The sequence below is a fragment of the Hordeum vulgare genome, chromosome 7H (assembly GCF_904849725.1).
Source record: "Hordeum vulgare subsp. vulgare chromosome 7H, MorexV3_pseudomolecules_assembly, whole genome shotgun sequence".
NCBI lineage: Eukaryota > Viridiplantae > Streptophyta > Magnoliopsida > Poales > Poaceae > Hordeum > Hordeum vulgare.
Genome location: NC_058524.1, coordinates 60,447,386 through 60,519,474, shown reverse-complemented (window position 1 = coordinate 60,519,474; position 72,089 = coordinate 60,447,386). Strand labels below are relative to the sequence as shown.

Genomic DNA, 72,089 nt, shown 5'->3' with positions numbered 1-72,089 from the left:
CCTTGCTGCACACCTAGAGAGAGAGACATGCACTCACCGTGATTTTGTCGAGCTTCACTTATATCCTTTGGTAGACAATTCAGCTCACATGTGCTTCACTTATATCTTTTGAGCTAGTTGATTTTGCTCTATGTGCTTCACTTATATCTTTTAGAGCACGGCGGCGCGTGGCTTGGTAGTTGATCTATGCTTTGAAAGTAGTCTCAAAAGGGGTAGTTATCCAAAGGGATATGAAAACTTCCACCTTCATGTGCATTGAATAGTTAGAGAAGTTTGATTCATCTTAATTAGTTTTGAGTTGTGGTTGTGGTAATATTGAAGTTATGCTAGTAAGGTGTTGTGGATCTAGAAATACTTGTGTTGAAGTTAGTGATTCCCGTAGCATGCACGTATGGTGAACTGCTATGTGATGAAGTCTGAGCATCATTAGTCTATTGATTGTCATCCTTTGTGTGGCGGTCGGGATCGCACGATGGTTTATACCTACCAACCCTTCCCGTAGGAGTATGCATTGAATGCTTTGTTTCGATTACTACTAAAACTTTTGCAACAAGTATATGAGTTCTTCATGACTAATGTTGAGTCCATGGTTTAGATGCACCTTCACCTTCCACCATCACTATCTTCTTAGTGTCGTGCAACTTTCGCCGGTGCACAAAACCCACCATTAACCTCCCTCAAAACAGCCACCATACCTACCTACTATGGCTTTTTCAAAGTCATTCCGAGATATATTGCCATGCATCTACCACCATGACATGTGCCAGCACTTCTACATTGCCATTTCATGATCGTAAGATAGCTAGCATGATGTTTCCATTAATGTCTATGCCATGCTAGATCATTGTCACGGTACGCTACCGAAGGCATTCCATATAGAGTCATAATTGTTCTAAGTGTTAAGTTGTAAGTGTGATGATCATCATTGATGGAGCATTGTCCCATGTGAGGAAATAAAAGAGGCCAGCGAAGCCCATATACAAAAAGAGGCCAAAGATGCCCACCAAAATAAATAAGAAATTATAAAAAAGTGGCCAAAGAGCCCACCAAAAAAATGAGAGAAAAAGAGAGAAGGGACAATGCTACTATCCTTCCACACTTGTGCTTCTTAAGCACCATGATCTTCATGATTGAGAGTCCCTTGTTTTTACACCACCATATAGCTAGTGGGAAATTTTCATTATATAACTTGGCTTGTATGTTCCAATGATAGGCTTCCTCAAATTTGCCTTAGGTCTTCGTGAGCAAGCAAGTTGGATGCACACCCACTAGTTTTCTTTAAGAGCTTTCACATACTCTTAGCTCTAGTGCATCATTTGTATGGCAATCCCTACTCATTCACATTGATATCTATTGATGAGCATCTCCACAGCTCATTGATATGCCTAGTTAATGTGACCATCTTCTCCTTGTTTGTCTTGCAACCTCCACCACACTTCACACCACTTATAGTGCTAAAACCTTGGCTCACGCTCATGTATTGCGTGAGAGTTGAAAAGGTTTGAGAAAGTAAAGGTGTGAAAATAATTACTTGGCCAATACCGGGGTTGTGCATGATTTAAATTTGTTGTGCAAGGATGATAGAGCATAGCCAGACTATATGCTTTTGTAGGGATAACTTTCTTTTGGCCTTGTTATTTTGAAAGTTCATGATTACCTAGCTAGTTTGCTTGAAGTATTATTGTTTCCACGTCAATAGCAAACTATTGTTTTGAATCTAATGGATCTGAACATTCACGTCACATAAGAGGAGTTACAAAGGACATCTATGCTAGGTAGCATGAAAGCATCAAAACTTCATTCTTTATCACTTCCCTACTCGAGGACGAGCAGGAGTTAAGCTTGGGGATGCTTGATACGTCTCAATCGTATCTATAATTTTTGATGGTTTCATGTTGTTATCTTGTCATCTTTGGATGTTTTATGTACCTTTTATATCTTTTTGGGGACTAACTTATTGATTCAGTGCCAAGTGCGAGTTCCTGTTTTTTCTGTGTTTTTGGCTCTTTTCAGATCTGATTTTGGAACGGAGTCCAAACGGAATAAAATCCCCGAAATATTTTTTTCCCGAATGGAAGAAGATCAGGGGGCTTGAGGGCCAAGGCAGAAGAGCTACAGGGGGGCCACAAGCCCTGTAGCCGCCACGAGGGGGGCGGCGGCTACCAGGCTTATGGCCTCCCTGGCGCCCCCCTGACCTATCTCCTTCGCCTATATATTCCCTAAAATACAGAAAAAATAGGGGAATCCACGAAAACACTTCTCCGCCGCCACAAGCTTCCGTTTCCGCGAGATCTCATCTGGAGACCCTTCCCAGTGCCCTGCCAGAGGGGACTTTGGAGTTGGAGGGCTTCTACATCAACATCATCGCCCCTCCAATGACTCGTGAGTAGTTCACTTCAGATCTACGGGTCCGCAGTTAGTAGCTAGATGGCTTCTTCTCTCTCTTGGATCTTCAATACAAAGTTCTCCATGATCTTGATGGATATCTATCCGATGTAATCCTCTTTGGCGGTGTGTTTGTCGAGATCCGATGAATTGTGGATTTGTGATCAGATTATCTATCATATATATTTGAGACTTTGCTGATTTCTTATATGCATGATTTGATATCCTTGTAAGTCTCTCCGAGTCTTGGGTTTTGTTTGGCCAACTAGATCTATGATTCTTGCAATGGGAGAAGTGCTTGGTTTTGGGTTCATACCATGTGGTGACCTTTCCCAATGACAGAAAGGGCAGCAAGGCACGCATCGTGTTGTTGCCATCAAGGGTAACAAGATGGACTTTGTCGTAGATATGAGATTGTCCATCTACATCATGTAATCTTGCTTAAGGTGTTACTCTGTTCTTCTGGACTTAATACACTAGATGCATGCTGGATAGCGGTCGACGTGTGGAGTAATAGTAGTAGATGCAGAAAGTATCGGTCTACTTGTTCTGGACGTGATGCCTATAGATATAATCATTGCCATAGATGACGTCACAACTTTGCGCAGTTCTATCAATTGCTCGACAGTAATTTGTTCACCCACCGTCTACTTGCTTTCATGAGAGAAGCCACTAGTGAACACTACGGCCCCTGGGTCTATTCACACCTATCATTTCCACTTTCGCTTTTACTTTGCTTTGTTACTTTGTTGCTTTCAGTTCTCACTTAGCAAACAATCTATAAGGGATTGACAACCCCTTCATAGTGTTGGGAGCAAGCTCTTTGTGTTTGTGGAGGTACTTGTGATATCCCTTCACTGGATCGATACCTTGGTTCTCAAAACTGAGGGAAATACTTACCGCCGCTATGCTACATCACCCTTTCCGCTTCGAGGGAACACCAACGCAAGGATCCAAGGCCACGGGGGAAATCCTTTGCATATTTGCCTAGGAAGTCCCTAAAGGCGTAGCCGTAGCAGAAGGATTCCTGGTGCCATTGCTAAGGAGTATCAAGACAAGAATAGTCTCCCGTCAGCACGTGTTTCTCGCACTGTTGGAAGGTCTTTTGTTGCAGTAGTAGTGCGATCATCATGAGAAAGCCGAATATAGAAGTTCCGAATGATAATTTCTCTAGAGAGCTCATGGTTGGGGCATGAATATAACATTGATTTAAGCCTCCCCCAAGCTTGAGCGATGCTTTCTCTGTCACGAGGCCAAAAATTATAAATATAATTCCGACCACGATGTACTAAATGCATAGGATAAAACTTTTGATGAAATTCCAATTTCAACCGATTGTAGTCCCATGATCCAGTATCATCACATAGCTCGTCGTAAAGGGTTACGTTGATGCAAGCTTCAACATTGATCCAGATGACTCTAAGTCACAAACCGGACACTTATTTATTCTTAATGGGGGTGCGGTAAGCTGGTGCAGTTCCAAGCAAAGCGTCATGGCTGATTGTACATGCGAAGCAGAGTACATAGCTGCCTTGGAGGTGATAAAAGAGGGTGTCTGGATGAAGCAGTTCCTGACAGATCTTGGAGTTGTGCCAAGTGCACTCGATCCAGTAAATCTGTTCTATGACAACACTGGTGGCATTGCTCTAATCAAGGAACCAAGGTTTCACAAGAGGACCAGACACATAAAGCGATGCTTCAATGCCATCGGCGATTACATCAAGGAGGAGGACATAAATATTTGCAAAGTGCACACGGATCTTAATGTTGCACATCCGCTGACTAAGCCTCTTCCACGAGCAAAACATGATAAACACTAGAACTGTATGGATGTTAGATTCGTTACATTGTAAATCACATAGAGACGTGAAGCTAGATTATTGACTCTAGTGCAAGTGGGAGACTGTTGGAAATATGCCCTAGAGGCAATAATAAAATAGTTATTACATTTCCTGTTTCAAGATAATCGTTTATTATCCATGCTAGAATTGTATTGAATGGAAACGTAAATACATGTGTGGATATATAGACAAAACAATGTCCCTAGTGAGCCTCTAGTTGACTAGCTTGTTGATCAAAGATGGTTAAGCTTTCCTAGCCATAGACAAGTGTTGTCACTTGATAACGGGATCACGTCATTAGGAGAATGATGTGATGGACAACACCCAAACTATAAATGTAGCATGTGATCGTGTTATTTTATTGCTATTGTTTCTGCATGTCAAGTATACATTCCTATGACCATGAGATCATGTAAGTGACTGACACCGGAGGAATGCCTTTTGTGTATCAAACTTCGCAACGTTACTCGGTGACTATAAAGGTGCTCTACAGGTATCTCCGAAGGTGTCCCTTGAGTTAGCATGGATCAAGAATGGGATTTCTCACTCCGCATGACGGAGAGGTATCCCAGGGCCCACTCGGTAATACAACATCACAAACAAGCCTTGCAAGCAATGTGACTAAAGAGTTAGCCACGTGATCTTTTATTATGGAACGAATAAAGAGACTTGCCAATAACGAGATTGAAATAGGTATGGAGATACCAACGATCGAATCTCGAGCAATAACATAGAGAAGGAAAAAGGGAATGTTATACACGGTTAACGGAATCCTTGACACAGAGGTTCAACCGATAAGATCTTCGTAGAATATGTAGGATCCAATATGGGCATCTAGGTCCCGCTATTGGATATTGATCGAAGAGTGTCCCGGTCATTCTACATAGTTCTCAAACCCGCAGGGTCTGCACACTTAAGGTTCAGTGACGTTTTGGTATAGTTGAATTACTGATGTTGGTAACCGAAGGTTGTTCGGAGTCTCGGATGAGACCACAGACATCATGAGGGTTTCCGGAATGATCCGGAGACAGTGATTGATATATATGAAGTATCCATTTGGCTTCCGGAAGGTTTTCGGGCATTACCGGTAAAGTACCGGGAGTGACGAATGGGTTCCGGAGTTCCACCGGGAGGGGCCACCCACCAGGCAGAAAACCAAAAGGCCCAAGGGTGGCGCACCAGCCCCTAGTTGGGGATGGAGGACTCCACCTTCCAAGTTGTGTTGGAGGAGGACTCCTCCTACTCTCTTGCGCAAGCCAAAACCCTAGGGATTTTTCCCTAGGGCGCCACCCCTCCCTCCCACCTATATATAGTGGAGGTGAGATAGGATTTTCGCACTCAAGCCATAGCGCATTCCTCTCTCCCTCCACCACTTTGTGACACCCCGTTCCTGGTTCGATACGGTACGGTGAAGCCCTGCCGGAGTAGCTCCACCACCATCGCCGCCACGCCATCGTGTTGCCGGAGAATTCAGCTACCTCTTCGTCTCTCTTGCTTGATCAAGAAGGTGGAGATCGTCATCGAGTTGCACGTGTGCTGAACGCGGAGGTGTCGTCCGTTTGGCGCTAGATGAGGACCGAGTTCGTGGGACAACTTGCATTTGGATCGCGGAGACGTTCGACTACATCAACCTTGTTTCTTAACGCTTCCCGCTTAGCGATCTACAAGGGTATGTGGATCCGATCTCCCCTCTCGTATATGATCATCACCATGGATAGGTCTTTCGTGTGCGTAGGAAAATGTTTGTTTCCCATGCAACGTTCCCCAACATATAGCCCATTCTTCCTCCCTCATGCTTGCATTAGATTTTGCTACTGTTGTAGATAGCTCCTATTCTAGTGCATAGCCTTTTTTGATAAACTGCTATTGTACCCGACTTAATATTAAATGCTTAGTGTAGGTGGCTTAGTGATCCTCATTGACCCCTTAGTCCCAGTTTCCCTTGCTTTATCATCGAAGACTCGTCACATCACTTCACACCCCCTTAGTTGTACGACTCTGCAGAGCTACTATCGAGTATCAGGGGTGACACCTCGTTGTGTACTCCTGATATTAGCTTTGTAGTTTAGTTATTCGGCGATGGTTTACGGAGGGTGATTCCTCCTTCACCACTTCCGATAACAACTCTGTCATACAACCCCTCAAGCGTGAAACATCGAGGGTGATTCCTCCCTGGTCACCTTGAAGGTTACATCAATTGGAATCCATCGAGGGTGATAGCTCGGATTCACTGAGGTTATAGATACACAGTTACTTGACTTTACTACTGGGAACATGATGATAGGTGTGTTGCGGGTGGATTCCCGCGTGATTGTGACGGGGCATGGCCGGGCATTCTTGGCCCTTGTCACACATCCTCGAGATGGAGCGACAAGACCACATATCGTGGATTGTTGATCATCACCACAGTTAATTAAAACATTAATGGGATTTGGGTATTTGATGTGAGTTGGTTGTTGACCTTTTTGCACTAACCTTCACACGGGAGAAGTTATGGGTACTTAGTGTCATTGTATCAGTCGAAGCTCTTTCGGTGTCAGCATTGGAGCGGCGTGCGCCCGAGTAGTCTGCGTAAGCATTGATCTTATATAAGAGGTGCCAGGACCGATCTCGGACACCCTCGCAACATGCAGGAGTGCAAAGGGCGATTGGCCCAAGACCCCTGTGCGCTTAGGATGTAGACCAGCGGGCTGGCCTCTTTGTTGAGCCTAGGTAGGCTGCGACGTGTTGATCTTTCGAGGTCGGGCATCTCCCAGGAAAGTGTGTCCGGTCAGAGTTGATTGAGCGTGTTGGGAAATGTGGTCCACCCCTGCAGGGATGAAATTAACTATTCGTTGTTGTGTACATCGTAACAGGATGACTTGAAGTTGTATCCCGATATAATACAACTAGAATTGTGACTTAACTTGAATGATTGGCTCTGAGATTGCTTTCTCGCGGGGAGTCGAGGAAGAATCTCTAGGCGTGACTTAATTAAAATTGCTGCAACAATATGACTATATATGTGTTACTCCTGTGTACTCTTTTAATGTTGCAAGACACTGAAGATGCTAGTTTTGGATAGGACTAGGCCTTCCCTCTATTCTTGCATTTCTGCAGTCAATCCAAAGATATAGCCCCATTCCTTTGATACTGATGCATACTGAGCATAGTTCTGGTGTCAATCTTGCGAGTACTTTGGATGAGTACTCACCATTGCTTTGCTCACACTTTTCCTCTTGATACGATTGCAACGATCAGTTGATGGAGCCCGGGAGATGGTTGATCCCGCCGACGACTACTACCCCGACAGTGCTTACTACTACTTGGAGGTCGGTCACGACCAGGAGTAGTTTCGGAGGTTGCCAAGCAGGAGGCCTCACCTCTTTCGATCTATGTTATGGTTTGTGCTAGCCTTCTCTATGGCAAAACTTCTTGACTTATGTCTGTACTCAAATATTATTTGCTTCCGCTGACTCGTTTGTTTCCGAGCTTATGTATTTGAGCCCATGAGTCCCTTGGCTTGTAATATGAATCTTATATGACTTCAATTTGTGTCTAGAGTTGTGTTCTGACATCTTCCTATGAGTCCCTAATCTTGATCGTATGCATTTCCGTATAAGATTAGCGTACGATCAAAATGGGGGCGTTACACTTGCATATTCAGAGAGGAAGGACATAAGATTTGTATGGCAATACGAAATAATGGACAAGAATAACACTATATTAATAGTAATTCATGATGCAAAATGAATGTATCAACATGCAACCATGTCAACTCATCATTTCATTATGCATGGAAGAACTCACATTAACATGCACCATACAAAGAACTCATTTTCAATATATATTCTACAAAGAAACAACAATAAATTGCATGTAGTTTAATTTATATTCTCGTATTAATAATACAAACTAGTTGGCTCACACGCGCATGTGCACGGCTAGATTACTAATTATTTGAAAGTCCAGTTTTTTTAATTCTCACAATAGATATTACAAATTTTTAACGACCTTTGAAGTGAAACTTTGTATCATCCTTTTATAATTTTAGTGATGTGGGCTCGAAACTATATTCCACTTTTGGTACTTTAAATCAAAGTTTAACAAATAATTTTAGTGATGTGGGCTCGAATCTAGGTCCCGTGCAACCGTCAAGCCTTGTAATTTGCTTTGGGTAAGTCAATTATCTCTTCGCCGTCACCTTCCTCTCTTTCTATTCTTCTATGTTCGTCTATTAATTTCTTGTGTTTCTTCCAGCACCGTCGATGAGGGAGGCCAAACTGGCCGACCGCACAGGGCCCCACAATCTTGGGGGGCCCAAATCATCAGGTAACAACATTAGGTACTGATTAATCTAAAAAAGGAGCCAACAATCCAGCCCATTAGCATCATACGGGAGCTTAAATAGGTCTACAATTGATTGGTTGCCACACGACCAATCCTTTAGGTTTTATTTGCGACTCTGGCCACCTTGCTGGCTATTCCGCCGCCCACGCCAATGTCTATGCTATTCGCCTACCCGCCCTGATCGCTTCCTATGAGGGTATGGACGATCTTGCTTCCTATGAGGGTATAGACGATCTCACCGGCCAGCGACCGTTCAGGTCATCAACGATCGGAATGCAACACACTAAGCAGGCCAATTCCATGTTCATCCATCGGCCACCGCTTGCTCCGTCCATCACTTTGGTTGTTCTGTTAATTGGTAATCCTATATATGATCTGGTCAATCACGTGCCAAGATTTCTTTCATGGATGCGCCACTACATTTTTTTTCCCGCTGGTTGTAGCCAGCGTTCCTTTTTCTAGTTGCCTCTTTAGCTTGTCTAGTAGGAGTAGTGGTTATCTACAGTGTGAAATGCAACTAGAGCAGAATTAATACCAGACGGATGGTGCTTTTAGGTAGAAAGGGATGAGATCAGTTTGGTACCTTCACTTTTTAGCATCGATGTTAGGTATATTTCCAAATGTGTACGGCATAACACACATATGAAATTATACGATCAAGCAAGAGTTTGCATCTGTGACCATTACTTGTATGTTCTATTAAAAAATAAGATCGTATTTACATTTCTCCCGGAGCCCTAAATTCCTGGAGGTTTCTCCCTCTCATATCTTAAACTCATTGGCTCGACCTCCCTTGAGCTTCTAAAGCTTCATCTTGGCCCCCTTTATACTGAGTTGACGATTGCATAGAAACAACTCCTTATCAAGCACCACATTAGTGGCACTAAGCTTTGAAGGTGTTATCTCATCTAACTTCTAGTGGGTGCGCATTTAGGCGGCTGAATTTCCTGTGTATTTTCATGTCTAAATTAGCATTACGATGTTTGTATAGGAAGGTAGACTTGCCGTTGAAAAAAAATGTAGATTTGCAAAATCAGTTATAATATTATAGTCAAATTAAAAAAGCATTTTGGATACTAATTTGTCAAAAGAAAATATTTTCCGTCGGTATCAGTATCATGAAGAAATGTTAGTGGGATCAAGTGAATTGGTTTTTTATAACCTTATCTACGTAGTTTTTTTTGCGGGAACCTTATCTACGTAGTTAATACATATTTTTATCATGATATGTGTATAGGTAAATGCTTCCACCCGGCGTGCCGGCCGAATCGTTTGACCGGTCGCGCGTGGGTCGCGCGCGTCGCTGATCAGGTGCATGCAACATTTTTTCATCAAATTTGCTGCAATCATGTGTAAATTTGATATAAACGTTTTTCATTTTGCTACAATCTGTCTATTCAAAAAGCTACATTCACGTTTGGTTGCAACTCGGGTTCGTTGGATTTTTGCTACAACTGTCGTTTTGACTTTTGTTATAACCGTGTTATTTTTTGCTACAATCGGCATCATTTTTTTGCTGCAATCGTTCACTAAAAAGTTGCATACACGTTCACGTAGATATTTGCTATTTGACTTTTGCTATCACGCACCATCAGTTTTGTTTTTTTGTTACGATCACATAGATATATTTTTTGCTACAAATTTTTTTTGTTGCAACCGTTAACGAAAATTGCTGCATCATGAACGAAATTTGTTGCATGAAGATCTAACGGCACGGCCCGCCTACAGCTGACGGATCGGGCGGCCCGCGCGCGGCCGGCGGAATCGTTGGGCCGACGCGCCGGTGCGTAGCATCGCCCATGTGTATAACCCTCTTGCAAGGTTTTTTATTTTCCTCAAATAATTGTTTTAGCTTTTCCCATGAGTCAAAAGAAAATCATCGATTGTTTTGTCAGTGTATAGAATGTATGTCTTCACTCCCCAGCCTGTTATTGCGTATCCAATTTAATTGTGTTAGGCTCCAATGTGATATGGACGGTTTAATCAGAAGGTTAAGCTTGATTATTTTTGGTTAGAGAGGAGGAGGATTTGTCACGTACATGTGAGCTCGATCATCCATACATACATCGGCATTCGTGGAGCAGAACAGTACACACATTAAGCCTGTGTTCGGCAGCCCGCCAAGGAGCAAAGCGTGCAGAACGCTCCTCAGAATATAACTAGGATAGTACTGGGCGCCGGCGCGAGCGCTCGGGTCGGTCACGTAGCAGCCGTCGGATCGGGGGAACTCTTGAACCGTCAGATCTCGTCTTCATCCTCAACCTCAAGCAACGAACGCGAGCGCCTCGCCGGTCAACCTCGTCCAGCGCGCAGCGGCGTTCCCCCACCCCTCCCCTTTTCCCCTGGCCCCTGGCGGTCGAGGGATCCTTCTTCCGTCGTCCCCTCTCGCTGGACGGCCTCGCCGTCGGTTGTCGTCCTTGCTGAGCCAACAAACGCGAGCGTCTTGTCGGTCCTTCGTTGCAGCTTTTTCCATCAACGGTTGTAGCATTTTATGTCAACGGTTGCAGCATTCCGTCATGGCAATGACCGCTTGCAGCTTTTATATGTCTGGTTGCAGCTTTTTTCATGAATGGGTGTAGCATTTTATGTCAACGGTTGCAGCATTCCGCCATGACAATGATTGCTTGTAGCTTTTTATATGTATGGTTGCTGCTTTATTCATCAAACGGTTGTAGCATTTTATGTCAACGATTGCAGCATCGTGGGTCGACATCTGCGGGGGCGCATCTCGCGGTCGAACTGGTCGAACATGGTCGTGGACATGAAGCTTTTTCAAATCAACAGTCGAAGCTTTTTCAACGGTTGAAGCTTTTTCTCATGGATTGAAGCTTTTCCCTCCATGCTCATCGAAGCTTTTTCAATGATCAGTTGAAGCTTTTCTTTATGTCGATGAAGCATTTTTCCAACGGGAGAAGTGCTAGGGGAGGAAAAAGAGCGGTTCGTGAATGGATAAGGTATTGATTGTGTGGCTAGAAAAGAGTCTGTTGCATACGGGCCTGCACGGGTGAACGAAGATCGTTCGATCAAAAATGGATCGCACGTCTCGCGGATTTGACCGGCGCGCTGGGCGTAAACATTTACCATATAAGTAGATGTCACTCCGTTTTAAGTGGAATTGCGGAGTGGAGGGTCCGAACAGTCCCTAAACTTGATAGCAGTGAGGTCAAGTGCCTATGCATCAATAGTATTTTTTTTCTAGTTTCTCTTCCTTTGCGCAGAAGGTGGTACATAAATATATTATAGACTTGTGTCCGACACCATCGTGTCGAGTATGTTTCATAACATGTTGAGTGTCTCACCTATAGCGGTTGATAAGGCAGATCATGTCAGTGCAAAGAGTATATATAGCAAAAGAAACTATCACATTACACGCATTGATCATAAAAAAATTACCTTTTTATTTTAAAAAACTTCGACAAAATTGATGGACTGTTTCAGAAAACCCAAGTAACCACATTGTTTAAAAGTAAGAAAACGTTTTGCTTCCACCGACGGATGTCATGCGAGCATCCGCTCTGTGTGACACGTACCTTGCCCAAACAATTTCTTTTACTTTTTTCGATCAATCTACTCACTGCTAACTGTCTGTTACGATAATTTTCTGCAACAAGTCTTTATTGCAAAAAAGTATAACAAGACCTCCATTACAGAAAAAATATGCCACGAGATCTTTATTGTAAAAAAATAAATTGCAACAAGACATTTGTTATAAAAAAATTGTAACAAGACCTTTGTTAAAAAAACATGTTTGGTGTGACAATGACAAGGCATAACGCCAGACCGCTCAGTCGACCAGATCAGACGGCTCGAGAGGCGATGTATCTTTTTAAAAGATCCGTCGGAGGACCGTAGCAGCATCCTTAAAATTAATCTCAATTATGACAACTCAGGTCCACATCTAACTAAATCGTTCGTTGATCGTTAACTTTGACCGTTACTTACATGTGGGACCGACATCTAAGTGTAGAAGTTAATCATGTTGTTTCTTTAGGATTAGGAAAGAAAGCCAAACCGAGTCCTAGTAGTATTACGATTCCTAATCCTAGTCTATTTTCATAGTCCCTTGTGGACGTGTATAAAAGACACCCTAGGGGTGTTGATTGTAACACCAGAAAAACGAAAAGCAATACAAAGCAAAGGCACGACACGGGCCTTTAGACATCGAATCCATCGATCAGTTTTATTCGTGTCGCTAGTTACGCAAGTTCCGTCAAGTAGCTGGCCGAAGCAAGAATCGCGTAGGCACGCCTGTACAGCTGCATACGCACGTTCAAAAGCCAACAATTGGTATCTAGAGCCTCGACGATCTATGATCTACGATGACGGACAGCGACGCTGAGTCGGTCAAGTCCGGCAGCGGCGGTGCCAAGGCGAACAAGAACGGCGACAAGGTGAAGAAGGGCGTCAAGTCAGCAACCAGTGATGGAGGAATGAGCGGCGCCAACGTCCAGGCGCATCGCAACATCCCCATCCAGTACCCAATGCTCACCGACGCCAACTACGGCGTGTGGGCGGTGAAGATGAAGATTATTCTCCAAACCCTTCGAGTGTGGCAGGCAATCACGGACGACGACGTCGATGACGAGTCCGACGAAGGTGCCATGGCCGCCATAGCCCAGTCCGTGCCGGATTCCGTGCGGATGACATTGGCGGAGTTCGAGACGGCAAGAGAGGCGTGGAACGCACTCAAGGAGATGAGGATCGGAGAAGATCGCGTCACCAAGGCACGGGCACAAGTGCTGAAGCGCCAATTTCACAAGTTGCAGATGGAGGAAACTGAATCGGTGAACGACTATGCCATGCGTCTTACTACTTTGGTGGGAGAGATCCGCGCGCTTGGTGCAAAGCTCGAGGACACCGAGATTGTGGAGAAAATTTTCAGTTCAGTGACTGACAAATTCACGTACATCATCGGCACGCTCGAGCAGCTTTACGACATCGACGACATGACCATAACGGAGGCAATCGGACGCTTGCGGACATGGGAAGAGAATGCTCGTGGCTGTCGGAAAGGCAAAGAAGGAGGTAGCGACCAACTCATGTACTCGCGCGCAGATTGGGAGGCCCCAAGTAGCAAAGGAAGGCGTGACGGTGGCGAAGGCTCAAGCAACACGAAGGGCGATGGACAAACCGGAAAAGGCAAAGAAAAAGGCAAACCACAAGGTCGTGGTAAGGCGGGCCAATCTAAAGAGCAGAAACCACGGAACTTGGACTTGTCCGAGGTCAAGTGCTATAACTGCAATAAGATGGGTCATTTTGCGAAGGATTGTCCAAAGCCTAACAAGCGGGAGATCAAGGCAAATTTGGCAAAGGAGGAAGACGAAGGTCCAGGTCTTCTGATGGCCGAAGTTTGTGATCTCGCTGAAACAGTGGTTGTGAAACCAAGCCGAAAGGTGCTACTTCATGAGAAGAATGTGACACCTAAGTTATCCGGGGATCACAACGTGTCGTGGTATCTCGACGCGGGTGCCAGTAACCACATGACGGGATGCAAGGAGAAATTTCTCGAGCTGGAATATGATGTTGAAGGCTTGGTCAAGTTTGGTGATGGTTCAAATGTGGAGATTTGTGGGCAAGGATCTGTCCTCTTCGAGGGTCTCACAAGCGAACATCGCATACTCACCGGAGTGTACTACATCCCACGGCTTCACAACAACATCATCTCTATCGGGAAGCTTGACGAGAATGGATGCAAGGTGGATATCGAGAACGGAGTGATGACGATCTTCGACAACCTCCGGAACGTGCTAACTTGTGTTAGTCGCACACGGAACAGGCTCTATATCTTCAACCTTGATCAATCTCAACCGGAGTGTTGGCTCGCCAAGAGTGATGATGATTCGTGGTTATGGCATGCTAGATTTGGACATGTTAACTTCTACGCCTTGAAGAAGATGTCAAAGATGGAGATGGTATCAGGGATGCCAGTTATCGACCATGTTGATCGAGTATGTGACGGGTGCTTGGTTGGAAAACAGCACCCCAGGCCATTCCCTGCTCAGTCTACCTATCGTGCAAGTGATGCACTCGAGCTGCTCCATGGTGATCTATGTGGCCCTATCACCCCGGCAACTCACGCTGGAAAGAAGTATTTCTTCCTTGTGGTAGACGACTACTCGAGATATATGTGGGTCATTCTCCTACGATCTAAAGATGAGGCGTTTGAAGCATTCAAGAAGCTGAAGGCTGCAACAGAGATGGAACACAAGCTCAAGGTTCGCGCTCTACGGACAGATCGCGGCGGAGAGTTTACGTCGAATGAGTTCAACGACTACTGCGAGAAGATTGGCATAAAGAGGTTCCTCACGGCACCTTACACGCCGCAGCAGAATGGGGTCGTTGAAAGGCGCAATCGAACCGTCGTTGATATGGCAAGGAGTTTACTCAAGAGCAAGAACCTGTCGGGGACTTTTTGGGGAGAAGCTGTCTCGACGGCGGTCTATCTTCTCAACCAGGCTCCAACGAAGGCGGTGGTCGGCAAGACTCCGTATGAAGCAATTTACGGACGTAAGCCGAATGTGTCTCATCTACGGACGTTCGGGTGTGTGGCACATGTGAATACGGCGGAGCCGCATCTCTCAAAGCTTGCCGATCGTAGCACCAAGATGGTGTTCATCGGATACGAAGAGTTTCGGCACCAAGGCATACCGCTTCTATGATCCACAAACCAAGCGTTTACGGATTTCACGCGACGTCGTGTTTGAAGAAAACAAAGCGTGGAATTGGAGTGCAGCAGCCGACGGTGCTCCAAACGGTAACATATTCACGGTTGAATTTCCAACTGATGATGATGCAAGGGAGGATGTCCAGGTGGTTGGCAAGACGCCCAACCAAGGTGACCACAATGGTAGTGATCATCATGGTGCCGACACCGACGACGACGCGCATAGGTCGCAAGGAGATAGCGACAACGCCGCGCACGACACAGGCGGAGATCTCGACGACAACATCGACAACGAGGCGCATAGTGACGATGACAATCAAGATGATGGTCACGGTCACGACGACTACGCCGACGACACGGATGTCGATGACACACCAGGGTCTCAGTCATCTTCCTTAAGTGCATCAACACCGACACAATTTGTGTCGCCACCTTCACAAGCCACAACGGACTCCTCAGGGCCTCGTCGCTACAAGACCCTCAAGAAAGTCTACAAGTACACAAAGCCAGTTACGCTCAAGTACTCCGTACTATGTCTGTTCGGAGTTGAGGAGCCGGCGAACTTCGTAGAGGCGAGCAAAAGTCCTAGCTGGACGGACGCCATGGATGAGGAGATGAAGGCAATTGAGAGCAATGGCACGTGGACTTTGGTAACCCGACCTCCAAACCAAAAGACGATAGGTTTGAAGTGGGTTTACAAGTTAAAGAAGGACACGGGGGGTGCCATTGTGAAGTACAAGGCAAGACTCATTGCAAAGGGCTACGTAGAACGTCAAGGAGTTGACTATGATGAGGTGTTTGCACCGGTTGCTCGAATCGAGACGGTGAGAGTGCTCCTAGCTTTGGCAGCACAAGAGGATTGGAAGGTTCATCATATGGATGTTAAATCCGCTTTCCTCAACGGCGATCTCACAGAAGAAGTGTATGTGGAACAACCCCTCGGCTACGAGAAGAAAGGCAAAGAAGGGAAAGTTTACAAGCTCAAGAAGGCACTTTACGGGTTGAAGCAAGCGCCAAGAGCTTGGAACTCAAAGTTAGACCGAAGTCTGGTCTCGCTCGGGTTCAAGAGATGTCCCCTCGAGCACGCAGTCTATACAAAGAACTCCAAAGGCTCAAACCTGCTAGTTGGAGTTTATGTCGACGATCTGATTATCACCGGAGATAGCGTACAAGAAATTGAACGTTTCAAGGCGCAAATGAAGAACAAGTTTAGCATGAGTGATCTGGGATTACTCAGCTATTACTTGGGCATCGAAGTGAAGCAAAGCTCCGGGGAGATTTCCCTATGTCAATCGGCTTACGCGGTCAAGTTATTGGACAAGTGTGGCATGTCAGATTGCTATGAGACACAAGTTCCAATGGACCAGCGCCACAAGTTGAGCAAGCGTAGCTCAAATCCGCCGGTGGACACCACAATGTATCGAAGCGTTGTGGGTAGCCTAAGATACTTGGTGCATACCCGACTTGACTTGGCTTATTCAGTCAGGATCGTGAGTCGTTTCATGGAGAATACGACAACCGAACACATGAGCGCGGTCAATCAAATTCTACGCTATGTGAAAGGCACAATTAATCTTGGCTGCACGTACAGAAAGGGAAAGGAATGATTGATCCTTCGTGGATATTCAGATAGTGACATGGCAGGTGATGTTGATGATCGAAAGAGCACAACGGGCATGGTTTTCTACCTTGGCCCGAATCCGATTAGCTGGAATTCTCGGAAGCAAAAGGTGGTGGCATTGTCTTCATGTGAGGCAGAATACATAGCGGCAAGCACGGCGGCTTGTCAAGCAGTTTGGCTGAGAAGACTCCTAGCTATTCTTGCAAAGCGGGAGGTGCAGAAGGTGTCACTGAAGATCGATAACCAAGTTGCAATCTCGTTGTGCAAAAATCCGGTTCATCACGAAAGGAGCAAACACATAGATACCCGGTTCCACCATATCCGGGAGTGCATTGAAGAAGGGTTGATCGAGGTTCAACATGTGAACACGAAAGACCAACTTGCCGATATTTTCACCAAGTCCCTCGGTCGACAGAAGTTCATCGAGATGAGGAGGAAAGTCGGAGTGCAAGAAGTGAAGTCAAGCAACAAGATTAAGGAGGTGAATGTAGAAGTTAATCATGTTGTTTCTTTAGGATTAGGAAAGAAAGTCAAACCGAGTCCTAATACTATTAGGATTCCTAGTCCTAGTCTATTTCCATAGTCCCTTGTGGACGTGTATAAAAGACACCCTAGGGGTGTTGATTGTAACACCAGAAAAACGAAAAGCAATACAAAGCAAAGGCACGACACGGGCCTTTAGCCATCAAATCCATCGATCAGTTCTATTCGTGTGGCTAGTTACGCAAGTTCCGTCAAGTAGCTGGCCGAAGCAAGAATCGCGTAGGCACGCATGTACAGCTGCATACGCACGTTCAAAAGCCAACACTAAGGTCTCTCTTTCTTCTCTCTTGAGCTGTTGTTGTTCAGCTCGCCGCCACTGTTTGATGCTCAACTCGCCACCGCCGCTTCCCGCCGCCGTTACTAGTGCTGAACGCTGCTCCTCGCCGCTGAGGCTGCTGCTGTTGCCCAGTGATCGCCGCTACTGTCCGCCGACGCGGCTGCCTGCGGCTGCTGCTGTTGCTCGGCGACGTGACTGCTTGCCGCTGCTGCCTGCCGACGCGGCGCTGCATTAGCCGGCAGGAGCTCGGGGCAGGCGGGCCGCCATGCCCAGGAACGAGCAGCGGTGGTGGCTTAGTTTGGGCTACGTCCGTGAGCTAGCTATCTCTGGGCTGGCCGCCGTAGGCACGGGAGCTAGCTAGCCCCGGATGCATCCGTCCGTGAGCTAGCTAGCTCCGGCTGGCCGCAAGGAGTAGCAGCGGAGGCAACAGCGGCTGGCCGCGGGCGGCGCTAGGGCTCTGGCGACCAGGTCGGCGAGGACCCGATTGCTTTTTATGTTTTTTTGGCAGAGACTGGATTGCTTTAAAAAATATAACTGCCTTTTATAAATACTAACAAAAGGACCCGTGCGTTGCAACGGAAAAAAATAATACCACACATTTTTAATTAAAGAATTTAGAAAAAGAAATTAAAAGAAAGAGAGAGAGTAGTAGTACACGACCCATTAGGCGTGCCAAGGCCCAGCCTTACCCACTCCTAAATCCCCTAACCTAGCCCGATCCCCAGCCCCCCTCCTCTCCTCCACCTCGCGCCGCTAGGGGAGAGAGGCCCACAGGATCCCCAATCTCCCCGACTCCCCCCTCCCAATGACGCCCGCACTCGCCTCCTCCTCTGCTCCTCGACCGCCTCCCACCTCTGCACCTCGCGACCACCTCCCATGGTGTGCTGCTACGAGGTCGGTCTACGGGGCCAGTCTCCGGCAAGGCTTACCCCGTCGGTTGCCTGAATCCTCTAACCCCGATGCCCCCACCTCCACGTATGCATCGCCGGCGCCAGCCCCTTTCCTTCGCCCCGAGCCCCCTCTGTCTCGCGGCTCCACCTCTGTTCGCGTCATCCCAATTTCTTCTTCTCGAATTTGTTCCTCTGTTGATTTTCGTTGCCTCTTGTAAAATCACCAAGGCGCATGTATATAAAGTGATGAAATTATCTGTGAAGTATCCATGTGGGATTATGAGGGCATAAGCGATAGCCCTCTCGTGTGTTTTCTGTCAGCCCATATGTGTTTCACTTATCCAATGCCATAGGGGGCTCTTTGCAAAAATAAAACGTTTTCTGTTGGTAACACATATTAATTACCTAAAAGACAGGCGTCTTTTAAAAACGACAGCGGTGGGTTTTTCGACGGAAGCAATAACCTTTTTATTATTAGGTAAAGATATGAGACCCATTTGTCATAACGTGTCAATGGTCAGCCTAACAGTCAAAGCTAACGATTAACCCGGCAAAGGGACCTAACTCGTCATAACCTTGCCTAAATTTTAACTTTTCGGTCACTTCGTTTTTTTTAAACAGCCCACCAATTTTATGATAGTTTTTATAAAAATTTAAATATAATAGTTTTTTTATCAACACCTATAATATGATAGTTTTTTTTGCTATATGCTCCTGTGCAAAAGGCATTACCAAGAGTCCAAGACGTGAAGTGACAAGGCTACCAGCTGCCATTCTTGCGGCATAATCGCCGTTGTAGGAGTTGTGCCATGCGGAAGCCCTCGGTAATCACATTTCTAACGAGTCTTTGTGTTGGATACTCAACACTTGTTTTCAGAGATACTGGACACCGAAGATTAAGAGCAACTCTAGCGGACCCCGCATTCGTTCGGTCCGTAAAACGTGTTTATAGTTTGCGGAAAAACGTTTTTGTGGGCCGGCGCGCACGACCGTGGATGCAGACCTCGCATAACGGATCCGTAAAAAAGCATATTCATGGAATATGTTTTTTTACAAATCGGCTTTGCGGGGTCTGATCTGGCGCAGCTTCTCCCGGCCCGAAAAACCTAAATTTGCACCTTAATTTGATCTAACATAATGCATTTCTTTGCTTTTTCAACAACATTGGATACATAAGACATCATCACATCTTTGCTACAGCACTGTCTGCGTGCAGACGTCACACTGTATGAGTAATAACGACGAGCCACTGCGCGAGCGCCGAGCCCGGTGGACGGCCGGACGAATCCATGCCCGCAAATCGTCTACGGCGCCGGGAGGACGAACCCATCCCTGCATGCGGTGATGCGCCCTTGCCGGGGCTGCGGGAGATGCTCCCCGATCACTCCATCGCTTGGCGCAGCCATCGACGGCCGGCAAAAGCCAAATTCGGTGGCCCCGCGATGAAGGTTCGCAGATCCGCAAATCCGGCAACCCGCCGGTGCAGGGGGGAGGGGAGGCCTCGTGTGTGTGGCGGCCTTTCGACGAACTCCTGCCGGCTGCTTTCGTCGGAATCTTGGGCGGCGGGGTGGCGACGGCGCGAGGGAGGAGAGGGGAGGTGGTTGGTGGAAGAAAGCGCGGGCTGAAATGTCCCCCCACCAACTGCTTCCGCTTATATGCAGGACACCGCAGCAGCGGCGAGGGGGGAACCCGCGAATACGCGGGTTGGGGCCGAGATTTTGCCGCGCCCCCCAAATTTTATTGCGGGCCGGGACGGGATACGGGGTCTGATCGGGCAGGTTTTATCCGCCCCGGCCCGCATTTTGGTGGTTATTTTTCGGGCCGGATCGGGATGCGGGTCTGCTAGAGTTGTTGTAACTTAGATGATTGTGCTATATGGACGGTGAAATGCACAATTTGTTTTCTTTTTTTCATTTGCATATTTTTTTGTACATGACTAATATTGTGTATATCCTTTTCATATTTTTATCTCACATAATTACAATAAATAGATTCTTTTTTATTGATGTGGATGAACGTGGCGGCTCGTTTAATAAAAGATATAGATCGATTGTATTTAATCAACTGGGAATCTGATTGCTTGCTTATTTAGATTTTTGTTTCACGATCAACTATCTAAATCACCTAAAAAATTAGATGTACCAAATTTTGTATTTAAAGACTACTTAATATAATTATAAGCTGAGTTTATATTTAGTTTATTTAATATTTTGAACTTCATATCTAGCAAGGCGCTTGTATGGCTCTTTTTTTTTGCGAACATATTGCTTAACGATGTGTTTTTCCTTTCAACGTTGTTTATTTTTATTTCATTTTGGCGAGTGCATGTGCTATTTTCATGCTTTTTCTAAAAATCTGCGGGAGATATCCTTCTATTTACTGGCTGGTCATGGCCTATTTTTCCTATTCCTAGTCCGTACTTTTTCATGTGTTAAATGCATGCATACGTGTGGCTCCTAGAGTTTTCATGTAGACGTGATATATCTTAGTGGGAATAGGAGTCTTGGAAACCATTATATGGTTGATGGTTCGAGGAACAGAGGTGTCCCTAGTTCACGATGGATTAAATATTTTTAGTGGGAATAGACGTTTCAAGGACGAGGTGTTTACGGTGGCTTCGTAAATTTAAGATGATATGTCAGCTTAGTCTTTTAAAGATGTTCATAGAGATATTATGTGTATATGTGCGTTCATAGACATGAGTTTATGCGCGTGTATGTAAACGCTTGCGTTTGTACTATGTTAAAAAAAATAAAACATAAGTTTTAATACACTACAATCCGATGTATTTTTGTCAATTGCTACTGTTTTTTAGGAATCAATTGATATGTTTGTGTGCGTGAGTTTCTTTTAAAATGTTGTATACGTGCAAACCAACATGTGATTGGATGGTTAGAGTGAAAGTGGTATCCTCAACCCATCAAGGTTCACTTCCTAATACTTGCATTATTTCTGATTTTATTTCAGGATTTCCGACTATACACTTTTAGTGAGAGGAAACGTTTTCGTCGACGACGAGACACCTACGATAACTTCGTGAATTTTAAAAAAATATCCCGGCCCAGTCTTTCAAAAATGCTCATAAGGGTAGTTAGTACGTGTGTGCGTTCATAAAGATAAATGCATGCGTGTTTATACAACCGTTTGCGTCTGTATTATTAAAAGATGGTTGTATACATGACATGTTTCTAGTCATAGTTGCATATGAAAATATTATGGGTAAGCTTTATTTCTTGGGGAACCATTATGCGTAACTTTTAGATCCTTAAATTCAAGTTAGAATTGAGATCAACTGATAAAAAAATCAGCTTATGTGGTTAAACGTGGTGGCTTGTTTTATTTATCCTACTATATAATGACGTCGCACCCATCACTGCGGTGCGGTGGTTACACTTGCCACATTGTTTCACTCGCTTGCTATATTATTATCAATTTATGTGCCTGACAAAAATTAATTTAATTTCATTTTTTTATGTTGTCGCACAAATCATGGCAATGCTTACAAAGACATTTATCAAAAAATTCAATGTGGTTGTTATTTTAATTCTACCTAATTATTGTGTTATCTCATAAATCTCGTCATGTGATGCACGGATGCTTACACACAGCCACCAAATAATACTTGCTTTGCCAGATTAAAATACTTATCAGATTACAAGTACTTGGATATCAATATGAATATTTTAAGTTGCGGACTTAGCTGCCGGATTTTAACCATATTTAGTTGTGATATTTAAATTACTTAGTTGTCAGGATTAAATATGTTTTAGTTGCTCAAATTACAAATACTTAGTTGTCTATTTTTGAAGCTTAGTTTCGTGCTTAGTGTATATTTTAGATTGGAATTTATTTACTAGTCAACTTTATATTTTAGAGATGTATAGAACAACGTGGATTTGTTGGGAAAAAAGCACTGTCGCAAGGATTAAACATGGTCAGCGCAAAAATATGATGACTGTAGAGAGCCATGCCGATGCGTACTTTGCCAAACACTGATGTTTTCTGGGGCACAGTGACCACACATTCTGTGGCAATACGGACGTTTCCTGTGAAAAGTAGCTGTGTACTATAGCAACAGTGCGGTGAGGAGTATGCGGTTGCGCTGGCTTCCTGGTCGTGCGTGCGATACGCGCATGAATCGCTGGGCAAGCCGCCGCACGGTAAGGATGCAAAAATGATACGGCGCGGTTAGTTAATTTTTTCCAGCAACACACGTACGGGTACCATGTCTAGTTTAAAAGGATCGTGAACCAAACCATCTCTAGTTTAGGAGTCTTGGAAACCATTATATGGTTGGATGGTTCGAGGAACAGAGGTGTCCCTAGTCCACGATGGTTTAAATATTTTTAGTGGGAGTAGATGTTTCTATCGAGGACGAGGTGTCTACGATGGTTTCGTAAACTAAGATGATATGGCAGTTTAGTCTTTCAAATGTGCTCATAAAAATATGATGTGTATATGTGTGTTCATAGGCATGAGTTTATGCACATGTATATGAACGCTTGCGTTTGTATTGTGTTAAAAAAAACATAAGTTCTAATACACTATAATTCGATTTTTTTTCCACATCAATTGCTACTGTTTTTTAGGAATCAATTGTTATGGTTGTGTGCGTGAGTTTCTTTTAAAATGATGTATACATGTAAACCAACATGTGATTCGATGGTTAGAATGAAAATGGTATCCTTAACTCACCAAGGTTCAAGTCCTGATGCTTGCATTATTTCTGAATTTATTTCAGGATTTCCGACTATACACTTTCAGTGAGAGGAAACGTTTCCGTCGACGACGAGATACCTACGATAACTTCGTGAATTTCAAGATAATATCACGCCTCAGTCTCTCGAAAATGCTCATAAGGGTAGTTAGTACGTGTGTGCGTTCATAAGGATAATTGTATGCGTGTTTATACAACCGCTTGCTCTGTATTATTAAAAGATGGTTGTATAAGTGGCATGTTTCTAGTCATAGTTGCGTATGAAAATATTATGGGTAAGCTTTATTTCTTGGAGAACCATTATACGTAACTTTTAGATCCTTAAATTCAAGTTAGAATTGAGATCAACGGATAAAAAAAATCAGCTTATGTGGTTAAACGTGGTGGCTTGTTTTATTTATCCTATTACATAGGGGCGCCGCATCCATGCGTTGCGGTGCGCGGTTACACTTGCCACATTGTTTCACTCGCTTGCCATATTATTATCAACTTATGTGCCGGACAAAAATTAATTTAATTTTCATATTCTTTTGTGTTATCGCACAAATCTTGACAGTGCTTACAAATACATTTGTCACAAAAATTCAATGTGCTTGTTATTTTAATTCTACCTAATTATCTTATTGTCTCATAAATCTCGTCATGTGATGCACGGGTGCTTACACGCAGCCACCAAGTAGTACTTGCTTTGCCAGATTAAAATACTTATTAGATTAGAAGTACTTGGTTATCAATATGAATATTTTAGGTTGCGGACTTAGCTGTCAGCTTTTAACCATATTTAGTTAACATATTTAAATTACTTAGTTGTCAGGATTAAATATGTTTTAGTTGCCCAAATTACAAGTACTTAGTTGTCTATTTTTGAAGCTTAGTTTCGTGCTTAGTGTATACTAGCAAAAGGGCCCGTGCGTTGCAACGGAAGAAAAAAATACCACACGCTTTTAATCTTTTTGTAATCATTTTGATTTATTAAAATAATAAGCTAACAAACTAATGTAGTCAGTCATATCCTATTTTGTTGAGAAATCAACCCGTCCATTGTTAATTCCACCATGATGAGAAATTGAGCGGGACAAGCAAAACAAAACAAAGAGGCTACGTGAATTGATCAATGGACTGTTATCTTATTTCACTCATTGGGTAGAGAATGTGGGATCAGATGACAAACTGAAGGTGGTGTTCCATTCTCTCTCTCTACAACAATGCAATCTTACATTCAATACATTCATTCATCAGCAAACAAATTTCCACAAAACAAAATTTCTTGCCGGTGCTTGGCACACTGTTGGAGGCATGGGGAGGGGATCTCACCAGATGACGAGTTCCTGCCGGAGGAGGGGATACGATGAGGGGAGCAAGGGTTAGGCGCCTCTATCTGGCCATAAGGAGTCGCCGTTGCCGCGCCATAACCTCGGAGTTCCCCGTGTGAGCCATGGAGGCCCGCCTCCACCTGCAAGTACTTCGTGCTGACGCGCCTTATCCGCGCGTTGCCGCCTTTCTGCATCGAGCAGACGCATCATCCCAAGTCGCTGTAGCTGTCGCGTTGATTTGATCCAGAAGTTGTGCTTGAGCGCCAAAACGGGGGCAGCAAGCGGGCAGAGGTACGGCCGCGGAGGCGGGTGGGTTGAGATCGACAACAGTGGTGGTTGAGGTCGGCCGGGGCGGCGAGTGGTGTGGCAGCGGCCTGGGCACATGCCAGGGTGGACCAGGGTCGATGCGATGCGCTCGAGCGCCGCAACGGGGGCAGTGAGCAGGGAGAGGTACAGCCCCGGAGGCGGGTGGGTTGAGATCGGCAGCGGTGGCGGTTGAGGTCGGCCGCGGCGGTGAGTGGTGTGGCGGCGGCCTGGGCACAGGCCAGGGTGGCCCAGGGTCGACGGGAGGAGGCGATGCGTATGGGTATAATTTTTGCAGCGAATCGTTTTTTCCTTTTGCGTTGCAGATAAATGATGAAGCGCGGGTTGAATAACAAAAAATACAGGGGCTTTTTTATAAAAATGCCGTGGTGGGTTTTCCGACGAAAGCAATAGCCTCTTTATTATTAGGTATAGATATAGATTTTAGATTGGAATTTATTTGCTAGTCAACTTTATATTTTAGAGATGTATAGAACAGCGTGGATTTGTTGGGAAAAAAGCACTGTAGTAAGGATTAAACATGGTCAGCGCAAAAATATGATGACTGTAGAGAGCCATGCCCGATGCGTACTTTGCCAAACACTGATGTTTTCTGGGCACAGTGACCACACATTCTGTGGCAATACGGACGTTTCCTGTGGAAAGTAGGTGTGTACTATAGCAACAGTGCGGTGAGGAGTATGCGGTGATCGGCGTGCGATACGCGCATGAATCGCTGGGGCAAGCCGCCGCACGGTAAGCATGGATACGGCGCGGTTAGTTAAATTTTCCCTAGACAAATACTAACTGCATCCAATTTTCACAGCAACACACGTACGGGTACCATCTCTAGTTTAACAGGATCGTGAACCAAAGCATGGACGCATGGCTTTTAAAGGCCACCACCCCGGTGAACATGATAACTCGCACAAGCTATCCAGTCACGCGTCCGCGCCGAAAATGTCGCCTCCGGCACCATGCCAGCTCCTCGGCGCTGAGAGCGCCCACGCGACGGCAGAGCCATTCCGCGTGTACGTGGGCTACGACTCCCGCGAGGACATCGCATACCGCGTGTGCCGGCGCTCACTGCTGCGGCGCTCCTCCGTGCCGCTGGAGGTCATCCCGATCGTCCAGCAGGAGCTCCGCGAGGCCGGGCTGTACTGGCGGGAGCGCGGGCCGACGGAGAGCACGGAGTTCTCCTTCACCCGCTTCCTGACGCCACACCTCGCCGGCTACCGCGGGTGGGCGCTCTTCGTGGACTGCGACTTCCTCTTCGTGGCGGACGTGGCGGAGCTGGCGCGCATGGCCGACCCTCGCTACGCCGTGCTCTGCGTGCACCACGACTACACGCCCAAGGAGGCCACCAAGATGGACGGCGCCGTGCAGACGGCGTACCCGCGCAAGAACTGGTCCTCCATGGTGCTCTTCAACTGCGGCCACCCCAAGAACCGCGCCGCGCTCACGCCGGAGGCCGTGAGCACCCAGAGCGGGGCGCATCTCCACCGCTTCGCTTGGCTCGACGACGCCGACGTCGGCGAGGTGCCGTTCGCGTGGAACTTCCTCGTGGGGCACAACCGCGTGGACCCGGCGGACGTGGGCGGGACCGCGCCGCGCGCCATACACTACACGTCCGGCGGGCCGTGGTTCGAGCTGTACAAAGACTGCGAGTTCGCCGACCTCTGGATCCAGGAGCGCGACGCGTACGAGTCGGAGGAGAAAGAAGGCGAGGTGGAAGGCACAAGAGTGCCATCATCGTCTGCAGTTGCTGTGGACGCATGATGCACCACGTGTTCCGGTTTAATTTTTTTACACAGCACACCACGTGTTCCGTTCGTCTTTGTTGGTTAATTTGCTTGTTTGACGCGCGGTCGTGTCACTGCGTACGTGCCGTTGTCAAGTTAGTTCCTACTGCAAGTGTAACGATCGAGTACCATGTGTAAGAATAAGGACCTGTAAGGCGCGTTCCTTGAGGGCCAAGTATCCAATATAATTATCGGTTTTGCTAAAACACATCTAGATATGAAATAAATATTGCATATCTAAGTTTTCATCGATCTTATGTGAAGATTCGTATGTTTTTTTTTCCTTTCTATGCTAGATTCGGTCATTTAGATTTACAATAACTATGTCATATCTAGATGTGCGCTAGACACATCCATATAATATATCACACTATGTTGCACTTTTTCCCGTATAAATAAAAGTAATGATTATGAACACGAATAATACGAGCCTGGACTCATCTGTATCCGTGCTGATTTCTTTAAAAACAAATATTAGAAAAAATAATATATTTTAAAAAAATTGCATGGTAGATAATTTGATCCGTTCCAATTTCCAAATTATTTGGACATCTGAGCACTCTAGACAAAAAAAACAAATTTTAGATCCGTAGAAAAATACTGTTCATGCATCATTCTCATCCAATTTGTCTATTTTGCCGAGAGCTGCTTACATGTTCAAATGATCTGAAAACTAGAGCGGATCTCATGCAAGAACTTTTCTAAAAAAAACAAGCAAATAGCAAATAACTACCATCTAGGGTTAAGAAAAACTACAATTTCTTTAAAAAATTAAATGCTACTACTACTTTGGTTTACTGTTTAAAAAACAAAGCGCTGAATGGTTAAGTGCTGAATGGTTAAGTTTCAAGTGCACTTAGGTTCACATGGACTTTGGTAGACAGCATGAGTGCTGACGGGGGTGCGGCCGTTATGACTAGGTGAAGACGGCCAGAGCCAGTTCACTCCCTCTCACTCTCTCTTCCTCGATCTGGTTAACCTAGGTGATGGCGGTGGCGGCAGCGAAACCACTCAACGATGATGACTCGATGGTGGGAGGGGGCACCTGGGAGATGGTAGAAAGTTTTCATAAGTGGATAATTGACTCGGTAGCGGTAGCTTCGCAACGCGGCAGCCGCCACAGCCAACACCGCCTGCGGCGCCACTGCCTACACCTCTAATGCGGAGGCAGACTATACACCGTGACACAACTTACGTCCTCGCAACTGGCGCAATAGGAGCCGTCGCTTGAGTACATAGGGCTAAGGGTTTGTCTAGCGTCATTGCCACGGAGCCGACGAGCACCCACTGCTAGGCTTTAGCATTTGGAGGCGTTGAGTAAGTTTTCTTTCTTCATCTACTCATTCTCTTGAATGCTCACTATGTAAATTAGTTATGGATGTCTAATTTAGGTTACTGTTAAATTCTTGAAAATTTCAATTTAGTTTGGATGCAGTAGTGATTCAGATATGGAGGTAGGATTTTGTACTTAGTTTGGGTGTTGTACATAGGAAATATTGATGCACTATGTGTTGGAATTATGCCCTAGAGGCAATAATAAATATATAGTTATTATTATAATTCCTGTATCAAGATAATAGTTGCCGGTAAACGAGATTGAAATAGGTATGCGGATACTGACGATCGAATCTCGGGCAAGTAACATACCGAAGGACAAAGGGAATGACATACGGGATTATACGAATCCTTGGCACTCAGGTTCAAACGATAAGATCTTCGTAGAATATGTAGGATCCAATATGGGCATCCAGGTACCGCTATTGGATATTGACCGAGGAGTCTCTCGGGTCATGTCTACATAGTTCTCGAACCCGCAGGGTCTGCACACTTAAGGTTCGACGTTGTTTTATGCGTATTTGAGTTATATCGTTGGTTACCGAATGTTGTTCGGAGTCCCGGATGAGATCACGGACGTCACGAGGGTTTCCGGAATGGTCCGGAAACGAAGATTGATATATAGGATGACCTCATTTGATTACCGGAAGGTTTTCGGAGTTACCGGGAATGTACCGGGAATGACGAATGGGTTCCGGGAGTTCACCGGGGGGCAACCCACCCCGGGGAAGCCCATAGGCCTTGGGGGAGACACACCAGCCCTTAGTGGGCTGGTGGGACAGCCCACAAGTGGTCTATGCGCCAAGAGAAGAAAAATCAAGAGGAAAAGAAAAGAAAAAAGGAGGAGGTGGGAAGGGAGGAGGACTCCCTCCCACCAAACCTAGTCCAACTCGGTTTGGGGGGGAGAGTCCTCCCCCTTGGCTCGGCCGACCCCCTTGAGGGTCCTTGGACCCCAAGGCAAGGCCCCCTCCCTCCCACCTATATATACGGAGGTTTTAGGGCTGATTTGAGACAACTTTTCCACGGCAGCCCAACCACATACCTCCACGGTTTTTCCTCTAGATCGCGTTTCTGCGGAGCTCGGGCGGAGCCCTGCTGAGACAAGGTCATCACCAACCTCCGGAGCGCCATCACGCTGCCGGAGAACTCTTCTACCTCTCCGTCTCTCTTGCTGGATCAAGAAGGCCGAGATCATCGTCGAGCTGTACGTGTGCTGAACGCGGAGGTGCCGTCCGTTCAGTACTAGATCGTGGGACTGATCGCGGGATTGTTCGCGGGGCGGATCGAGGGACGTGAGGACGTTCCACTACATCAACCGCGTTCTCTAACGCTTCTGCTGTACGGTCTACAAGGGTATGTAGATCACTCATCCCCTCTCGTAGATGGACATCACCATGATAGGTCTTCGTGCGCGTAGGAAAATTTTTGTTTCCCATGCGACGTTCCCCAAGAGTGGCATCATGAGCTAGGTTCATGCGTAGATGTCTTCTCGAGTAGAACACAAAAGTTTTTGTGGGCGGTGATGTGCGTTTTGCTGCCCTCCTTAGTCTTTTCTTGATTCTGCGGTATTGTTGGATTGAAGCGGCTTGGACCGACATTACTCGTACGCTTACGAGAGACTGGTTTCATCGTTACGAGTAACCCCCTTTGCTCAAAGATGACTGGGAAGTGACGGTTTCTCCAACTTTAGTTGAATCGGATTTGACCGAGGAGGTCCTTGGATGAGGTTAAATAGCAACTCATATATCTCCATTGTGGTGTTTGCGTAAGTAAGATGCGATCCTACTAAATACCCTTGGTCACCACGTAAAACATGCAACAACAAAATTAGAGGACGTCTAACTTGTTTTTGCAGGGTATGATTGTGATGTGATATGGCCAACGATGTGATGTGATATATTGGATGTATGAGATGATCATGTTGTAATAGAAATATCGACTTGCACGTCGATGGTACGGCAACCGGCAGGAGCCATAGGGTTGTCTTTATACTAACGTTTGTGCTTGCAGATGCGTTTACTATTTTGCTAGGATGTAGCTTTAGTAGTAATAGCATAAGTAGCATGACAACCCCAATGGCAACACGTTGATGGATGATCATGGTGTGGCGCCGGTGACAAGAAGATCGTGCCGGTGCTTTGGTGATGGAGATCAAGAAGCACGTGAAGATGGCCATATCATGTCACTTATGAATTGCATGTGATGTTAATCCTTTTATGCACCTTATTTTTCTTAGAACGACGGTAGCATTATGAGGTGATCTCTCACTAAAATTTCAAGACGAAATTGTGTTCTCCCCGACTGTGCACCGTTGCTACAGTTCGTCGTTTCGAGACACCACGTGATGATCGGGTGTGAAAGACTCAACGTTCACATACAACGGGTGCAAAACAGTTGCGCACGCGGAACACTCGGGTTAAGCTTGACGAGCCTAGCATGTGCAGACATGGCCTCGGAACACATGAGACCGAAAGGTCGATCATGAATCATATAGTTGATATGATTAGCATAGGGATGCTTACCACTGAAACTATACTCAACTCACGTGATGATCGGACTTGGGATAGTGTAAGTGGATCATGAACCACTCAAATGACTAGAGAGATGTACTTTTTGAGTGGGAGTTTAGCATATAATTTGAGTAAGTTGAACTCTAATTATCTTGAACATAGTCTAAGTCCACTTTGAATATATTTGTGTTGTAGATCATGGCTCACGCGACAGCCATCCTGAATTTTAATACGTTCCTAGAGAAAGCTAAGTTGAAAGATGATGGAAGCAACTTTGTAGACTGGGCTCGTAATCTTAAGCTAATCTTACAAGCTGGGAAGAAGGATTATTTCCTTAATGCTGCGCTAGGAGATGAACCACCCGCTACGGCTGATCAGGATGTTAAGAACGCTTGGTTAGCATGTAAGGAGGACTACTCAATAGTTCAATGTGCAGTCTTGTATGGCTTAGAACCGGGACTTCAACGTCGCTTGGAGCGTCATGGAGCATTTGAGATGTTCCAGGAGTTGGGGTTTATCTTTCAGAAGAACGCCCGGATCGAGAGGTATGAGACCTCCGATAAATTCTATGCTTGCAAGATGGAGGAAAACTCGTCTGTCAGTGAACATGTGCTCAATATGTCTGGGTACTCAAACCGTCTAGCTGAGCTGGGGATTGAACTCCCGCAAGAAGCTATCACTGACAGAATCCTTCAATCACTGCCGCCAAGCTATAAAGGCTTTGTGTTGAACTACAACATGCAAGGGATGAACAAGTCTCCCGGCGAGTTGTTTGCGATGCTGAAAGTCGCAGAGTCTGAACTCCGTAAAGAGCATCAAGTGTTGATGGTGAGCAAGACCACTAGTTTCAAGAGAAACGACAAAGGCAAGAAGGGCAATTCGAAGAAGAGCGGCAAGCCTGTTGCCAATCCGCCGAAGAAACCCAAGGCTGGACCTAAGCCTGAAACAGAGTGCTTCTATTGCAAGGGTATGGGTCACTGGAAGCGCAATTGCCCCAAGTATCTGGCAGATAAGAAGGCGGGCAAAGAAAAATCAGGTATATTTGATATACATGTTATTGATGTGTACTTAACCGGCTCTCGTAGTAGTGTCTGGGTATTCGATAACGGTTCTGTTGCTCACATTTGCAACTCGAAGCAGGAACTACGGAATAGACGAAGGCTGGCGAAAGACGAAGTGACGATGCGCGTAGGAAATGGTTCCAAGGTTGATGCAATCGCCGTCGGCAGTGTGTCACTTCAGCTACCATCGGTATTAGTGATGAACTTAAATCGTTGTTATTTAGTGCCTGCGTTGAGCATGAACATTATCTCCGGATCTTGTTTATTGCGAGACGGTTACTCTTTTAAGTCTGAGAATAATGGTTGTTCTATTTCTATGAGTAACATCTTTTATGGTCATGCACCGAATGTGAAAGGATTGTTCATATTGAATCTTGATAGCGATACGCATATACATAACATTGAGACCAAAAGAGTTAGAGTAAACAATGATAGCGCCATATTTTTGTGGCATTGTCGCTTGGGTCATATTGGTGTAAAGCGCATGAAGAAACTCCATGCTGATGGACTTTTGGAGTCACTTGACTTTGATTCACTTGACACGTGCGAACCATGCCTCATGGGCAAGATGACTAAGACTCCGTTCTCCGGAACAATGGAGCGTGCAAGTGACTTGTTGGAAATCATACATACCGATGTGTGTGGTCCAATGAGCGTAGAGGCACGCGGCGGATATCGTTATTTTCTCACCTTCACTGACGATTTAAGTAGATATGGTTATGTCTACTTGATGAAGCACAAGTCTGAAACATTTGAAAAGTTCAAGCAATTTCAGAGTGAAGTGGAAAATCATCGTAACAAGAAGATCAAGTTCCTACGGTCTGATCGTGGGGGTGAATATCTGAGTTTCGAGTTTGGTGCTCACTTAAGACAATGTGGAATTGTTTCGCAGTTAACACCGCCTGGAACACCACAGCGTAATGGTGTGTCCGAACGTCGTAATCGTACTTTGTTAGAGATGGTGCGATCTATGATGTCTCTTACTGATTTGCCGTTATCATTTTGGGGTTATGCATTAGAAACAGCTGCATTCACTTTAAATAGGGCACCATCAAAATCCGTTGAGACGACACCATACGAACTGTGGTATGACAAAAGGCCAAAGTTGTCGTTTCTTAAAGTTTGGGGATGTGATGCTTATGTCAAAAAGCTTCAGCCTGAAAAGCTGGAACCCAAAGCGGAAAAGTGCGTCTTCATAGGTTACCCAAAAGAGACAGTTGGGTACACCTTCTATCTCAAATCCGAGGGCAAAGTGTTTGTTGCTAAAAACGGAGCTTTTCTCGAGAAGGAGTTTCTCTCGAGAGAATTGAGTGGGAGGAAGATAGAACTTGACGAGGTTGTCGAACCTCTCATCCCTCTGGATGGTGGCGCAGGGCAAGGGGAAACCTCTGTCGTTGCGACGCCGGTTGAGGAGGAAGTTAATGATGATGATCATGAAACTCCAGTTCAAGTTTCTGTTGAACCACGCAGGTCGACGAGATCACGCGCTGCTCCAGAGTGGTACGGTAATCCCGTCTTATCAATCATGTTGTTAGACAACAATGAACCTGCAAATTATGAAGAAGCAATGGTGGGCCCAGATTCCAACAAATGGCTAGAAGCCATGAAATCCAAGATAGGATCCATGTATGAGAACAAAGTGTGGACTTTGGAGATACTACCTGAGGGCCGCAAGGCTATTCAGAACAAATGGATATTTAAGAAGAAGACGGACGCTAACGGTAATGTGACCGTTTATAAAGCTCGACTTGTGGCAAAGGGTTTTTCACAAGTTCCAGGAGTTGACTACGATGAGACTTTCTCACCCGTAGCGATGCTTAAGTCCGTCAGAATCATGTTGGCAATAGCTGCATTTTTCGATTATGAAATCTGGTAGATGGATGTCAAAACGGCGTTCCTTATCGGTTTCCTTAAGGAAGAGTTGTATATGATGCAACCCGAAGGTTTTGTCGATCCTAAAAATGTTGACAAGGTGTGCAAGCTCCAGCGATCCATTTATGGACTGGTGCAAGCATCTCGGAGTTGGAACAAATGCTTTGATGAGGTGATCAAAGCATTTGGGTTTATACAATTGGTTGGAGAATCTTGTATTTACAAGAAAGTGAGTGGGAGCTCTGTGGCGTTTCTAATATTATATGTGGATGACATATTACTGATTGGAAACAACGTAGAGTTTTTGGAGAGCATAAAAGGTTACTTGAATAAAAGTTTCTCTATGAAGGACCTAGGAGAAGCTGCTTACATTCTAGGCATTAAGATCTATAGGGATAGATCGAAACGTCTGATAGGACTTTCACAAAGCACATACCTTGATAAAGTTTTGAAAAGGTTCAAAATGGAACAGTCCAAGAAAGGGTTCTTGCCAGTTTTACAAGGTACAAGATTGAGTAAGACTCAGTGCCCAGCAACTGATGAAGATAGAGAGCATATGCGCTCCGTCCCTATGCTTCAGCCATAGGTTCTATCATGTATGCGATGTTGTGCACTAGACCGGATGTTAGCCTGGCCATAAGTATGGCAGGTAGGTTCCAGAGTAATCCAGGAGTGGATCACTGGACAGCGGTCAAGAATATCCTGAAGTACCTGAAAAGGACTAAGGAGATGTTTCTCGTGTATGGAGGTGACGAAGAGCTCGCCGTAAAAGGTTACGTCGATGCAAGCTTTGACACAGATCCGGACGACTCTAAGTCGCAAACCGGATACGTGTTTATTCTTAATGGGGGTGCAGTAAGCTGGTGCAGTTCCAAGCAAAGCGTCGTAGCAGATTCTACATGTGAAGCGGAGTACATGGCTGCCTCAGAGGCGGCTAAGGAGGGTGTCTGGATGAAGCAGTTCATGACGGATCTTGGAGTGGTGCCAAGTGCACTAGATCCAATAACCTTGTTCTGTGACAACACGGGTGCCATTGCCTTAGCAAAGGAACCACGGTTTCACAAGAAGACCAGACACATCAAACGACGCTTCAACCTCATCCGGGATTACGTCGAGGAAGAGGACGTAAATATATGCAAAGTGCACACGGATCTGAATGTAGCAGACCCGCTGACTAAACCTCTTCCACGGCCAAAACATGATCGACACTAGAACTGTATGGGTGTTAGATTTATTACAATGTAATTCACATGGTGATGTGAGGGCTAGATTATTGACTCTAGTGCAAGTGGGAGACTGTTGGAATTATGCCCTAGAGGCAATAATAAATATATAGTTATTATTATAATTCCTGTATCAAGATAATAGTTTATTATCCATGCTATAATTGTATTGAATGAAGACTCATTTACATGTGTGGATACATAGACAAAACACCGTCCCTAGCATGCCTCTAGTTGGCTAGCCAGTTGATCGATGATAGTCAGTGTATTCTGATTATGAACAAGGTGTTGTTGCTTGATAACTGGATCACGTCATTGGGAGAATCACGTGATGGACTAGACCCAAACTAATAGACGTAGCATGTTGATCGTGTCATTTTGTTGCTGCTGTTTTCTGCGTGTCAAGTATTTATTCCTATGACCATGAGATCATATAACTCACTGACACCGGAGGAATGCTTTGTGTGTATCAAACGTCGCAACGTAACTGGGTGACTATAAAGATGCTCTACAGGTATCTCCGAAGGTGTTAGTTGAGTTAGTATGGATCAAGACTGGGATTTGTCACTCCGTGTGACGGAGAGGTATCTCGGGGCCCACTCGGTAATACAACATCACACACAAGCCTTGCAAGCAATGTAACTTAGTGTAAGTTGCGGGATCTTGTATTACGGAACGAGTAAAGAGACTTGCCGGTAAACGAGATTGAAATAGGTATGCGGATACTGACGATCGAATCTCGGGCAAGTAACATACCGAAGGACAAAGGGAATGACATACGGGATTATACGAATCCTTGGCACTGAGGTTCAAATGATAAGATCTTCGTAGAATATGTAGGATCCAATATGGTCATCCAGGTCCCGCTATTGGATATTGACCGAGGAGTCTCTCGGGTCATGTCTACATAGTTCTCGAACCCGCAGGGTCTGCACACTTAAGGTTCGACGTTGTTTTATGCGTATTTGAGTTATATGGTTGGTTACCGAATGTTGTTCGGAGTCCCGGATGAGATCACGGACGTCACGAGGGTTTCCGGAATGGTCCGGAAACGAAGATTGATATATAGGATGACCTCATTTGATTACCGGAAGGTTTTCGGAGTTACCGGGAATGTACCGGAATGACGAATGGGTTCCGGGAGTTCACCGGGGGGCAACCCACCCCGGGGAAGCCCATAGGCCTTGGGGGAGACACACCAGCCCTTAGTGGGCTGGTGGGACAGCCCACAAGTGGTCTATGCGCCAAGAGAAGAAAAATCAAGAGGAAAAGAAAAGAAAAAAGGAGGAGGTGGGAAGGGAGGAGGACTCCCTCCCACCAAACCTAGTCCAACTCGGTTTGGGGGGGAGAGTCCTCCCCCTTGGCTCGGCCGACCCCCTTGAGGGTCCTTGGACCCCAAGGCAAGGCCCCCTCCCTCCCACCTATATATACGGAGGTTTTAGGGCTGATTTGAGACAACTTTTCCACGGCAGCCCAACCACATACCTCCACGGTTTTTCCTCTAGATCGCGTTTCTGCGGAGCTCGGGCGGAGCCCTGCTGAGACAAGGTCATCACCAACCTCCGGAGCGCCGTCACGCTGCCGAAGAACTCTTCTACCTCTCCGTCTCTCTTGCTGGATCAAGAAGGCCGAGATCATCGTCGAGCTGTACGTGTGCTGAACGCGGAGGTGCCGTCCGTTCGGTACTAGATCGTGGGACTGATCGCGGGATTGTTCGCGGGGCGGATCGAGGGACGTGAGGACGTTCCACTACATCAACCGCGTTCTCTAACGCTTCTGCTGTACGGTCTACAAGGGTATGTAGATCACTCATCCCCTCTCGTAGATGGACATCACCACGATAGGTCTTCGTGCGCGTAGGAAAAAATTTGTTTCCCATGCGACGTTCCCCAACACTATGATGCAGTTATGCTTGAATTCAGTAAGGATCGTCACTTTTAGCTCTTAACTTTGATGCAGTATTTCTGCTTAACATTACTGAATTTGTTGCAGTGCATTTGTTCAGTTATGTTTGGATTGACTCCTTGTTAGAGTGGTTTGTGAAGTAACAGTTCATTTAATGCAAGTTGGATGATGAGATTTGGGAGGTGAGGCTGCATTTCCAGGGCAGAGGCAACATGAGCAGAAACTTCTCTTTTTCACACATAACATTTTTTGAATTTGATTGCACTTATTGAGACTCACTAAGGGGTATGAGTCAGATGACTAGATGTACTGTGTGAAGGATAATGGAATTGGTATGGATGGGGTATTACTTTTGGACAGTCGAGAGGTAGTAGAGGAAATGATTGACCACTCTTATGGGACTATTCTAAATATCGTAGTGGGTAAGGTTAATGAGGACAAAGATGACGAATTTAATAGTGGTACCAATCTTTATGAAGAGCAAGTTGCAGTAGGCATCCCATTGGGGGTGTGGTTTTGTCTTTAAGTGTATCACAAGATGGTGTTGTTCACCCTTGTGAAGCGAATCTAACACACACAACAAAGTTGCAGTTCGTACACTACATAAGCTCATGTTGAACATGGGGATACTACTAAAGAAGAAGAGTCTAGTGGTGAAGATGGAGATGATGGTGAAGAAGATGAGATGGCAAATTCATCTCCAGACTTTGAGATTGATAGGGATGATTACAGAGGCAAAAGGATGTCTTACAAGGCTTGGAAGAGTGGTGAAGAAAATGCGGTGAGTGAAGAATAAAATTATGTTGCACAAAGAAGGCTTGAGTTAAGGGGGTAGTGATGTTTCAGAGTTTTCGCAAGAGAAGAAAGGGATGATAGTGAAGAGGAAATTGTGGTGGCATAAGCACTAGACTACTATAGTGGACGACAAAGGACCAGGACATTGACGTCACACACATTTGTCGTCCTTTGGCTCACGGCCCCACTTTCAACACTGAAATTCACGGTAATGACCGTATTTGCTGCCTGTGGAACCACAACAGACGGTAATGATTTTTGGCATCTACGTTCCTGGAATAGATGACGGCAAAGGTGCTGGACGGCAAAGTATACCTATTAGCCCCGTTAGGTGGCCAACGACACACTTTGTCGTCCACCTACGGACGATAAATGTACAAGAACCTTTGTCGTCGGCCCTATGACGTCAGTAGGCGTGTGTTGCACGTCACTCCTGATTCCTCTTTGCCTTCTGCTATGCTTGGTCTTTGTCGTCTGCTAGCGAACGACATAATGACCAAATGAGTCATACATGGTGCTTTCAGGTTGCACATGTTACTGCCGCGTGGAACCTTTATCGTCCGTTGGCGGACGGCAAAGTGCCTGTATTACCACTTTTCAATCTATTTTCTGCTATTTTCGTGCATTTTGACAACATATATATATATATATATATATATATATGATTTAAATAGTAGCAAGCTAAAGCATAGGCCATGTATCCAATAAAAACTATCGGTTTTGCTAAAACACACCTAGATGTGAAATAAGTATTGTGCATCTAATTTCTATATCATCGGTCTAATTTAAAGATTTATGTAGGTATTTTTTTCAATTTAATCATTTAGATGTGCAATAACTATGTCACATTTAGATGTACGCTAGACACACCCATATAATATATCCTACTATGTTGCAGTTTTTCCCACAAAATAAAAGTAAGGATTAGGAAGACGAATAATCCGAGCCCAGACTCATCTACATCCGTACTGGATTTTTTTAAACAAAATAGAAAAATTAAAATATTTCAATTTTTTGCATGGTAGATAATTTGATACGTGAAATCCGCTCTAATTTTCAAATTATTTGGACATGTGAACAACTCTAAACAAAAAAGACAAATTCCAAATCTGTAAAAAGTTGCTGTTCATGCATTATTCTATCCGATTTATCTTTTTCGCCGAGAGTTGCTCAGATATTCAAATGATCTGAAAATTGAAATGGATCTCATGCGAGAACTTTTCTACCATGAAAAAAAACAAGCCAATAGCAAATAACTACCATCAAGTGTTAAAGAAACTACCAATTTCTTTAAAAAGTGTAAATGCTACCACTATTTTGATTTACTGTTTAGAAAAACGAAGCGGTTGAACAGTTAACTTTCAAGAGCACTTAGGTTCACATGACTTTGGCAGACAGCGTGCATGCTGACAGGGGCGCGTTTGTTACGACCGGGTGAAGACGGCACGAGCCAGTTCACTCCCTCTCACACTCTCCCGTCACTCTTCCTCGATCTGGTTAACCTAGGCGATGGTGGCAGCGGGAGCGAAACCGTTCGACGGCGATGACTCGATGGTGGGAGGGGGCATCGGGGGAGATGGCGGAAAGTTTTCAGAAGTGGATAATTGGCTCGGTAACGGTAGCTTCGCAATGCAGCAGCCGCAGCAGCCAACACCGCTTGCGGCGCCACAACCCACACCTCTAATGCGGAGGCAGACTACACCGCGGCACAACCTACACCGTTACAACCAGCGTAGTAGGAGCCGTCACTTGAGTACATAGCAGCTAAGGCTTTGGCTAGTGTCGTTGCCACGGAGCCGACAAGCGCCCATCGCTAGGCTTTAGCATTTGGAGGCGTTGAGTAAGCTTTCTTTCTTCATCTACTCATTCTCTTGAATGCTCACTATGTAAATTAGTTGTGGATGTCTAAATTTAGGTTAACGTTAAATTCTTGAAAATTTCAGTTTAGTTTGGATGCAGTAGTGATTCTCATATGGAGGTAAGATTTTGTACTTAGTTTGGATGTTGTACATAGGAAATAATGATGCACTATGATGCAGTTAAGTTTGAATTCAGTAAGGATCACCACTTTTAGCTCTTAACTTTGATTCAGTATTTCTGCTTAACATTACTGAATTTGTTGGAGTGCATTTATTTAGTTAAGTTTGGATTGACTCCATGTTAGAGTGATTTGTGAAGTAACAATTCATTTAATACATGATGGATGATGACATTTGGGAGGTGAGGCTGCATTTCCAGAGGCAACATGGGCAGAAACTTCTCTTTTTAAAACATAACATTTCTTAATTTGATTGCACTTATTGAGACTCGCTAAATGGTATGAGTCAGATGACTAGATGTATTGTGTGAAGGATGATGGAATTGGTATGGATAGGGTATTATTTTGGATAGTCGAGAGGTAGTAGAGGAACTGATTGACCACTCTTATGTGACTATTCTAAATATCATAGTGGGTAAGGCTAATGAGGACATGGATGATGAATTTAATAGGGGTACCAATCTTTATGAAGATCAAGTTGCAGTAGGCAGCCCATTGGGGGGGGTCTGGTTTTGTGTTTAAGTGTATCACAAGATGGTGTTGTTCACCCTTGTGAAGCGAATCTAAACACACAACAGAGTTGGAGTTCGTACATTACATAAGCTCATGTTGAACATGGGGATACTACTAAAGAAGAAGAGTCTAGTGGTGAAGATGGAGACGATGATGAAGAAGATGAGATGACAAATTCATCTCCAGACTTTGAGATTGATGGGGATGATTACACAGGCAAAAAGATGTCTTAAAAGGCTTGGAACAGTGGTGAAGAAAATGCGGTGAGTGAAGAATAAAATTATGTTGCACAAAGAAGGCCTGAGTTAAGGGTATAGTGATGTTTCGGAGTTTTCGCGGGAGGAGAAAGGGATGATAGTGAAGAGAAAATTGTGGTTGCATAAGCACTACACGAATCAGTGACTTTGTCGTCTACTATAGTGGACGGCAAAGGACCAGGACACTGACGGCAAACACCTTTGTCGTCCTTTGGCTCACGGTCCCAATTTTAGCACTGAAATTCACTGTAATGGCCGTATTTGCCGTTTGCAGAACCATAGCAAACGACGAAGATTTTTGTCATCCGCGTTCCTGGACTAGCTGACGGCAAAGGTGTTGGACGAAAAAGTATAGCTATTAGCCCCGTTAGGTGGCTAACGGCACACTTTGTCGTCCGCCTATGCACGATGAACGTACATGAACCTTTGTCATCGGCCCTATGACGTCAGCAGGCATGTGTTGCACGTCACTCCGGATTCCTCTTTGCCTTCTGGTGTGATTGGTCTTTGTCGTCTCCCAGCGGACGGCGGAATGACCAAATGGGTCATACATGGTGCTCCCATATTACACAGGTTACTGTCACGTGGCACCTTTGTTGTCCACTAGTGGACGACAAAGTGCCTGTATTACCACTTTTTAATCTATTTTCTGCTATTTTTGTGCATTTTCACAACACATATGATATATATAGTAACAAACTTAAGCATAGGCCACGTATTCCAACAATATAAATCAATCTGAAGCATAGGCCATGTATTCCAACAATACAAATCAAGATGAAGCATAGGCCATATATAGTAACAAGATGAAGCATAGGCCATATATAGTAACAAGCTGCATTTTCACACTGTTCATCCATATATACATACATAGTTTCACACTGTTCATCAATACAAATCAAAACAAAAACTAAACACTAGTCGTCCATCAATGCCAGCTCCCATGAAATGAATCAAATCTGCAAAATGGGAATAAGAAAGTTAGAAGAAGAAGAAGAAGAAGAAGAAGAAGAAGACTAGAAGAAGAAGAAGAAGAAGAAGAAGAAGACGACTAGAAGAAGAAGAAGAAGAAGAAGAAGAAGAAGAAGACTAAGAGAAGAAGATAAAGAAGAAGAAGAAGAAGAAGAAGAAGAAGAAGAAGAAGAAGAAGAAGAAGAAGAAGAGGAGGAGGAGGAGGAGGAGGAGGAAGAAAGAGAAGAAAAATAATAAGAAAGAAAGAAGAAGAAGAAAGAAGAAGAATAAGAGTAAGAAGAAGGAGTAGAAGATGGAGAAAAAGAAAGAAGAGAAAAGGGGAGAATAAGAATATATTTTCTTCTTCTTCTCTCTTTTTCTCATCTTTCTTCTTCTCTTCTATCTTTTTATCCTTTTCCTTCTCATTCTTCTTCTTTTGTTCTTTCATTTTCTTCTCTTTCTTCTTCTATTCTTTATTTTTCTCCTCTTCCTTGTTTTTATTCTTCTTATTCATTATTTGTGTCATTTTAGAGCTAACTTATGTAATTATGCCATTTTAGAGATAGCTAAGCTTATTATGTCAATTTTGAGGAAAAGAATGTAAGTATATGTCATTTTTGTGCTAACTTAGGTAAGTATAGGTCGTTATTGAGCTAACTTAGCTTATTATGTCATTTTGAAGGAAAATAAGCTACGTATATAACATTTATGAGCTAACCAAGGTTATTATGCCATTTTTACGTAACTAAGCTAATTATGTTATAAATGAACTAAATAAGCTAATTATGTCATTTTGGAGAATAATTAACTAAGTATGTCTTTTTTGGGGAAAATAAGCTAAGTATGTGGCATATTAGGGCTAGCTAGCATGTACGAAGCTAAGTATGGCAAAACATTAGAGAAAACTTACCGTCATCGTCATCACGGAGGTCAAGCACTTGGGTTGCTAGGGCCGGTTTCACCTGGAGAAGGTTGCCCTGGAAAAGGGTTGTGCGATGCGGCTCGAAAGTTATGTTGCATCAAAGATCATTTGCAATGTCTAGTTAGTACGATGGCACTCAAATGTTAAGACTAGTACCTAATGGCCAAATAGAACTCACTGTTCCCTCGGGAGTAATGACTTGCATTGGCGGAGGGGTCTCACCAGTCTTCTCGCACATAGACTGCACATTTGATTTTGACGAGTCAATTATATTAGTTAGTAATGAAACGAACATTACATGCATGATTTGGCTAATATGCGGAAGAAACTTACCATGAGGAACTCGTACATGGACTGATGAGCCGCCTCATTCCGTGCCCTCTCCTCCTCCAACAACCTAGCCATCATCTCCTCTGCCAGCAGTTCCTTCTCCGCCACCACCCGGTCCCTCTCCTCGAGAAGTGTCTGGGTTGTCGCTCTCTCTTTCTGATGAGCAGCGTGCAACACCACTCCTCGTTAGCATTGTAATAATTGATGGACACACACACAATGTAATGGAGGAAAGATATCTAAATCCGTATAACTAACCTCGATGGCGAGATCGAATGGACCTGGACGAGTCCTTTGTTGGAAATATGCCCTAGAGGCAATAATAAATTAGTTATTATTATGTTTCTTTGTTCATGATAATCGTTTATTATCCATGCTATAATTGTATTGATTGGAAACACAATACTTGTGTGGATACATAGACAAAACATTGTCCCTAGTAAGCCTCTAGTTGACTAGCTCGTTGATCAAAGATGGCCAAGGTTTCCTGGCCATAGGCAAGTGTTGTTACTTGATAACGGGATCACATCATTAGGAGAATCATGTGATGGACTAGACCCAAACTAATAGACGTAGCATGTTGATCGTGTCATTTTGTTGCTACTGTTTTCTGCGTGTCAAGTATTTGTTCCTATGACCATGAGATCATATAACTCACTGACACCGGAGGAATGCTTTGTGTGTATCAAACGTCGCAACGTAACTTGGTGACTATAAAGATGCTCTACAGGTATCTCCGAAGGTGTTAGTTGAGTTAGTATGGATCGAGACTGGGATTTGTCACTCCGTGTGACAGAGAGGTATCTCGGGGCCCACTCGGTAATACAACATCAAACACAAGCCTTGCAAGCAATGTGACTTAGTGTAAGTTACGGGATCTTGTATTACGGAACGAGTAAAGAGACTTGCCGGTAAACGAGATTGAAATAGGTATGCGGATACTGACGATCGAATCTCGGGCAAGTAACATACCGAAGGACAAAGGGAATGACATACGGGATTATATGAATCCTTGGCACTGAGGTTCAAACGATAAGATCTTCGTAGAATATGTAGGATCCAATATGGGCATCCAGGTCCCGCTATTGGATATTGACCGAGGAGTCTCTCGGGTCATGTCTACATAGTTCTCGAACCCGCAGGGTCTGCACACTTAAGGTTCGACGTTGTTTTATGCGTATTTGAGTTATATGGTTGGTTACCGAATGTTGTTCGGAGTCCCGGATGAGATCACGGACGTCACGAGGGTTTCCGGAATGGTCCGGAAACGAAGATTGATATATAGGATGACCTCATTTGATTACCGGAAGGTTTTCGGAGTTACCGGGAATGTACCGGGAATGACAAATGGGTTCCGGGAGTTCACCGGGGGGGGCACCCACCCCGGGGAAGCCCATAGGCCTTGAGGGTGGCGCACCAGCCCTTAGTGGGCTGGTGGGACAGCCCAAAAGGGCCCTATGCGCATTGGAAGAAAAATCAAAGAGAAAAGAAAAAAAAAGGAGGAGGTGGGAAAGGAAAGAAGGACTCCACCCACCAAACCAAGTAGGACTCGGTTTGGGGGGAGTCCTTCCCCCCTTTGGCTCGGCCGACCCCCTTGGGGCTCCTTGAGCCCCAAGGCAAGGTCCCCTCTCTCCCACCTATATATACGGAGGTTTTAGGGCTGATTTGAGACGACTTTTCCACGGCAGCCCGACCACATACCTCCACGGTTTTTCCTCTAGATCGCGTTTCTGCGGAGCTCGGGCGGAGCCCTGCTGAGACAAGGTCATCACCAACCTCCCGAGCGTCGTCACGCTGCCGAAGAACTCTTCTACCTCTCCGTCTCTCTTGCTGGATCAAGAAGGCCGAGATCATCGTCGAGCTGTACGTGTGCTGAACGCGGAGGTGCCGTCCGTTCGGTACTAGATCGTGGGACTGATCGCGGGATTGTTCGCGGGGCGGATCGAGGGACGTGAGGATGTTCCACTACATCAACCGCGTTCACTAATGCTTCTGCTGTGCGGTCTACAAGGGTATGTAGATCACTCATCCCCTCTCGTAGATGGACATCACCATGATAGGTCTTCGTGCGCGTAGGAAATTTTTTGTTTCCCATGCGACGTTCTCCAACATCCTTAACTCAGGACAGAAGGTCGTCTGGGGCACCTTGATCTCCGGAAAGTGAGAGGACAACGTGTCAGTCCATCTGCAATGGCTATCGAGCCATGGGGACTCCCGCCACCAGATATCATCACCAGCGGAAAGGTAAAGATCATAAAAGGGTCCCCAACATCGGAAGAATGCATCCTCTCTCACTTCATACAAGCTAAAAATAGGTCACACATGCCGTTCGATATTGTCTTCGAAGAGGGCCACTACCCTCTCTCCTTGGCTCAAAGGACGCCGCACCGCCGGCACACAAAATGCTCCCTTTGCAGCTCCCATGAACAACGCCAAACTAGTTGCCCCGGAAGAAACCGAAAAGCCATCTTCACAAATATAGCTTGCCATGACCACACCAACACCCGCAGCTCAACCACACAATAAGATGCAAGTTGTAGAGTCACACTGCACAACGAAACCAACGAAGATGAGCCAGTAATACACTAGTGAACCCCACACAACACCTCTAGGAATGGGAGTGACGATGGCATGTCGCTATTGTCGACAAGGGGAACTGTGTTTCCACCCGAAGCAACCGATGCAAGTCGGTCTATGAGGGGACCTCAGCGATGCCTTAAAGGAGGGATCCGACGTGAGTTAAGGGTTGTTGCAACTATAGACAAGAAAAGATTGGACTTGGTTGCAAGTTAATAGTAAACTTGTTGAGGTCAAAAAATGGTTGGTCCGAGTTGCAAGGTGAGGACGATGTTGACTGTGTGCATCCTAACTATGCAAAGTTTGATTGTGTATTTATCGTGTTTGTATCCCTTGATAGTTCATTTTAAGTCAATAAAATCCACTCTGGAAAGTTGTGTTATGATATTTAAGGAAAAACATTGCTTATTTATATTCATGTAAATCAACGTGGTTGGATGGTTAGAGGAACAGTGATATCTTGAGCCCACCAGGGTTCAAGTCCTAGTGCTTGAATCATTCGTGGATTTATTTCAGGATTTCCGGCGATATGCTTTCAGTGGGAAAAGACGCTTCCGTCGACGACGAGACACATACGATGGGTTCGTCAATCTCAAGATCATATGCCCTCGAAGGTGTTCATAAGGATAGAATATGTGTGTGTCATAGGGATGAACGTATACGCGTATATATATGATCGATTACATTTGTGCTGTGTTAAAAAAATGTGGAGATCGATAGACCGAAAAGGCGTGTTAAAAAACGTGAAGATCGATAGACCGGGCCTTCCTCTTGGTCAAACGAGTTAGAGCATCTTCAACAGATGCCCAAAAAAAGCTTTGCGCGTTAAAAATCCAAAAAAAATTTGCATCGAACAGCTCCAACACATGCTGTAAAATACTGCATGCATTAAAAAATTATGTTGTAAAATACTGCATGCATTAAAAAATTTGGACACGCGCTGAAGATCTCTATCGCACGTAGCATATTTTGGTGTCAGATTGCGCGCGTTTCACAATTGACGCTGCGTGCATTTTTGGACGCGTGTTTTTTAACATTTGTTAAAGCAATATTGGTCCTCATGCATTAAAATTGCTAGAGTAATGCGATATAACTTTTATTAGACCCGAATTTTTTGTGCCGTTGTTGAAGATTCTCTTATTACACGCCGACATCGGATATGAGCAAACAGCACAAACTACACGTAACCACCGTTGACCCGAATCACCTGGCCGTTAATCCACCCGGCGGCGTCACCACAGAGAAAGCCGACCACCGGCGCCACGTCCGCCGGCTCGCCGATGCGCTTCATGGGGCACTCGCTGGCGACGGCCCTCACGCGCTCCTCGGACTTCCCGGCGTAGAACATGGGCGTGGCGACCGGCCCCGGCGCCACGCTGTTGGCCGTGATGCCCGTCCCGGCGAGCTCCTTGGCCAGCACCTTGGTCATCGCCTCCACGGCCGCCTTCGTCGCCACGTACGCGCCATAGCCTGGCCGGAGCGACCCCACGTTCGACGACGAGAAGGTGACTATCCGCCCGCCGCCGCCTCTGACGAGCCGCCGGGCCGCCTGCCGGCAGCACAGGAACGTGCCGCGCGCGTTGACCCCGAAGGCGCGGTCCCACTGCTCCGGCTCGGTGTCCGCGATGGCCGGGTACGCCGCGTCCTGGAACCCGGCGGCCGCCACCACGATGTGGAGGTCGCGCCCGAACGCCGCCTGCGCCGCGTCGAACAGGCCCTCCACCTGCGCGGGGTCCGACACGTCCGCACACACCGCGACGGCGCGTGGCCCGCCGGAGCTGCCTGCGGCCGCGGCCGCGTTGAGGGATGCGACCAGCTGGTCCGCGGGTGCCGAGTCGCCGATGTAACCGACGACGACGCGGGCGCCGAGGGATGCGAGGTGCGCGGTGACGGCGGCGCCAATGCCGCCAGCGCCACCGGTCACGATGGCCACGCGGCCGGTGAGCGGCGGCTGGTGGCCGCCCGCAGCTGCGAGGAGGGAGGAGACATCTGCGTGCTGCGGTAGACTGCCCATTGGATCACACGGCATGTGAAGCTGGCTGCTGCTCTGCCATCTCTCCGATTATAAACTCACTCATGCTTGGGTAAGCGTGGTAGGTGCAAGTGCAAAAAATTTAAATTAATATTACAGAGACAAAATAGGTGACTTATCAGTTACTCCATCTAAATATAAGTCTTTTAAGACATTTCACTAGGGATCTACATATGAAGCAAAATGAGTGAATCTATACTCCAAATTATGTTTATATACATCTATATGTAGTCCACTAGTGAAATCTCTAAAAAGACTTATATTTAGGAACGAAGGGAGTATATGATACTAAATTTGCAGATTGCTGATGTATATGCTCTTAAGCATTTTTTTTTCTGGTCTATTCACACTTTATCTTCGCTGGTGTATTCTTGGTCTTTGTGGATGTTTCTATTTGTGCGTCATAGTCGTGCTGAGGCTGGATGTGTACTGATTTTGCTTGTATCACTTAAAACAACATTATAAGTCAACAAAAGCGTTTTTATCAAGGAAAAGCAAACAACTTCCTACAATTGATGGGATGTTTGTTTACAAGGATTTTTTTATGTAGGGATTAAAAAAAGTTTTTTTAGTTTCATCTAAATCAAATATGAGGAATTTTTAGAGACTAAAAGTGGATATTTGGGACTAAAGAAAGAAGTTCCTAAGGGAGAGTCTTTTTAAGATTTTTGGGGATTTTTTCCAACAGTACTCCTGCTTTTAGCATATCATTTAATAACCTCTAATCCATTAGTATGGGTAACATTGTCTTTTAGCATGTTATTTAATAACCTTTAATCTATATTTAGTCCGTGAAATCAAATAGATATGGACTAGGAACTTTTTAGTTAAGGCTAAAAAAATCATAGAACTCTTTAAACAAACAGGGACTGAAAAACATACACAAAGGTTGAAATCCTCCAAAACTCACGTGCGATTAAGGATGCACATAATTGGCATGTCATATCTACATACTCCCTTCGTTTCAAAATAAATATCTAAACTTTATACCAGCTTTAATATAATATTATATTAAATTAAAAAACTTATTTTGGAATAGAGGAAGTATTTCTTTGTATTCTATATATATCCTTTGAGCCTTTTGTGCCTTCCTTTATATGCAAGTAAAGTGCGCCGCTGGTAAATTTGTTGCTTGCGCCGTTTGTAATTGATCTCCCGGAATGGCGCGCTCTGATTTATCGATGAATACAGGAGTCAGATGGATACAAACACAACCCTACTGTAACAGCCTGTAATAATTTTGAGTAAAATATGTGTGGAGTTAGATTCTAAACAGGTTGTTAACCTACTAGATGCGTAAGCAATGACATAGACATAGTAGTTTATCAAGCATCACTTGTCTCTAGGAAAAGTATCAGGTACTCCATCCTTGAGATACTCCTGGTGCTCCAAGTTTTAAAAAACGTATGTCAATGTCTAAAAAAATCCAAAAAATATGAATGTTTGTAAAGAATGTAACTGCAACACCTAAAAATTTCAGGTCCAAGTTCAAAATGCACATTGAGAAACAAAAATGTGAAATCTGACGAGAATAGTGTAAAAAGACAAAATAATCAACATTGATAGTATTCACGTCTGGATTTCATATTTTTGTTTCTCAATGTGCATTTCAAGTTTGTACCTGAAATTTGTAAGGGTTGTAGTCACATTGCTTACAAACATTCACCTTTTTTCAGAATTTTTAAAAACATTTAAGATATTCTTTTTGAGTTTAGAGCACCGGAAGTACCTCAAAGACGGGAGTATCAGATATTTCCCCCTTTTCTCTAGAGCGTTTTGCGTTGGCATTATCCTGTGACGTGTCTGTTGCATATGTGATAGGCTGCTCGGACGCTACACGTAGCACATAGGAGTATGTAGTGACACCACCGCTCGTGAATACCGCGGAAACGAGGAAGCGGCACGCAGCACGATACAGCCGTTCACCAGCCGTTGCTCTATGTATCTATCCATCGAATGTTATGATCAGCTTCTATTACTTCCTCTGTCACGATTTAAAAGACATAATTAAATTTACATGCATTTTTAAAATAAACAAGGTTTAAAATACGAAAATAATTATTTTTATTAATTAATATTAGTACTATTTATGCATGCGCTTTCCTAATTTGCTGCCCACGTCGGGCGAAGTTGATGCATGCATACATGTACTGGTTATTAACTCGGTTGTGGAAACATCAAACACTTATTTTTTTTTTCAGTTGATTAGATGTATTCCTAGCATCTACACCTATTACATTTCATAACCAATCGATAATTACCTTGGTCTCAGAAACTTTTCAAACGTGCCTTCAAAATCATGACAAAAAAAGTATTGTGTTTCTCCAAAAATATAGTACTAGTAGTGACCTTTTAGGCTACAATAAATATAAATATAAATTAAGTGTACCATTTTTTTGTCTATTTAAGATTTGCTTATACCAGCCTCGTCTATTATTATGTTTCTACAAAAATATACTCCCACCGTTCCTAAATATAAGACCTTTTAAAGATTACACTATGAACTAGATACGAAGCAAAATGAGTGAATCTACATTCTAAAATATGACTACGTACATCCGTATGTAGTTTATAGTGAAATTTTTAAAAGGTCTTATATTTAAGAACGGAGGGAGTACTATTAATAATAACTTTTGTGTCTTCCTTTATTCAAGTGAAGTGCGTTGCTCGTACTCCTATGAGTAAATTTGTTGCTTGCAGTCATTGCATCGTTTGTAATTGGTCTCCCGGAATGGCCCTGATTATCGATGAATACACGAGTGAGATGGATCCTCGTACTCATCTCAAACGTCCAAAGTTTGATCACTCATCAATCACAAAAACACAATCCAACCGAACCTTTCAAACCAACATCCCTCATATATATCCAGCCCAAACATGAAGTGTATATAGAGAGCCCAGACGTATCCAGACATGCCTGACCAGCATCGACCCCACATATATTCGTCCTCATCCGTTCGGCGTACCAAACCCTAGCCACTTCACTACACTTGTCTCCACTCTCATCCGCCACCCTACCTCACCTTCGATGATCTTTGGCCTTCTACGACATGGAGGGCAGCGGATCCGACTCCGATTAGTCCAGATCCTTCGAATGTGGGGTCGTCCTCTGCGAAATGAAGGAGTCAATGACGGTTCGCATTGCACACCGCCGCTCTCGCAAGGATAGCACCCGGCTGACGGCGGGATCACTCCATAGCATACGCTCAACGTGCGCTCGATTCTTCTAGGACAAGATCATCGAGGTCCCGATGGGCGGATCCATCGACCGGTCTAGCGGCCTTCGAGTCCCACAGGGAACGGGCTGCCCGCAGTGGAAAGGAGTGGATAAGGGTCGTTGAGGCCTCGCGGAGGAAATGGCGCAGGCGGAGGCGGCTGATGCGGTGGTGCGGGCGGTTGCAAAGGAGGAAGCCATTTGCATCCGTATTTTGGAGAAATGGCAAACGAGGAACATGCGCGTCCTCGCCAACAATTAGAATCGGGTGGTCCATGAAATGACCAGACTGTCATCGAAGGAAGTGGAGGAGTTGAGCGGCGACGAGGACATTTTCGGTGACGAGTAGATCTGGCTCGATCCGTACTGTGTCTTTGACTGGTACTTCCGCGAGAAGGACAACAAGGGCTCCAGGAAAGATAATTAAGGGCAACTCTCACTGATGTCCATCGTAACTAAACATGTCAAATTTTAATAGTGTAATAGCATGTTAATTGTAATCCATTGCATAGTAGCCGAACGATATATGCATGCATGTACATAGTAATTACATGGTTTGTATAAATTTAAGATATGAAATTTAAGATGTTCATTGCATTATTTAAGGCTGATCCTTTAGTGTCGTTCACAAATTCCGGATGTAGATGCTCTAACAACCTACAATAGCTTTGAGTAAAATATATGTGTCGTGTTAGATACTCTACTAAGCAGGTTATTAACCTACTTACCCGCAAAAAAAGTTTAGTTTTTTTGACCTACTAAGTACGTAAGCAATGACATACACGTAGTAGTTTATCAAGCATCACCGGTCTCTAGACCGTTTTGCGTTGGCATTATCCTTGTGACGCGTCCGCTGCATATGTGCTAGGCTGCTGGGACGCTACACGTAGCACATAGGAGTACGTACAGACACCACCCTTCATGAATACCACGGAAACGAGTAAGAGGCACAGGGAAGGAAATTTGTTGCAGTGCATGAGCTCTTGCTGGTAGAACACCACCGCACCTGCTCAGGTGCTGCACGTGTAGTGACACCACTGTTCATGAACACTATGCATGCAAGCGACAAGGGTACTCCGACGTGTAGACGCCTAGACGCGGTGTTCAACATCTATCAATCTCGCATCAAATGGCAACGCCATACAGCTTACTACCATCGTAGACTCTACTTTGGAATTGATTTCGAGCGCTGTGGCAGTTTTTATTTTAGCTTTGCACTTATTTTTATGCTCGGATCATGGAGCATTTTATGAACCGAAGACTTCGTTTTCGAACTTCTAGCGCATGAGCTCCTGGTAGAACGCCTCCTTGAACCTGGCCAGGCTCTCGGGCTCCATGGCCACCACGACGTCCAGCCGGCCGTCGTCGTCGGGGCCAGGCACGAGGTACACGAGGCCGCTGAACTGGAGGCAGGCCCTGCCCATGAACGCCGGCCGCCCCCAGCCGAAGTCGGCGCCGTAGATCGGCAGCCCCTGCCAGCTTATCACCCACAGGTCGGTCTCCGGCATGACCCACTCCCCCTTGCGCAGCCCCGACGCGTCCGCCGCCTGCAGCTCCAGGTGGTCCAGCAGCGACCGCACGTACTCGTCGTCCAGCCGGGCGGTCGCGCCGGTGACCTTCTCCGCGACGGCGTCCAGCGGCCCGGAGGCGACGTCGCCGACCTTGGTCGCCGCCGACGCGCGGAAGATGGCGTTGCCGAAGTAGCCGCGTGGGAGCGGCGGGTGGACGCGGGAGCGCGCGTCGGCCGTCATGTACAGCCGTGTGTCCTCCGTTGCCGCGAGCCCGCGCGCCTTGCACGCGCACCGCCACACGTGGGCAACCACGGCCTTGAACGTGGAGAGCCTCTTGCCCTGGCCGGCGCCGCCCTTGAGCGCGTCGATCTGGTCCTTGGACATGGGGAGGATGACGGAGCCGAAAGTGACTCTGGGCTTCGACTCGCCGCCGCCGCGCCGGGAGTACTCGGCGTGATCGAAGAGCACGGAGGGAGGGGAGCGCGCGCGGAGGAGCGTGCGGTCGAGGCAGGGGCTCGCCGCGGGCACGCCGGCGTCGCCCCTCGTGATGGCAGCCCAGGCGTTCACGAAATCGAGCGCCGCGAGCCCGTCCGCCGCCGTGTGGTGGATGGCCGCGCCCAGGCACACCCCGCCGCACTCGAAAGACGTCAACTGAAACATAGCCAAGATGCCGCCGAGGCCGCTGGCGTCGGCCGAGGGGACAAGCGTCCGCCGCAGCTCGTCGGACGGGGCCAAATCACCGAGGACGTCGAGCGTGGAGTCCGCCCGCGCAGTGAGGAAGAGGACCCCCTCGCCGCTGCAGCTGATCTCCGGGCGTCCCGCGTCGTCCTGCGCGAGCCGGCCGGCGAGTGGGTAGAACGGGACGAGCGCCCTGGACAGCGCGGCCTTGAGGACGTCCGGCGAGAAGAAGGCCGGGTCGGAGCATGGCCGGTAGGTGTAGACTGTGGGCGTGTGGCCCCTGGCCACCAGCAGGTCGAGGTTGGAGAGCCACACCGCGTGCTTCGGCGTCGCCTCGCTGGGCGTCACCATGCAGGACTCGAGGATCTCCACTGCCATGAGTGAGGACTGAGCTGTTAGAGCTAGCCGGAGATGTCGCCAGTTGTTGGGGCTCGGTTCTCTGCCGAGCTGCGACTTCATTTTAAGCATGGAAAGATACCAAATCCATGTTTCAAACTTTCAATGCGAGGGGTGGAACATGCGCTAAGGGCATCTCTAAGGACAGCGCAAAAAATACGCGCCCAATAAATTTTTTAGCGCGTCACTATAGCAGTTTTGAAGCGCGGGGACCGGAGCATCTCCAACAGAGGCGCGCTAGTGCGGCGTCCAATCCAGTCTGATCCAGCGGTCCCATCTGCAGCCGCTCAGAGTTTGCTGCGCGCGCAAGCCGGCGCACCGAATATGCTGCGCGCGATAGCGTTTTTAAGCGCGCGCCCAGAAGTTTTTAGCGCGCACAGCATTTTGCAGCTTCTTCTGGAGCAGTCCGGCGTCCAAAAAACGGATCTTTTAGCGCGCGGAGCAGTTTTTTGGCGCCTGTTGGAGCATCTCCAACAAACGCACAAAAATATAATTTACAGCGTGCATACATCGAAATTTAACGCGCTGGGAAAGCCATAAAATTTGACGCGGGGCACTTCGATAGACACGCAAAAATTTAACGTATATAACATGCATTTTTAATTATTATATGATTAAACGATACATAACATAGTTGCATAGATAGCTTAAATAGATTAAAAAAACTACATAGCATAGCATAGATAAAAAAACCGATAAAAAATTACTGCTTATCGTTGTCGTCGTACTCCGACGCGCAGGTGTCCGATTCCTCCATCATGCTGAAGGGGTTAGCCCAGAGTTCATTGTAGGAGGACGCGTGGCGAGACGAGGGAGCGACTGATTCGGTGAAAGGGCGCGTGGCGGGCGCTGCATTTTATAGGCGCGCTGGCCGCCGCGCGCCAAATCTAGCGCACGCCCGCCAGCTTTTTCCCCGCGTGTGCATTCGTTTTCCGCGCGTCTGATTTCCCCGCTTTTGCTGAACCGGCGCACGCTAAAATTGCATTTTAGCGCGCATGCGCATTTTTGAGTGCAGCTGTTGGAGATGCTTTAAGAGTAACGCGCTGACCCAAACAGACTATTTTTTATCGCATTTTATACGTTTGAATCGGCCCGACGAACATCCATGTTCACTTTTGCAATTGGGTCAGTGCTTGCGCGGAACGCAGCCAACGATTAATTTTTGGGCGGTGCAAAAAATAAACATTTAAAAAATGCAGAACATTTATTTAAATTAATTTATGTTTAATGTAATATAAACTATCGTCAACCTTCTGTCCTAGGCGTCCTTCTCATCGTAGTTTGGGTCGGTGAAGTCGACGAGCGTCGGCGCCAGGCCTGTCCAGGGAAGGCCGCCGCCGCCGCGTCCTCCTGCCTCACCCACCGTTGCCGCCAGTGCTCCAGGTGGCACTAGGATTCTCTTTGGATCCATATGCCAGTCGCGCGGTAGCGTAACATTGGGGTAGGACAGGAGGACACGGTGCTCCCAGTGCCACCGCGCCTGGTGCACTGGTACGCTGGCGAGGTGGACGGGAAGATGCCGACGCGCGAGGAGAGACGGTGGGGGACTCGTCATTGTCTTTCGTGAAGAAGAACCCCATGATGGTAGTTAGGGTTTGCAGCCGGTGAGGAAGCAGTGGGTTGCTAGATGGGGATGGGGGCGACTTCTGGAAGAGGATGAGCCCCCACCCCCGCTCGGATTAAAAAAAAAAGATGCCTGGCGCGTGACCCTGTTGTGGGTGGTCGTTGTTAATAAAGACGATGCTGACTTTGACCGAACGCCACGTGTGGACGGCCGCGGACATGAGAAAGCGCGCGTCGTGTTCGTTTCGCGTCCGCATCGACACATTTCAAACGCAACTTTGGGTCGGAAATGAGTCTGCATGAACACGAAACGGTCGCGTTTTAGGTTTGGGTCGCTGCATTGGAGCTTCACTTTTATCCACACGGATCCAATCGAACGCGGATGGACGATTTGGATAGCTTCGTTGGACTTGTTCAAAGACTTCCATAGATCAACTTGTTTAGACGAAATAATGGGGACAAATTTTAGTGTGTATTATTGGGCTAGCTTCCTTTGTGCATGTTTCTGTGCAAGATAATCAAGTTAATTTTACTCATCTCACACAGGACACGGTACTGAAATCGGCTTTAACGGATTTTCTGCAAAAGAAAAGCGATACCTGCACTATTAAGATAAGAACACAACCTGCTTTATTCAGATAAGAACGGCACAACTGTAGTTTTACATAACATACTTCACGAGATAGAAAAATAACAACTCATAATAGCAATGAGTTGTTATTATGAACCATCCACACCGAGTGGAACGTGGCTGCAGAAAGGAACCAACTGCATCGCCACGAAGACTCCACCAAGAGAAAGTGTTTTTTAACCCGCTTAAGCCACTTGCGCTGTCCAAGACCTAAAGATGATGAACACATCTTGGTCGCGGTGGCAAAGTTCTTGGATCAGCGAGAACTTCATTAGTTAAAAAAAACCACTAAGGCCTTGTTTGACATTTTCAAGCCCCAAAGGGGTGGGGATTTGATGAATCCCCATGAATCCCCGTTGCACGAGTTCCATTAGTTCCCCTTCGATGTTTCAAAACCCTGTGGATCGGGGGGGGGGGGGGATTTTGGTGGTTGAGATGGATTTGTCAATCACAAACCCTGTGAACTTATGAGGAATTTTGGAGTTTTCTATGCCCGTGGGAACAATCCCATCTGAATCCCTTCAACCCCCTTGTGACAAATGAGGCCTAACGGTGTCCGTGGGAACAATCCCATCTGAACTCCTCCAACCCCCTTGTGCCAAACGAGGCCTAACGGTGTTCTAGACTAGGGATATTCATCACCTCGTCTTACGACCAGGTGGATCAGGCCAAGGATCCTCATGGCGGTTTATTATTTTGTCACTTCGGACAACCCATGGCATATACGAAAAAGATTTCATAAGACTTGATGATTAAGATAAAGACTTCTCTCCACCAAAGTAGTCGAATAGGACTCTTGTTATCCTAGGCATGCGGTGCATTATATAAGCCGAGGCTAGACTAGTCAATAGATCATTATGAACACACATAACCTTAGGCAACATCATAATACCTAGGGTTTAGCCCACAATCTCATGATCTCGAGGAGGGTCAACTCCGTAATCTCTACAACATCAATACAACAAGAGCAGAACGTAGGAGTTTACCTTCATCGAGAGGGTTCGAATCTGGGTAAAAGCATTGTGTCCTTTATCTCCTCTTACCCTCGATCCGATCTCACAGCTCGGGCCCCCCTACTCGAGATCTGTCGATTTTGATACCGACAGTGGTGCTTTCATTGAGAGCTCGATGTTGGCTTGCCAAGGATTGATGTCCCGTTTGTAAATTGGCAGCAATTTTTTTTCTGAACAACGAATTTGTGTTCGCCGTCCCTATCTCCTCGAGTGTCACTCTGATGATTGCATCGGTGGAATTGTGCGGAACTGAATCTACAATAACCCTGAAATTTTTTGTCGCGTTCCGATGGAGGAATCTTCGGCAATCTCCGATATACCAGAGCCTTGTCGAATCTGGACGGGAATTTGGATAAGTTTAGGGAGAGGGGTCCAGAATCCTGTTCGGACATACGTTGGAAACTCCACCGTTCATCTGCTGCGGAATACCTATATCGGTTACCCTTTAAAATTTCAACTCGATCCGACCGTCCAAACTCTAGAAAACGACGATGAGTACAACAATTTTTGGATATGTTTTCTGCGCGGAAATGAATCCGATCCTAGTTCATTATTTTTATGATGGGTTATGGGACATCCTTTTTCAAGGAATTTCTTTCTTAGGGTATTGTGTGTTGTTGTGAAACATATTCCCACAAATTTTAAAAGCCTTCTCGAAGAGAATCTTCAGCGTCACGTTGGTGTCAAACCAGCCCGACCACGTTGCTCCATGGCTGCCGACCTGTGCTAGGCAGATCATCGCTTTGTCGAGCCGAGTTCAACCTCATCACCTCGGCGAGCCGACCAAGAGTTCGGGATCATCACCAACATCGTCGCCCCGTGGATTACACGGGGTGGACACACTGTCATCATCGTGGAGGTACTTCATCAAGCTAGCGTCGACCGCATCACAAATTTTGACCTGCGTCGGCATCGTCGTGCCGCCTCTTCTTCAAGCCAACAATGAACACGCTGATATGATTCGACTCGTCAGCTGACATGGAGGCTTCGACACCTCGACTAGACTGGGGGCTAGATTTGTCATCTCTTCATCAACCTAATCCCGGGACTTGGGCATCACCAACCGACCAACTTCGTCATCTCGGCTGGACCAAGGGCTTCGCCTCGCCACATCGACTTGCTATGTCACTACTTCATCAAGCCGAGGTCTTTGCTTGGGCACCTCCGGACCGGCTTGGAGGCTCAGACCTTGACCCGCTGCAAGCTCGGCCCACGTCATTAGCAGAAAGCATATTAACCAACTTAGTCGCTTTCATACTCAATTTTTTGAAAATTTTAATTGTGTGCGGATCAATCGAGCATTATATTTGTGTTAAACAAAAAAGTTATTTGTTAAAACAATAGTTTGTTAAAACGGCGTTTGTTAAAAAACAACTTCCTTTAACCGAGTAAATCGGGGGCTCTTAAATTTATATGAGACGTTTTGTAATTAATGTATTCTCTTTTAGTCGTTTCAAAGCCTTTTTTTACTATTCCTTTTTCAGACGCGAGTGTGTGATGAATAACCGGATAGCCTGATTTTTCTATAAAGTCGCTTGAGTTTAGTTTGCTAAACAGGCTTGAGAAACACTCCGCCGTCGGGATAGGAGGTTGAAGTCGAAGGCTGACCCACTTGAAGTTTGGAGATTAAGTGTATTACGTTAAAGCACGATGGAAGCACATACTAAATTTAAGACCAATTTTAGATTGGCACCAAAAGATTCAATGTAGAAGTCAAGTTTTTACATGAGGTTTTGGTTTTCTGAGATTTTGACACCGTTAAAATACTTTATGTTTTTCCTTTCGGGGGCGGGGGGGGGCACGACATCCTCTTGTTCGAGGTGTTCTATGTGGTGGTTCTGCTAGGGAAATCTTTTCCGCACGCAGTTCGACATCTTCGCTGCCGAGCTGCACCTCGACGTTATCAAAACACACTCAATGAATGAACTAGTTCCCAATGAGATACGATCCTAGGGTCGGCCATGTTGCCCAACCCAAGTCTCGGGGGCTACTACATTGACGATTCAATATAGAAATTCAGCATGCAAAACGGTTTTCGAGGAGATTCGATCCTTAGATTGACCAGCCACACCCAACCTAAGTCTCGAGAGCCACTGCGCACCGCGTTTCCATTCCTAAGTGTGCTGCTGAGCTAGGAGTTGATCCTCAGTCCGATTTCGCAAATCAGCCCGAGCTCCAACGCCTGACTGAACTCCTCTGACGCCCAATTGTCCTCATTGCTGCACAGAAGGCTTATGTCCTTAATGCACCACTCGATGTGCTAAACCTCCAGCGTCGTCTCTGGATGTTACGAACATCTGACATACACGTTCTTTGATGACTACGTGATAGTTCAGTGCATAATTCTTAAAATGGCTTAGAATTAAGGCGCCGAAGACGTTTTTGAACGTCACGGAACATATGAGATGTTCCCACAAATGAAATTTGGATTTCATGCTCGTGCCCTTGTTAAGAGGTATGAAACTTCCAACAAGATTCTTTGTCTACAAAGTAAAGGAGAAAAGCTCAATCGTTGAGCAGATTGTCTGAGTGCAACAATCGCTTGAATCAAGTGGGAGTTAATCTTCGAGATGAGATAGTGATGGTTCTTCAAAGTCACTGCCACCAAGCTACTAGAGCTTCGTCATGAACTATAACATATCAAGGATAGATATGATGATCCTTGAGCGATTCGCAATGTTTGACACTACGAAAGTAAAAAATCAAGTAGGAGCATCAATTGTTGATGGTTAGTAAAACCACTAGTTTCAAGAAGGGCAAGGTCTAGAAGGGATACTTCATGAAACAGCAAACCAGTTGCTGCTCTAATGAAGAAACCCAAGGTTGAACCCAAACCCGAGACTAAGTGCTTCTGTTATGAGGGGAACGGTCACTGAGGCAGAACTATCCTAGATACTTGGTAGATGAGAAGGCTGGCGAAGTCGACATAAGTATATTTGATATACATGATATTGATGTGTACTTTACTAGTACTCATAGTAGCACGAGGGTATTAGATACAGGTTCAGTTGCTAAGTGTTAGTAACTCGAAATAAAAGCTATGTAATAAACGAAGACTAGCTAAAGGCGATGTGACGATATGTGTTGGAAGTGTTTTCAAGGTTGATGTGATCAAACATCGCACTCTTCCTCTATCATCGGGATTGGAGTTAAACCTAAATAATTGTTATTTGGTGTTTGCGTTGAGCATGAACGTGATTGGATCGTGTTTATTGCAATACAATTATTCATTTAAAGAGAATAATGGTTATTCTATTTGCTTGAATAAATACCTTCAATGGTTTATTTGAATCTCGACCGTAGTGCTACAAATGTTCATAATATCGATGCCAGAAGATACAAAGTAGTAATGATAGTACCACTTACTTCTGGCACTGCCACTTGGGTCATGTTGGTATAAAATGCACGAAGAAGCTCCATGTTGATGGATCTTTGTACTCATTCATTTTTTAAACGTTTGAGTCATGCAAACCAAGCCTATTGGTATAAACGCATGAAGAAACTCCATGCAGATGGATCGTTTGGACTCACTTGATTTTTGAATCACTTGAGACATGCAAATCGTACCACATGGGCAAGATGACTGAAGACCTCGTTTTCTAGTGAGATGGAACTAGAAAGTAACTTATTGGAAGTAATACATTTGGATGTATGAAGTCCAATAAGTGCTGAGGCACGTAGTGGATATCGTTATATTCTTACTTCACAGATGAGTTGAGTAGATACTAGTGTATTTGCTTGATGAAACACACGTCTGAATTATTAAAAGGTTCAAGTAGTTTCAGAGTGAAGTTGAAGATCTTCGTGACAAGAGGGTAACATGTCTACGATATGATCATAGAGATGAATATCTGAGTTGCGAGTTTGGTACACAATTAAGACAAATGTGAAAATTGTTCCACATCTCATACCACCTAGAACACCATAGTGTGATGGTGTGTCCGAACGTCATAGCCGCGCCCTATTTGTTATGGTGCATACTATGATGTCTCTTATCGAATTACTACTATCGTTTATGGGTTATGCATTAGAGACAACCGCATTTACTTTAAATAGGGCACCACGTATTTCTGTTGAGATGGCACCGTATGAACTATGGTTTGGAGAAACCTAAGCTGTCGTTTCTTAAAAGTTTGGGGCTGCGATGATTATGTGGAAAAGTTTCAGCATGATAAAGCTCGAACCCAAAGAGGATAAATGCATCTTCATAGGACACCCAAAACAGTTGGGTATACCTCCTATCTCAGATCCGGAAGCAAAGTGTTTGTTTCTAGAAATGGGTCCTTTCTCGAGGAAAGGTTTGCTTCGAAAGAATTTAGTGGGAGGGTGGTGAAACTTGATGAGGTTATTAAACTGTCACTTCAACCAGTGTGTAGCAGGGCGCAGGAAGTTGTTCATGTGGCGCCTACGCCAATTGATGTGGAAACTGATGATAGTGATCATTAAGCTTCGGATCAAGTTACTACAAACCTCGTAGGTCGACAAGGTCATGTACTGCTACAGAGTGGTACGGTAACCCTGTCTTGGAGGTCATGTTGTTGGACAAGAAATGAACCTACAAGCTATGGAGAAGCGATGGTAGGCCCGGATTCCGGCAAATGGTTGGAGGCCATGAAAATCCGAGAGAGGATCCGTGTATAAAACAAAGTGTAGACTTTGGAAGAACTACTTGATGGCCGTAAGACTATTAAGTACATGTGGGTCTTTAAAAAGAAGACATACTATGATGGTGAAAAGTCGCCATTAAGAAAAGCCCGACTTATCGCAAAGATGTTTCCGACAAGTTCAAAGAGTTGACTATGATGAGACTTTCTCACTCGCAGCGATGCTAAAAGTATGTTGGAATTATGTTAGTAGTTGCTGCATTATTTATGAAATATTGCACATAGGATGTCAAAACATTGTTTCCTCGACAGTTTCCTTGAGAAAAGGTTGTATGTGATACAACCAGAAGGTTTTGTCGATCCTAAGGATGCTAACAAGTATGCAAGCTCCAGCGGTCCTTCTTTGAAATATACACTTTGATGAGATGATCAAAGCTTTTGGGTTTATACAAAGTTTATGAGAAACTTGTATTTCCAAAGAAGTGAGTGGGAGCACTATAGAATTTCTGATAAGTATATGTGGTTGACCTATTGTTGATCAGAAGTAATGTAGAATTTCTGGAAAGCATAAAGGGTTGTTTGAAAGGAGTTTTTCAAAGGAAAACCTGGATAGAGCTACTTGAACATTGAGCATCAAGATCTATAGAGATAGATCAAAACGCTAAATAGAACTTTCAATGAAATGCATGCCTTGACAAGTTTTTGAAGGAGTTCAAAATAGATCAACAAAGAAGGAGTTCTTGGCTATATTGTAAGGTGTGAATTTGAGTAAAGACTCAAAGCGCGACCACGACAGAAGAAAGAGAAAGGACGAAGGTCGTCCCCTATGCCTAGGCCCTAAAGTATGCCATGTTGTGTACAGCACCTGATGTGTGCCTTGTCATAAGTCTGTCAAGGGGTACAAAGAGTGATCCAGGATTGAATCACTGAACAGTGGTTGATACGTCTCAAACGTATCTATAATTTTTGATGGTTTCACGCTGTTATCTTGCCTTCTTTGTATGTTTTACTTACCTTTTTATATCTTTTTGGGACTAACTTATTAATTCAGTGCCAAGTGCGAGTTCATGTTTTTTCCGTGTTTTTGACTCTTTTCAGATCTGATTTTGGAACGGAGTCCAAATGGAATAAAAACCCCGAAATATCTTTTTCCCGAACGAAAGAAGACCAGGGAGTCTTTGGGCCAAGCCAGGTGGGCCCCAGGGATCCCACAAGCTCCCACCACGCCACCAGGGGGGAGGCGGCGGTGGGCAAGCTTGTGGCCACCCTGGCCGCCCCCTTACCTAGATCTTGCGCCTATATATTCCCAAATATTCCGCAAAAAATCGGGGGAGCCTCGAAAATACTTTTCCGCCGCCGCAAGCTTCCGTTTCTGTGAGATCTCATCTGGAGACCCTTCCCGGCGCCCTGCCTGAGCGGACTTTGAAGGTGGAGGGCTTCTTCATCATCATCATCGCACCTCCAATGACTCGTGAGTAGTTCACTTCAGACCTACGGATCCGTAGTTAGTAGCTAGATGGCTTATTGTCTCTCTTGGATCTTCAATACAAAGTTCTCCATGATCTTCATGGACATCTATCTGATGTAATCTTCTTTCGCGGTGTGTTTGTCGAGATCCGATGAATTGTGGACTTGTGATCAGATTATCTATGATATATATTTGAGTCTTTGCTGATTTCTTATATGCATGATTTGATATCCTTGTAAGTCTCTTCGAGTCTTGGGTTTTGTTTGGCCAACTAGATCTATGATTCTTGCAATGGGAGAAGTGCTTGCTTTTGGGTTCTGCCATGTGGTGACCTTTCCCAGTGACAGTAGGGGCAGCAAGGCACACATCAAGCAACTGCCATCAAGGGTAAAAATATGGGGGTTTTATCATTGGTTTGAGATTATCCCTCTACATCATGTCATCTTGCTTAAGGCGTTACTCTGTTCTTATGGACTTAATACACTAGATGCATGCTGGATAGTGGTCGATGTGTGGAGTAATAGTAGTAGATGCAGAAATTATCGGACTACTTGCTTCGGACGTGATGCCTATAGAAATAATCATTGCATAGATATTGTCACGACTCTGCACAGTTCTATCAATTGCTCAGCAGTAATTTGTTCACCCACCGTCTACTTGCTTTCATGAGAGAAGCCACTAGTAAACACTACGGCCCCCAGGTCTATTCACATCCATCGTTTACAACTCCGCTTTTACTTTGCTTTGTTACTTTGTTACTTTCAGTTCTCACTTGGCAAACAATCTATAAGGGATTGACAACCCCTTCATAGCGTTGGGTGCAAGCTTTTGTGTTTGTGCAGGTCGGTGAGCTACTCTTCCGCCGGATTGATACCTTGGTTCTCAGACTGAGGGAAATACTTACCGTCGCTGTGCTACATCACCATTTCCGCTTTGAGGGAATACCAACGTGCCGTAGTAGGAGTATTTCTGGCACAATTGCCAGGGGTACACAGCAAACATCAGAAGTATTTCTGGCGTCGTTGCTGGGGATCTTTTTGAAGTAGCAGTGGTCAAAGTTATCCTTAGTAACCAATGGACCAAGGAATTTTTCTCGATTATGGAGGTGATTAAAGAGTTCGTCGTAAAGGGTTACGTCGATGCAAGCTTTGACACTAATCCGAATAACTCTAAGGAGTAAAGCGGATTCGTATAGTGGAGCAGTCATTTGGAATAGTTCCAAATGGCACGTAGTAGCAGCCTATATAGGATAACATAGAGATTTGTAAAGCACACAGAGATCTGAAAGGTTCACACTCGTTGACTAAAACCTCTCTCACAAGCAAGACGTGATCAAACCCTAGAACTGTATGGGTGTTGGATTCGTTAAAATCACATAGTGATGTGAACTAGATTATTGACTCTAGTGCAAGTGGGAGACCGTTGGAAATATGCCCTAGAGGCAATAATAAATTAGTTATTATTATATTTCTTTTTTCATGATAATCGTTTATTATCCATGCTATAATTATATTGATTGGAAACACAAATACATGTGTGGATGCATAGACAAAACACTATCCCTAGTAAGCCTCTAGTTGACTAGCTCATTAATCAAAGATGGTTAAGGTTATCTAACCATAGACAAGTGTTGTCACTTGATAACGGGATCACATCATTAGGAGAATGATGTGATGGAAAAGACCCAAACTATAAAACGTAGCGTTTGATCATGTCAGTTTATTGCTACTGTTTTGTGCATGTCAATGTATCTGTTCCTATGACCATGAGATCATGCAACTCCCGAACACCGGAGGAATACCTTGTGGGTTATCAAATGTCGCAACGTAACTGGGTGACTATAAAGGCGCTCTAGAGGTATCTCCAAAGGTGACTCTTGGGTTGGCATGGATCAAGACTCGGATTTGTCACTCCGTGTAACGGAGAGGTATCTCGGGGCCCACTCGGTAATACAACATCACAACAAGCCTTGCAAGCAATGTGACTAAGGAGTTAGTTACGGGATCTTGTATTACGGAACGAGTAAAGAGACTTGCCGGTAACGAGATTGAACTAGGTATGGAGATACCGAAGATCGAATCTCAGGCAAGTAACATACCGAAGGACAAAGGGAACAACATATGGGATTAGCTGAATCCTTGACATAGAGGTTCAACCGATAGAGATCTTCATAGAATATGTGGGAGCCGATATGGACATCCAGGCCTCGCTATTGGTTATTGACCAGAGAGTGTCTCAGGTCATGTCTGCATAGTTCTCGAACCCACAGGGTCTGCACACTTAAGGTTCGGTGACGTTTCATTATAGTTGAGTTATATGTGTTGGTGACCGAAGTTTTGCCCGGAGTCCCATATGAGACCCCGCACGTCACGAGGAGTTCCGGAATGGTCCGGAAACGAAGATTGATATATAGTAAGTTGGTATTTGGATTCCGGAAGGTTTTCGGGCATTGCTGACAGTGTACCAGGAGTGACGAATGGGTTCCGGATGCCCACTGGGTGGGCCCACCACGACTCAAGGGGTCCACGTGGGTTTATTGCATGCGCAATAAGGCATAATGGGCCGACAAAGTCATCCAAGGAAATCCCATGAGTAAAAAGTAGAAAATCCAAAAGAGGTGGGAAATTAAGGAAGGAGTCCTAATCCAAGTGGGATTGGAGGAGGACTCCTCCCTCCTCCACTTCGGCCGACCCAAGGGAGCCTCCCTTGTGGCGCCAAGGCTGCCCTCTCCATCCTCCTATATATACTAGAGGTTTAGGGCTTTTGAGACACAACTTTTCCACGTGCAACCCTAAACCTCTACTTCGTAGTTCTTCCTCTAGATTGGTTTTCTGCGGAGCTCGGGTGGAGCCCTGCAGGAATAGATCATCACCATCGCCGGCGCGCCGTTACGCTGCCGGAGAACTCATCTACTTCCCCGTCTCTCTTGCTGGATCAAGAAGGCAGAGATCGTCATCGAGCTGTACGCGTGCTGAACGCGGAGGTGCCGTCCGTTCGGTGCTAGATCGTGGGACGACGGTGATTTGAATCTCGAAGCTGTTCCACCACATCAACCGCGTTTCTTAAACGCTTCCCCTTAGCGATCTACAAGGGTATGTGGATCCGATCTCCCTCTCGTAGATGAACATCACCATGATAGGTCCTCGTGTGCGTAGGAAATTTTTTGTTTCCCATGCAACGTTCCCCAACAATAACCATACACAACATCATAACTCCTAGGGTTTAGTCGACAATCTCACTATCTCGAGGTAGATTAACTCTGTAATCGGTCCAACAAGAGTAGGACGTAGGGTTTTACTTCCATCGAGAGGGCCCGAACCTGGGTAAAATCCTTGTGTTCTTTGTCTCATGTTACCGTCGATGCTATCTCATAGCTCGGGGCCCCTTACCCGTGATCTGCCGGTTTTGACAACCACCTCCCACATCCGTTGGGGTACGGAAGAAGAGAATTGTCCATCTTGCAAAGTACAGACAAGAAACACGAAGATCATAAGAGAGTAAACAGATTCGAGGACACAAACTCTCATTGTCCCTTCACCGACGTCGGATTGAACATCTTCGAGGTATGGAGAGACCTTAGTTCAACATGACATTGATGCTACCACCTCTTATATCTCGTCAGGAAACAAAACCTAAGGAGAGAAAAAGAAATGGACGAACGTATGCCCACTTCTCTTGCCGCCGACGAGCCACTGGACGGGAAAGAAGAGGGGGTCGATGGGACAACGTGGGGAAGAGATTTGGTAGCGACGGCTATGGTTGTGCTACATTATAAAAGCAACACTAACTAATGGAAGCCAGGGCGAAGAAGCAACTAATAGGCGCCCATGATAACCATCGGAGAGAAATGCGTTCACTTGCAGCTTGCAATCGGCCTAATAAAAGTATCTATAATCGGACGTCTCAAACGATCCCTCATATGTCCACAGACGCGTTCGATCAGTGACCAACCAAGAGAGAGAAGGAAAAAAAATGACCCAACCGGACCCCTCATATCATCCCTATACGTCTGGGCTGTCCGCAAATCCTCATATCCATCTCAAATATAGAAAGGATATGGGGGGCTCGCGGATGCGCCCGGCTACGCCCCGTCAGTCCGCCACGTAAGACGCGACCCTATCCCGAATCATCCTTTCTTTTTCTTTATTTATTTTTTTAATTTTTCTCTCCACCAATCACGAACAAAGTGGCTGGGCATATGAGAATTTTTTTGAAAAGTATGACTGTGTGTACCGGATGCGTCCGCAGGAGTTTAGGAGTCATATTGCTATGTTCGTTTCTAGATGTTCTAAGACTTCTGACGCTCTTCTTTGTACAATTAGCTTCGTTTTTCCAAATGTCCTTGTTCTAGAAAAAGTAGATTTGTCCTCTCTGTACTTGAACGTGAAACCTATGAAACGATAGTGAACTCGGAGATCTACTATGTCATATTTCGTTCAATCAGTCTTTTTAGCCGCACCATGCATAAAGGAGACCGAAGTCAACTCTTTCACGACCCCCCCCCCCCCCCCTACATACACATCGTCCCTTATTTTAATAAATAAACTATGAGAACCAGGTGACTGTTGCAGCAGGAATTTAAATTGTGTACGAAGAAAATGATCTGAATCAAATGCTACTTTAATGTAGAAATATTTCATATTTGCACCGTGTGTGAACAAAGACTATGCATGTGGTTTATATGGGGCTGTAAAATAGTGTTAGTACATGGTGACATAGCAAACTTGGTGAGGTGGAATACTCCATGTTGAGAGAATTCAAGTTAGTAGGGATCAAGTATTTCGGAATAGTAGATTCTTTTCCCAATTTATTTTTGTTTTTCAGTTCTTAGAATTCATTGATATACTATCAAAAATCTAATACTTGGCCAATGGCGTTATAGTGCCCAGGTAAAGTATTTGTATCTTAAAGTTTCCCACGCACTACCATGACATGCTTTTCTAGTGTTGTAGACGAGAGGAAATGATAAAAGAGCTCAAGACGAAAGGAAAGGACATCCCTTGAGTAAGGCCTACATACACTCCATAGCGTTGGGACCGCCCTTGTGAGAGGATGAAGCAGGGAGACAAAAGATGGGTGCTACCACGGGTGTAGCCTCGCCACCAAATTCAGGGCACACAAACTCCGTTGCCTGAGATGGCCGACGACCAAATCAGCCAATAATCTTCCCGCCACGGACGCCGAAGATGTCGTTGCCGAGACAACACGCTACTCGTGGGTCTTCCCATTAGCGGGAGAAGTCAAGAGGAGTTTTAGGGTTAAATTTTGGAACCATTCGCCAAGTTGTGGAAAGTTCCATCTAGTTTTATTTTCTTTTCCCTAGATTTTACTGCCGATTTTATTTTATTTTTATAATTTCTATTTTTATTTTCTTTAGTTATATTTTATTTTAATTTATTTATTTTCCCATTTTTCAATACCTGATTATTTATTTTCAATTTTGAAAATAATATTTGATATTCATGAAATTTCTTCCAATCCATGAATATTTTATAAAAAATCATAAATCATTGTGAATAATTTGAAATGTTTTTTCCAAATTCTTGAAAAAACCAGGTGAACATGTTTTTCAAATTTATGAATACTTAATGAATTCAGAAAAATGCATGAATATTTTCGAGCTCATGAACATGTTGTTTTAGTTTGTGAGTATTTTTCAAAGCTTTGAATTTGTTAAAATTAAAAGAAAATGACCAAAAGAAGATATGAACTTAATATAGCTTAATTTAGTACACAGTTACACACTGATTTCTTCTATACGAACGTAGTGTTGTTACTTAGGGCCTGTTTGGGACTACTTTGCTCCATCAAAATCAGCTCCGCTTCACCAAATTCACTTTAGAGTAGTTTCATATAGGAGTTGCAACCATTTTAAGAGAATGTTTGACTCTCATTTAGCTCCAGCTTCACGAATGGAAAATTTGGTGAAAATGATCTATTTGATTGGATGAGAGGTAAGAAACGAAGAGGTATCCACTTACTGGTGGCAATGGTGGGTAATTTTCTTCTAACTCCAACTTCTATAATTTTATGGAGCACCTCCTAGAGAGCTTCACAAAAAACAAGGAGTTGGATCCTAGATTCTAGTTTTTTTGCGGAGCGGTATATCGTGGAGCTACCCCGTTTGGCTTACGTTTTCTAGAGCGAAGCTGAATTTTCTGAAGCAGAGCGGTCCCAAACAGGTTTTTAATCTGATTGTTCTGTTTTTTGTTAGAGCACAGTGGGCTACGAAAGCGGTGTTTCCATGGGTCCGCCCAATGGGAGTGACGCCCCTCTGGCGCCAAATAGGGTTAGCCATGACGGGTAATCCTAGTCGGCGCCTTGGGTGCTAATTAAGGAAACTGGCGCCGACAGCAGTCCCTCGTGGACCGCCCCACGAATGTGACGCGCGAATTATATTATATAGTGAAAAAAACAATGAAAATGGGGCTCTTATAGGAATCAAACACACACTATTACACTCACGTACATGTTTGGCTAACCACCAGACCAACTTTGGGCTACTGATTAAATTCATCGCAAAAATCGTAATAACAATTGCTGCCATGCTATCTATTGCACAAAATACCATACAATTTACTTTATAGCTTAGGTTTTCGAATTTCTTGAATACAATTTGGGAAAACGTGATTTTTAGTGGAAAAATTTGAGCAACATGTGCAAGTTCTCAGATTTCAAAAAACTTTCTCAAACATGTAAAAAAAAATTTGTCTATTCAAAAAAAAATTGGAAAACAAAAAAAGTTCATGTATTTAAAAAAGTTCACAAATTGAAAAAAACATGAAGTTGAAAAAGTTCATGAAACTTCTAAGTAAGTTCACGGACTTGAAAAATAGGTTCACGAATTTGAAAAAGTGCATTGAATTTGAAAAATCTACAATGAATTTGGAAAACTTCATCAAATTTTAAAAAAGTTCATCAAATTTTCAGAAAAATTCATCAACTTTTCAAAAAAAGTTCATCACAAGTCAAAAATAGTACATCAAATATGAAAATTCTTAATCGAATTTACAAAAATTCCATCGAATTTCAATTTTTTTAACAATTTTGAGAAAAGGTCATCAAATTTGAAAAGATTTCACGAAATTTCGAAATAAGTTCGTAGATAAAAAAATCATCAAATTTAGAAAAAGTTCGTGAAATGTGAAAAAAGTTAATTGTATTTGAAACAAAGTCCATTGAATATGAAGAAACCACATTAAAAAAATCATAAAATTTGAACAAGAATACATCAATTTTGAAAAAAGTTCATCGAATTGGAAATGAATTCACCAAATTTAAAAAGTAATTCATTAAGTTTTTAAAAGTGTTCATGAAGTTTGAGGAAAGAAATTCGCGTATTTGAAAACAAATCAACAAACCAGGAAGGGGTAAAAAGAAAAAAGTGAAAAGAACAAGTAAAAGTAAAAAAATGAAAAATGAAAGGGGAAAATAAGGGGAAGAAGATGGGATTAAACACATGATGATTTGTGCCGTGGTAGTTAGGGTAACGTAGATCGAAGCAGGACAATCTGAGATTGCCGGTTCGAGTTGCCATTGCATACACAACCGGAATGTTTTTCGTTTTTAGAAACAGGGAAAGCAAATTTAGACGGGCCGACCCAGCACACGGTGTTGCATGCGGCCGTTTCCGAATTTGCATCATAACGAGTGCATGTGGCGCTAAATAGGGCTAGCCGTAACGCCAGGCTGCGACACTATGCTCGCTGCAAGGGAGACAAAGTCAGCATTTGTTAAAGGCGCCGGCCTAAGTGGTAGGCCCATCTCGCACGAGGTCACGGTCTCTTTTTTTTTTACCTTTTGTTTTATTTTTTATTCGTTTTCTCACTTCTGTTTACACTTCCAAAATTCTAAACCTACATATTACACAATATAAATTTTGCAATGTTTTAAAAAAACATTAATCATGCATTTGACAAATGTTAAATATGTATACAAAATTATTAATCATGTAAATGAAAAATATAGGACGTATCTGAAAACGACCATGAGTTTGAAATAGGTTCATGAATTTGAAGAAGTGCATTGAATTTGAAAAATATGCAATGAATTTGGAAAACTTCATCAAATTTTAAAAAAGTTCATCAACTTTTCAGAAAAATTCATCAACTTTTCAAAAAAGTTCATCACAATTCAAAAATAGTACATCAAATATGAAAATTCTTAATCGAATTTACAAAAATTCCATCGAATTTGAATTTTTTTTAACAATTTTGAGAAAAGGTCATCAAATTTGAAAAGATTTCACGAAATTTCGAAATAAGTTCGTAGATAAAAAAAATCATCAAATTTAGAAAAAGTTCGTGAAATGTGAAAAAAGTTAATTGTATTGGAAACAAAGTCCATTGAATATGAAGAAACCACATTAAAAAAATCATAACATTTGAACAAGAATACATCAATTTTGAAAAAAGTTCATCGAATTGGAAATGAATTTCACCAAACTTAAAAAGTAATTCATTAAGTTTTTAAAAGTGTTCATGAACTTTGAGGAAAGAAATTCGCGTATTTGAAAACAAATCAACAAACCAGGAAGGGGTAAAAAGAAAAAAGTGAAAAGAACAAGTAAAAGTAAAAATATGAAAAATGAAAGGGGAAAATAAGGGGAAGAAGATGGGATTAAACACATGATGATTTGTGCCGTGGTAGTTAGGGTAACGTAGATCAAAGCAGGACAATCTGAGATTGTCGGTTCGAGTTGCCATTGCATACACAACCGTAATGTTTTTCGTTTTTAGAAACAGGGAAAGCAAATTTAGACGGGCCGGCCCAGCACACGGCGTTGCAGGCGGCCGTTTCCGAATTTGCATCATAACGAGTGCCTGTGGCGCTAAATAGGGCTAGCCGTAACACCAGGCTGCGACACTATGCTCGCTGCAAGGGAGACAAAGTCAGCATTTGTTAAAGGCGCCGGCCTAAGTGGTAGGCCTAGCTCGCACGAGGTCACGGTCTCTTTTTTTTTTACCTTTTCTTTTATTTTTTATTCGTTTTCTCACTTCTGTTTACACTTCCAAAATTCTGAACCTACATATTACACAATATAAATTTTGTAATGTTTTAAAAAACATTAATCATGCATTTGACAAATGTTAAATATGTATACAAAATTATTAATCATGTAAATGAAAAATATAGGACGTATCTGAAAACGACCATGAGTTTGAAATAGGTTCACGAATTTGAAGAAGTGCATTGAATTTAAAAAATATGCAATGAATTTGGAAAACTTCATCAAATTTTAAAAAAGTTCATCAACTTTTCAGAAAAATTCATCTACTTTTCAAAAAAGTTCATCACAATTCAAAAATAGTACATCAAATATGAAAATTCTTAATCGAATTTACAAAAATTCCATCGAATTTGATTTTTTTTAACAATTTTGAGAAAAGGTCATCAAATTTGAAAAGATTTCACGAAATTTCGAAATAAGTTCGTAGATAAAAAAATCATCAAATTTAGAAAAAGTTCGTGAAATGTGAAAAAAGTTAATTGTATTTGAAACAAAGTCCATTGAATATGAAGAAACCACATTAAAAAAATCATAAAATTTGAACAAAAATACATCAATTTTGAAAAAAGTTCATCGAATTAGAAATGAATTTCACCAAATTTAAAAAGTAATTCATTAAGTTTTTAAAAGTGTTCATGAACTTTGAGGAAAGAAATTCGCGTATTTGAAAACAAATCAACAAACCAGGAAGGGGTAAAAAGAAAAAAGTGAAAAGAACAAGTAAAAGTAAAAAAATGAAAAATGAAAGGGGAAAATAAGGGGAAGAAGATGGGATTAAACACATGATGATTTGTGCCGTGGTAGTTAGGGTAACGTAGATCGAAGCAGGACAATCTGAGATTGTCGGTTCGAGTTGCCATTGCATACACAACCGTAATGTTTTTCGTTTTTAGAAACAGGGAAAGTAAATTTAGACGGGCCGGCCCAGCACACGGCGTTGCAGGCGGCCGTTTCCGAATTTGCATCATAACGAGTGCATGTGGCGCTAAATAGGG

General features: G+C 44.5%; 3 protein-coding genes across 3 annotated transcripts; 1 reads left to right on the top strand and 2 right to left on the bottom strand.

The window, feature by feature from the left end:
- The first annotated feature begins 25,753 nt into the window (after nucleotides 1-25,753).
- On the top strand, nucleotides 25,754-26,891 carry LOC123408968 (protein CDI-like). Its single transcript, XM_045101984.1, has one exon. It carries the CDS (start codon nucleotides 25,769-25,771, stop codon nucleotides 26,660-26,662), a length of 894 nt encoding a protein of 297 aa, XP_044957919.1. The 5' UTR covers nucleotides 25,754-25,768; the 3' UTR covers nucleotides 26,663-26,891.
- A 19,154-nt stretch (nucleotides 26,892-46,045) lies between these two features.
- Nucleotides 46,046-47,026, bottom strand: LOC123410249 (NADPH-dependent aldehyde reductase-like protein, chloroplastic). The gene has a single exon (XM_045103159.1). It carries the CDS (start codon nucleotides 47,001-47,003, stop codon nucleotides 46,152-46,154), a length of 852 nt encoding a protein of 283 aa, XP_044959094.1. The 5' UTR covers nucleotides 47,004-47,026; the 3' UTR covers nucleotides 46,046-46,151.
- A 4,094-nt stretch (nucleotides 47,027-51,120) lies between these two features.
- Nucleotides 51,121-52,948, bottom strand: LOC123409667 (putrescine hydroxycinnamoyltransferase 1-like). The gene has a single exon (XM_045102537.1). It carries the CDS (start codon nucleotides 52,875-52,877, stop codon nucleotides 51,498-51,500), a length of 1,380 nt encoding a protein of 459 aa, XP_044958472.1. The 5' UTR covers nucleotides 52,878-52,948; the 3' UTR covers nucleotides 51,121-51,497.
- Nucleotides 52,949-72,089: the final 19,141 nt, after the last annotated feature.

Bases quoted from the DNA above. Each gene is read 5' to 3' on its own strand.
- LOC123409667 (XM_045102537.1), bottom strand. From the start codon at position 52,877: ATGCTTAAAATGAAGTCGCAGCTCGGCAGAGAACCGAGCCCCAACAAC.
- LOC123408968 (XM_045101984.1), top strand. From the start codon at position 25,769: ATGGCTTTTAAAGGCCACCACCCCGGTGAACATGATAACTCGCACAAG.
- LOC123410249 (XM_045103159.1), bottom strand. From the start codon at position 47,003: ATGCCGTGTGATCCAATGGGCAGTCTACCGCAGCACGCAGATGTCTCC.